At 38.3% G+C, this 72,089-nt stretch overlaps 1 protein-coding gene and 1 long non-coding RNA gene across 2 annotated transcripts; one reads left to right on the forward strand and one right to left on the reverse strand.

Moving 5' to 3' along the window:
• Positions 1–4,466: 4,466 nt before the first annotated feature.
• Positions 4,467–5,779, reverse strand: LOC145585201 (uncharacterized). The gene is made up of 3 exons (XR_014100599.1): positions 5,613–5,779; positions 5,416–5,504; positions 4,467–4,847 (listed from the first exon to the last, which is right to left on the reverse strand). It is a non-coding gene; the product is annotated as an uncharacterized LOC145585201 (long non-coding RNA).
• A 798-nt stretch (positions 5,780–6,577) lies between these two features.
• On the forward strand, positions 6,578–47,838 carry LOC145598131 (uncharacterized). Its single transcript, XM_081654445.1, has 7 exons — positions 6,578–6,731; positions 6,859–7,077; positions 24,493–24,559; positions 44,780–45,111; positions 45,195–45,336; positions 45,446–45,571; positions 47,155–47,838. The coding sequence occupies exons 1-7, from the start codon at positions 6,695–6,697 to the stop codon at positions 47,537–47,539; spliced, it is 1,308 nt and encodes a 435-aa protein (XP_081510571.1). The 5' UTR covers positions 6,578–6,694; the 3' UTR covers positions 47,540–47,838.
• The last annotated feature ends 24,251 nt before the right edge of the window (positions 47,839–72,089 follow it).

Genomic DNA, 72,089 nt, shown 5'->3' on the forward strand with positions numbered 1-72,089 from the left:
CATAGGCTAAAATGAAAAATCAAACTGCCGCCCGATCGGGCGCGTGTTTCTAGGGAAACTTCTTCGCTGAATTCTTAGTTTCTAACTAGGAGTGTTTTAGAGTTTGTTTAAGTACGTTTGAGTACTTTATTTTTGTTTTACCTCTTTTCTTAGACTTTCTCTCTCTAATTAGATTATTTCTCTCTCTAGATTTCTCTCAACTTTTACTCTTGTTCTTGACTCAACTTTGTAGTTCCATCGATTTTGGTAACGATTTCTTCTTTATTAATTTCAGCAATTTTATTCCTTTATTCCTTTATGACTTGTTTAATTGCTTTATTTAGTTTAGATTTAATTATGTATGAGTAGATTCCTTTCTAGGGTTTATGGGGATCCAATAAATAATATGAAGGGGTAATTTATGATTGTTGATTGTCAATGCTTAATTATTTTCCTATTGATTGATTTTATGCTATGCAATTAGATTAGACCTGGTTTAATTGTATGAGTTTAGAAATATTGATTCGAGATTCGAGAGATGAGAATTGATGTTTAGGCTTAGTTTCAATAAGCGGACTAATTTATAAATGGTTGAGTCAAGATTCGAGAGATGAGATTTAATACCGGTAAATTAACTCTGTGATTGTAATACGTAGTGAAAGCCCTTTATGATCTGATTAATTGATGCATGATGATTGATTGTTATGTTTTACCCTAGAATATTGTTTATTGGTGAACCTATGCCATAGGCTTTTAATTCATTTATTTTCCTCCAACTTTTATTCCTTCCTACTTTTACTCTTAGTAGTTTAGTTCCCTATTATAATAACAATTTGGTTACTTGATAATTTAGATTATTTTGATTAATTAGGAATAAATTAACTCGTTTCCCTGTGGTTCGACCCTTCTTCCCTATCTACATAGTTAGTGGATTTAGGTATTATTTTTTATCGGTCGTGCCTATTTTAGCCTGTCATTACCTAAAACCAAGAAATAATCAAAGAAATAAAAGCATCCTTCACATCACAATCCTATGAAGTTTAGAATCTAATTCCTACAAAGGTGAATATGACTAAGACATATGAACATATAAATTCCCAATACACGTGTTTCCTATTACTCAAAATACAAGCAAATTTTATAAATAACACCCAATCAACACTTAATTCAAAATAAAATCCAAGATATTAAATTTAACTCAATTTCACATTTAATTTTTACCTCAATTTATCAAGCAAAAAAAGTTTCAAATTTCATTTTTACCTAATTATTAGTAGGATTAATAGTGGAGATTAGAGGAGCATTAGCCATCCAACTTCTGCTCACATAACCAGAAATTCATTGTTTCATACTCTTTCTACACGAAACCCATCTCTGCAATTTTGTAGGAAAATTCAGATTAAAATTAAACACATTTCTTTGCAAAACTCATATCTACAATTTTGCAAAAACCAATTAAAAAGTGCAAATCTCATTAAAAAAATTAATCAAATTTCACACTAATTTGATTCATTATAAGATTTATACCCAATAGTTTAATAGTGTCCCTTAGAATGATCCTGAATTGAGCACACTAAAAATGAAATTAAAATTCCATAAACCCTAAATTATGAATTTGATATTTGATGATTAATAAGAAGAAAGAAAATCTAACCTCATAAGCTATTTTAATGGAGAAGTGAAAATCCAGAAGCTGCTTCAGTGCGAGTAATGTTAAAAAGTTCTTTACAGGCTTCCTCAACTCAAGAGAGATGGAGATGGCCTTCCTCAAACGTCAATTGTATACCGTACGACTATAATTTGAACTCTAAAAGAGAGCGAGTTGATAAATAAAGAGGAACAAACAAAAAATGACATACATTTCTCTGTAGCTCTCTGCATTCTCCCACTCTAGTTTAACCTTAACCCACGCTACAAAGCATCTCAATTTCAACACAACTTAGATGGCTACCTATTGATGTTAGTACAATGAATTGAACTACGAAAAATCAGACACTACAAACAAATATATAGACTAAAAAAAATGTATGAAGGGACTATCCTCATGTGAAAGAGCCATAGCATACATTAAATAAAGACATTAAAGGCTCATTAGTCATATGATGAACGCAAGTGAATTTACATTTTGAAAGAAATGGCTCACACTAATGTCCATGGTAATGTTTGTCCACCTATTAACAGCAAAATATTAATTCAAAGTAATAACCTACAATAATCCATCCATCTCATTATTCTTACCCCCATTAAACCTTTTTATTTTTTTTGTTATGTTGTGCTAAGTACATTTCTCTTATCAGATCTCAAGTAGCACAAATGTTTCATTGACTGGAGAGTGCATGATAATAAAATCTATAAATCCCCATTCTGCTTATTAGTAAACAACATTCAGTATACACACTAATCATATAACAACCTTCAAATATTCCCCTCTTCCCTAAAACTCGATGCTAATACCCTACTTGCTACTTGCTCACTCCTTCACTATACCACTTTGAGTAATCCCTTCCTACTTGCTCACTATTTCAATATACCACTTTTTTTCTTCCCCTCTTCCCTAAAATTCACCACTATCTCCCTAGATCTTTCTCTCAAAAAAAAATTTTTTCACTCACATGTTTATTCAATACTCCAATGTTACAAACAGGGATCAAGTAGCAAAACACTAATTTTAGGTAAAACTAATCTTCAATCAAAAATAGACATTCATAATTAGTTGTCTTGTTTATCTAATGATTGACTAAGTCAATCACACAACAAATGCACAACTTTTACATCAATCTTTGCAAGGTGTCGCATTTATCATAAATGCCCAAACAGCAACACCCCAATATTTAGCCCTCAATTGAGAAATTCACATCAACCTTTGAAATAGCTAGTTGAAATTTAAGGCAAATAGCTAAGCCCTTTAATCGAAAACCTCTGGGCACTCATGATCCTTTTTATAAATGAGAATTATTCGATGTAAAGGAATCATGAGAAAGCCGAAAGAAATTTCAGTAAGGATGAAATTTGTCTTTCCTACTTGCATGTCAATATAATTATAAGGTGTAAGGTAATTATAGGAGATTTGTATGGCTTTTGACCTTCATATATAGCCAGCAGGGGATTCTGGAAAAAGGAGCATAAAGAGAACTACAACTGCAAGACAACAGGGACTCTTGATACTCCAAGCAGCCAACGCCAAGTTCCAGGCACCTTCTCAACAAACACACATTTAAAAAAGGAAAAATGTAAACTAATCAACCTACCTTTAGTGCTTCTTCCATAAACAATCCCACCTTTTGAAATTCCAGAAATAATCCCACATTTGGTAGGGATCTTCCATTAACAATCCCTTTAGTGACCATGGATAATCAAGAAATCTAAAGGGAACCAGATTCAACTATCTGAGTATTGACCACTTTTGGATCAAAGTGCACAAATAAATTCCGTTTTTTCCCCTCTGAACAGAAATCCAACAATACCCATCAACACAATTTCAGTCTAATTGCATAAATAAACAAAACCCAAATCCCAAAATTTAAATGCACCATAATAAACACCCGAAAAAATAAACATGAGAAATGGACTAAACATAATTGTGTTCAAGTGATTATGCTATTAATATAATTTCCATATAGTTAAACCAGGGTTTGCATAATTCAACCATGATTTAATAGCACAGAAAATCATTAAGAGAAAGAAAAATTCTTTGGCAGTTTATCTTACTGGTCAAAGCCTATAGCTTTTAAGGAAATGTAGAGGCCATGAGGCGCGTGAAACTTCACTGTGTTAATGTTGTCTTGTTCAAATTGTTTTGTAACTATGCTAAATGCTCATAATCATATTCCTTAACAATAAAATTCCAGTCACAGATTAAGTAATGTCTTTCTTATAATGAATTTCAAAATCAGCTTTATAACATCAATGTGCACAAAAATCAACTAATTAAGAGTAAAAGTTTCCATAGGTAGTCAATTTACATGTCAAAAGCCAGCTTGATCTTGCTGAATACGTAGAGTTATATAAGAGAAAAACACTTTATAGACTACTCGTTAACAGGTAACAACAAACAACAGGAGCAATATACAAGCAAAAGAATCCAACTAAATATCAAAGAAAAAAAAAATAAGAACACTATCGAGGCCATGATAATAATAAAAGTAAGTTTAAAGTTGTTTTTACCTCATATTGTTTAGGTTTCAGGCTACTATCCATTGCTTTTTGGGCCTAATATTTAACTTCTTCAGAAATTTTGGATAAACCTTTCTTGTTAGCATCCTACCAAAAAAAAAAAAAAAAAAAAAAATCCAATTAGCAATAGCTTTCACTAAAGGTTTCTAAGTAGAAGTAAGAGGCATCATATACCATTATACCCGGACAATTGGAACATATAAACCATTCTCAGTTTGCACTACTACATTGATGTTCACATTGTGATACCTGAACAACAATTCAAATAATTCCTGAATCAATAACCCATAATAAACCACATCATTCTTCAAACAAATAATTTTTTTTTTTAAAAAAAAAACAGATAAACCATTATTTAGTCATCAGATTAAACCTAGATTTTATTAAGATACAAATACAAACCAATTATTAAAGGTCAGATAAAAAAAAAAACAAAAAAAACCACTTACAGTTTCAAGCTAAAATCATCAACTACAAAATAAGTAGAAATTCATCAAAAAAATATTAAACCCAGTTCCAGGTATTTAATCTTCATATACCTTTCAAATTTCTGCCGAAAATCATCAATGACGTACTATATACTAAAGCTGGACCACTACAACCGTTGAAACTACCACCGCCACGAGAACTCCAGCCTGAAGTTGCCGCCATTTGTTGGAAGAAAAATGATTGGGGCAGGGGCAACACAAGCCAACCTAGACCAAGAAAGAAGAATGAACTCTTAATTTGATTTCTTCCTTAAATTGATACTAAAATAAATTAAGAGGGTTAATTCAACACCACAACAAACTAAATGGAGCAATGTGATCCTTATACTTCAGTGTTATAAGTATACCATTTGCAAAACTTTAAAAGTATACATGCATGTGGAATTCTGAAAAACACCCCAAAATTTTCAACTATACATACAGTGATCAATGGACATGATTATAGAACCCATTTCTTGAACACACCTTATCATAACAGGGTTTTTAGGATATGATCCAAAAATTAGCCAGAAAACTACCACAAGTATTAACAGAATAACAGGTATATGAAATTCTAAAAAATGCCATAAAAACACCAAGTTTCACATACAATGATCAAGGATATGATTTTACAACCAATTTCTTAAACCCCATCTCATCACAGTATGTTTTATTTATTTATTTATTGGGGTTTGATTAAAAACAATTTAAAATTTAAAATTATTTAGAAAATTCCACAAGTTTGGATTTATGCAAATTAAATTTTCTGAAAAAAAGGAAGAAGAAAAATATATACCATGTCATCGAGTTGGTGGACAGAGCGAAGAGCCTCCCAAGTGTAGGAACGATAATCAGTGACATGAAAAGCGAGGTGAGAGGAGTCAACTGCAAAAAAATGGGGTCAACACCGGAGCTCCGTCCCCATTAGAGGTAGCAGAAGCTTTAAACTCAATAGCTCAAACTTATAATTTCATAACTTGATAAACATCTTACCGCAGATTTTGCGTCAATGGAGTAGAGAAAGCTTAGAGTACAACTTCAATGGCATGGTGGAGAAATAGAGAGCGGAAGGAGAGAGATAGAGAATACTTTTTTTTTTTTTTTAAAATAAAAAGCAGAATACTCAAATGAAAGAGGAAGAGGAAGAGCGTGAAAGAAGGGAAATGAATGGAAGGGAGTAATTAGAAAGAAAATATAATTTGGTGACTCAACAAATTACTTCCTCCGTCCACAATTATGCGCAACAAAGGAATACATATACTTCCTCCGTTAACTATTATTTGCAACATATACTTTAAATGGATGCTAACTATTATGTGCAACAAATGTTTTCTTTCCTTTTTAGGTTATCATTTCTCTCTATCTCTCTCCTCATCACATGCACCCAACTTTTTCTCTCTCCATTTTACACTCACAAACAACTTTTGCCTAGGAGTCCACAAACACCCCCTTTGTTGCAAATAATAGTTAACAGAGGAAGTATCACAAGTAATACCCTTTTGTTACACATAATTGTGGGCGGAGGAAGTAAATGAAATTGCACCCAAATGTAAAATTGTCAAACTCTTGCAATTTTGAAAGTTATGAATAGTGAATTTCATTGACTTGTGACTCATATCACTATTCTGTCAAACTCTTGCAATTTTGCAAGTTATGAATAGTGAATTTCATTGACTTGTGACTCATATCACTATTCCTTTCTTTTTGAGAACTTCTCTGTTTTTAAAGGGTTAGGGATACGTAAATCACAAAATATAGTCAAAGAAAGGTGTATGAATAGTGCTAAATTCAAAACGTGTCAACTAATAAAAAACGGAAGTAATATTAGATTTTCCCATCAAACAAAAGTGAATGATCTTTAATCTAACTTCCGTTCCCACAAGAGGCGCATAACCCACGTACATCTGTCTATTCACTTGTTGAGTTCTTGTCATCATTTGACTCTCTTTCCTTCTTTCTTAAGAAATACATTTCCAACCATTACATAAAATACAAATTTTCTTCTGATTAGTATTCACCAGTTCTTTCCTGTGTAAACTAAAATTCCACCAATTACCCATTATCTTCCTGTCCAAATGGATCACCAAATCATTCAGCAACCATTGCTTCAAGGTAAATCTCTAAAACCCTTTTCTTTGTTTTTAATTTTCAATTCAAATTTTCGAGGAATTTCAAATTTTTTTGTTCAATTGGGCTTGAAAAGTTCATCTAATTATTGCTATTGTTGTTGTTTAATTAGAGAGCGTAAAAAGTGAAGCAGGGGAAGGTGAGAGTCAAAGATGGAGCTCTTACCAATACTTAGGAAGTACAAGTGCAGCAATTCCTACGGCATCAATGGCTGGTGCTGAACTCAGCGTTGAGGAAATTCGGAGCGCGGCTTCGTACCCGGACTCACATTACCCACCTTCTCTCCATGCTCCATTAATCTCTTCTCCTGATTCATACTCGTATTCTGATGGTATGTTTATATTCATCATCTTCTCAATTGCCTTAATTTCTAACATTTGACTTTAATTGGTTTTCTATTTAATTATACCCATCCGTCACATAATATAATTCTTGTTTGCGTTTTTTCACGGTAATTAAGAAATAAGAGAGAAAAAGGAATGAAGTACATTAATAAAAGTAAAATGTACAATTATAGATAGAAGTTAGAGAGAAAGTGGAAAATAAAAATACAAGGCATATGCAAAATTCAAGGGTAATTTAAGAAGTACAATAAACAAAGTTAAAAAAATGAGGGTATAATGGTTTTTACATATTATCCATAAATAAGAAGAGAAACAACATTTTGGATCTCTCAAATAGAAAAACAAGAAATATATTATGAGACGGAGAGAGTATTTGCTTAATAATTGTTTGGTTGTTTGTTGTCTATTTGTTTCATTATATTGTTTCGTCCATATTAGTTGTCACATTGTGACATTGTTGTCTTAACATTGTAAGAATAGTGTGTTTTTATTTTGTAGAAGATCATTAATTATTTGGTATGGACTCTGATCAAATTTCAAAATAAGTAGTTAGGTGCTTAGAAAGAGGGAGTTGTAGGTTCTTACGCTTTTTGGGTAGAAAAGAGATTGTTGCCCTTTATTAATGAAGTACATTAATAAAAGTAAAATGTACAACCTCTCTCTCTCTCTCTCTCTCTATATATATATATATATATATATATATATATATATTTGGTTTTTTAGCCTTTAAGGACTGCCCTTTTGCAGTTGTATATTAGCCTATCTTGCCTTCTCTTAAACTTGTGAGAGGTATGAGTACATATATTGGCATCACACGGTGAGAATAAGATAGTAAGGGAATTATAATTCATCCTTTTATCATTGTTTATTTCTTTAAATTTGTATTGTAAGTAAATTATATACATAGAGAGGTTTCCTAAAAAAAAAAAAAAATACATAGAGAGGTGTAATGTACATTAGTATAGAAATACAAGCCTCTTTCTTATTCTACCTCTAGTTAAATATGAGAACCTTTTTATTAGTGTTGGTAGAGCCGGAAATCTTCATGGTTTGTTAGGAATATAGGATAATATATTATTGTGATACATTTTCCACATATCTTATGATATTATTTTCTATTTTGGAGAAAATAATATATCTTTTATGATATTTTAAGATAGAATTAGGTTAAGTATTGATATTGAAATATTATCTTATAAGGAAGTTTAGGGTTTAGAGTATTTACGAATGTTATGTTGCTATTATATAAATAGCCTATTGAAGATCCATAATAATCACGAGCCATTATGTTTGTTTAGGGTATTTATACCCAAGACACGTGGACCAATGATAGGACGCCACGTGTTGAGGTCAGGATGGCCCATGTGGCTCAACATCCTCTTGACACTTGGCGCCCTCAGATATGCCTCTGAAATGGCGGCCTTCTAAGGGCCCAAATCCCTAGGAGCGCCGTAAAACGGCGCAGCCCACTAAAATCTAGGTCAAGTGACATAGGTAGGGGCACATTCTCCAACGACCCTATAAATAGGGAGATATTTCCCCATTTTGGGGACACATTCAATCATTTATTACACCTGCATTCTCTCACATCAGAGAAAGACCTGAGCTTGGAATCCGAGCAGATACTCACCTAAATTTTCGTTCTCTTTATTCCTTTTCAAGTTACTAACTTGACCGTCGGAGGCGGAGCTCCAACCACCCGGAGTCTCTGTTATTTTGCAGGTACAACTCAGCCGGATCAGACTTCGTGTTGTAACTCTCCCGAGGGACAAAAACACCCAAAACATTTGGCGCCGTCTGTGAGGAGAGTACCTCGAAGATGGTTCAAGAGTCTGTACCACCCCCTAACCATCTGGGCGAAGACCCAGAAGTCTTTACAGACCATTAGGATGAAGATCCTCAAGTCAAAACCTTTACAGCCGAAGACGGCTCTCTCAGAATCAAGCGCATCCGGCCCAGAGACACTCCGGAGCGGGGTGCCTCCCAGGCGGGTACAAGCCGACCCTCTGGGCAGCCGGAAGGGGAAACCCAAACGGCCGCAGGATCAGCCCCTGTCACCCGAGACGAACTCATGAGATTCATGAAAAGTTTCAAGGGTGAAATTAAAGAGCTGATCACCCAAAGCCGGGCTGGCCCAAGTAAAGGTCAGTCGGCAAAGAAGACTCCTCCAGAGAAGGGGAAGTCAGTCAGAGACCGGCATCCCACTTCTCATCCAAAGGAGAAGGCAGCCGGGACCATTGATTGGTAAAAAATTCTCCTTCCTAAGAGGAACAACAACAACACCTGCCGGACTCAGCAGCCGGTGGGAAGCAAAAAATCAACTCTTGATGCCCGGGAGATCATCAACCGGAAGAGAAACCAATCGCTGTCTGAGTCGGCTTCAACGTCGAACTTTCCAGACAGCTTCAACAACATTTATGCAGGGAGTGCACCCTCCTTGCATGAGAGCCAGACAGGAGGTAATACCGTCCATTCTGGCCCTCACATGATTGGAGCTGTACCGTATGTGCCTACTCAGGTTTACGGCCAGTATCCTCCTCACTTCATGCAGTCGGCTCTCTTTGGAGGTCAGGCGGCATATCCAAATGTCCAGCCATTGGACTGGCAACTTCGTTTGCTGCGCCTGGGTGAACAACCTTCTGCGTTCACCCGGGAGATAACCGAGGCGGCCCAGCCGGTCAAGGTTAAGAATGTATTGGTTGGTACCTATGATGGTACCACCAAACCGGAAGACCACCTCATGGCTTACACCAACCTCATGTATCTGCAGGGGTTGGATGATGCCACTTGGTGTCGGTGCTTCCCGGCTACATTGAAGGGCATTGCCCAACAATGGTTTGGTAATCTGCCAGCCGGGTCCAACTTCTCAATGAACATCCCTGCTAAGAAAACAAGCCTTGATTTGAGCATTGTTAAGCAGGGAGAGAGAGAAGGGCTGCGCTCATATGTCAGGCGGTTCAATCTGATCAGAATTCAGATTCAGGGACTGTCTGATGAGGTAGCTTTTACAGACTTTTTCAAGGGTCTGAGAGACGGGTCGACCTTTAAGTTCGACCTAGTCAGAAAAGGGGCTTTCACCTTACAGGCGGCCCTGAGTGAGGCGGAGAGCTACATTCAAGCTACTGACCTCTGCTCGCCTGGCAGCTAGTTGAACTCTAGTCCGACAAGCAGAAAGACAACCGGCCTGCTCAGCCGGCTAAAAAGAAAGAAGAGAGCAAAAAGAGAAAAGAAATCTGGGCGGTTAGTGATTCTGACCAGCCGACCCAGAAGAAGAAGAAAGAGTTTAAACCGTACGTCCCCAAGTACGAGTTTAATAAGGACTGCAATTCCATCCTCATGGAAATTAAGGATCGGGTGTCCCTAGAGAAGCCGAATCCAATGAAAAGTTCCATTCAATCCAGGAACAAAAATAAATTTTTCCAATACCATGAGGAAGTTGGCCATGACACCAACGACTGTTTCAGCCTTCAAAAGGCGTTGGACCGTCTGGCTGATAAAGGAATGCTGAAGTCCTATATTTCTAAGTCCCCAGCCGGGGCAAAGAAGAAGAATAAGGGTCAGTCCTCTAAGACTACACCCCAGCCTACTAGTAGCTCGGATACCGACAAGGAGCCGGTCTACACAATAGCAGGCGAGTTCTCCTGTGGTGGCCCTACCATCCGGGGCACCAAGAGCCATCTTCGAAAGATGGACAAGGATGATGATGAGCAGGCGTCAGCAAGCACCTCCTTCCCAGACGTCTTGATCACTGAGAAGGACAGGGGCAGCGTCCGCCGTCCGCATGATGACCCGGTCGTCATTGAATGTAAGGTTGCCAACCAACTGGTTGGAAGAATCCTTATTGACACCGGCAGCTCATCAGACATCATCAGCCTCCGGTGCTTGCAAAAGCTGAAATACAATGTCAGCAGCATGCATCCGGTCACCCACCCCTTGGTTGGTTTTGGGGGTGGGATGGTCTACCCAGCCGGAAGAATTGACTTACCCATCCGGCAGGGAGAGAAGGGCCAAGGACGACATATTGTCGTCAGATTCTTGGACGTTGAGGAGTTGACCACCTACAACATTATCCTTGGCCGGCCAGCCCTCAATGTAGCCAAGGCAGTAATCATCCCGTCTCTCATGCTCATCAAGTATGAGAGGGATGACGGCACTGTTGGTTCCCTGAATGGGGATCAGAAGACGGCCCGAGAGTGCTATCTCTCAGCCGTCAAAGACACCGTGGCCCCAGGCGGCCAGGAGCCAATAGACCTTGACAATGTCAAGGAGGCCGATCCATCACCAGTCCCACCAGCAGCCGGAAAGAAAAGAAAGGCACCTATGCTAGTGGAGGTGAAGAAGGAGAAAAAATAGCAATCACTGACCGGTGAACGGTCAGATGAGCTCCCTCCCCAACCGGCTAGTGAACATATTGACATACCTCTGGACGACAGCCGTCCGGAGCGTACCGTGAAGGTTGGGACGGTTGCCTTTGCTAAGTTAGGTGCAGACTTGCACCTTCTGAAAGAATTCAAAGACATTTTTGCCTTTGAAGTGGAAGAGATGCCAGGCGTCAGCCCGGATCTTGCTGTCCACAAACTCACCGTGGACCCTAAAAAGAAGCCCATCCGGCAAAAGAAAAGAAATCACGGTGAGGAAAGAAGTCAGGCGGCAGCTGCCGAAGTAAAAAAGCTGTTGGATGCTGGGTTCATTCGGCCATGTAATTTCCCCGACTGGGTGGCGAATGTTGTGCTTGTAAAGAAGCCAAATGGTACCTGGCGGATGTGTGTTGATTACACAGATCTCAACAAGGCATGTCCCAAGGACAGTTATCCTCTTCCTAAGATCGACAGTCTGGTCGATTCAACAGCCGGGCATGCCTTGATGAGCCAAGAAAGATCAAGAAAAGACGGCCTTCGTCACTGTCAGGGGCTATTCTGCTACACGGTGATGCCGTTTGGTTTGAAAAATGCGCCGGCTACGTTCCAACGGATAATTAATATGGTCTTTATTAATCAAATTGGGAGGAATGTAGAGGCATACATTGATGACATGATAGTCAAATCCAAACAGCAGGCAGATCACCTTGCTGATCTCCGAGAAACCTTCACCACACTCAGGCGGCATAAGGTTATGTTAAATCCTAAGAAATGCGTCTTTGGTGTTGAGTCTGGGAAGTTTCTCGGATTCCTGATTGATGAAAGGGGGATAGAGGCTAACCCTGAGAAGATATAGGCGGTGATTGACATGAAGTCACCCCGCACTGTCAAGGAAGCACAGAGATTAACCGGTTGCCTGGCCGCCCTCAGCCGGTTAGGTGACAAATGTCTTTACTTCTTCCAAGCAATCAGGAAGAAGACCAGGTTTGAGTGGGGGGATGATGCTGAGGTGGCTTTTCAACGGCTGAAAGAGCACTTGCACTCTTTGCCAAAGCTTGTTAGTCCACTGCCTAGAGAGGTGTTATACATATACCTAGCCGTCTCAGATCATGCCCTCAGCGTCGTTCTCCTTGCTCTCCTTGCTGAGAGAGACGGTGTACAACTTCCGGTCTATTTCATTAGCCATGTTCTTAAAAATGCTGAGCTCCGGTACCCCATGGTAGAAAAATTTGGCCTTGCCCTGTATATGGCTTTCAAGAAATTGAAACCTTATTTTCTGGCTCATCCGGTGGTAATCTACACCGACCAGCCACTCAAGCGGCCAATGTCTACTTTGGAGTCAACCGGCAGAATGTTGAAATGGGCTATTGAGATGCAAAGTCTTGAAATCACTTTTGATCCTAGAAAGGCAGTGAAAGGTCAGGCGTTTGCCGACTTCATTGTTGAAATGACACGACCGGTGCAACCAGATATTATTGACCAGGTTTGGAAAGTGTATGTAGACGGAAGCTCAACGAAGAACGGCTGCGGTGCAGAAATTATATATGAGTCCCCTGAGGGGGACAAATTTGAATATGCACTGCGGTTTAAGTTTCAAGCCTCAAATAACGAGGCGGAATATGAAGCCCTGCTAGCCGGAATCCGCATGTGTCGTCAGCCAGTATGAGGGAGCATATGAGGCAACCCACCCGACTATGATCAGATCCTTCAGGCAGTCAAAGAAGAGACTGGGGCACTTGAGGAATTCCGTCTGAATCAAGTGCCTAGGTCAGATAACAACCAGGCGGATGCGTTGTCCAAATTGGCTTCATCCGCCTGCTGTGACACTCCTCGGTCGGTCTTTTGGGAAGTTTTTGAAAAGAGAAGCATACATGAAGAGCCCATTGGAATCTTAGACCGAAGCTCTACCTGGATGGATGACATCCGGGCATATTTAGCAGACGGCAAGCTCCCTGATTCATCACAGGAGGCAGCCGTCTTAAAAAAGCGAGCAGCAAACTTCGAGTTGAGAAATAGAGAACTCTTCAAGACGGGTTTCCTCAAACCTTTATTGAAGTGTGTTACCCCAGAGAAGGGGAAAGAAATTCTCGAAGAATTGCATGCTGGATACTGCGCCTCTCATATAGGCGGCAGGTCCTTAGCCGTCAGAGCCAGGCGGCATTACTTTTGGCCTACTCTTGAAGCAGACGCCAAAGAGTTAGTCAAAAGATGCGACAAGTGCCAAAGGTTTGGCCCACTAATTCGCCGCCCGGCTACTGATCTGACGGCAATCCACAGCCAGTCCCATTTGCCAAATGGGGCATGGATATCTTGGGTCCTTATACGCCTGCTCCAGGCGGAAAGCGCTACATTTTGGTAGCTGTGGATTATTTCACCAAATGGGAAGAAGCTGAGCCGGTTAAAAACATCAAGACAAAGGATGTCATCTCCTTCATCTGGAAGAACATCATCACCCGGTTTGGGGTACCTATGTCTATGGTGTTTGATAATGGCCCTCAGTTTGAGACCCCTCAGCTCAAGACTTGGTTGGGAGATCAGGGTATCTCACATTGTTTTGCATCAGTCGGCCGACCCCAAGCAAACGGCCAAGTTGAAGCCTTCAACAAACTCATCTCAGACGGCATAAAGAAGAAAATTGAAAGAGCCGGTGGTTTTAGGCAGAAGAATTAATTTATGTCCTGTGGGCCATCCGGACTACTGTTAAAGGGGCAACCGGAGAAACCCCATTTCTTATGGTATACGGTGCTGAAGCTGTCTTGCCCATTAAGCACTATGAGCCGACTCTCAGAGTTATGCTCTATGATGAAGAGGCAAATTGGGAGGCCATGCGGCTGGCATTGGACTCCCTCCCGGAACGCAGGGGCGACGCTGCCCTACGCCATGAGATATACCGTCTGAGAATGACCGGAGCTTATAACAAGAAAGTGCACAAGCGTCCTCTGAAAGTGGATGACTTTGTGTTACGAAAAATGGAGGCAACCGGAAGGGCCAATGAGGCTGGGAAGCTAACCCCTAATTGGGAAGGCCCCTACCGGATTTATGAAGAAATCAGGAACACGGTCGCCGCCTGCCTAGAACTTGGAATGTAGACAATCTAAAAAAGTACTACTTCTGAGAATGTATAATTTTTGTAAACAGTAAGTCAATTAATGAAAATTCAGGCTTTGTTTGCATAATTATTTTTGCCACTTTTATTGTTCGTCCGCCGGGGTAATACCCAGACGGACCCTGTGTTTAACTTACTAAGTTTGATACTTAGTTTGGTTGAATATTATAACTGCTTGTCCGCCTGGGTAAAACCCAGACGGACTCTTTATTTATTTAATTACGTTTGATAGTGTAATTTAATAATTGCTTGACCGCCTGGGTAATACTCAGACGGACTATTCGTTCAACAAACTAAGTTCGATATTTAGTGTAAATCCAATGTTGTAATAATGCTCGGCCAATGATCCGATTAAAAACTAAGCACAAAAACGCTTAGTAGCTATACAACCGGTCTCAAACAAGACCAAAGGCCAATATGGCCGGATGGTTGCTTATTTTATAAAACCGCCTGTCCCAACATGGACAAAGGCGTCCGTCGACACCCCTCCGGGTACAATCGTCGCAGAGAACAGACTATTTATCGGTTCTACGTACCCATGCAGACGACAAAAATTGAACGACCAAATTGGTCAACTCATAGTCGTCTGACCAGAATAATCTATGAAGAACAATTGAGTAACTGAGTACCGGAGGCATCAGTCGGTCATCGGCTGAAATTCTTACTTAGGTTATTTATTCCAAAGTTGCACTAACTTCCCCTATTGGGGCAAAAGGTTGTGTAATGGCTACGTGTTAACCCCAGGCGGAATATAACCGCTGGATAAGAAGCTCAAAGCACCCGCTTTTATGGCCGGCTGTGCACTTGGTTTGGGGCAATCACCATTGTGATTGATTGGCCTAAAAACACTCCATACTTCTCCTAGTATCAAGTGTTTTCGAGCCAATCAATCAACTTGAAATAAAACCAACCACACAGCCGTCCAGGGGCAAGAGCACCCGGACTACAAACTGCCGCATGCTTTTTTAAGTTAGGCAAAATATTAATGAATTGCAAACATAACGCAAAATTCAAATCGAAAATTCGAAACACAAACAGGTATAATAGAACCGACTGAGTCAGAATACTTCATTAAGAAGGCTCAAAGGCCAGAAGTTGTGTTAACCGGAGTTACATTTGGTGAGGAAACATAAAAAGAAATTGTTAATCCAACCCCATGGTTGGTAAAAATACAACAAAACGCGGCATACAAGCCAGTAAAGAAATAAAATGGCATACTGCCGCTGAAGTTTTGGGAGGCCCGCCTAAGGCTGAGGTGGATGCTGCTGCTCCGGCTGAGTCTGTTTGGCCTTCGTTTTGCTCATCCGCCGCCGGCTCCTCGTCATCATAGACTTCATATCTCAGCAGCCCAATCTTTGAAGCGCGGCGGTGGAGCATCACCCAGTTGCTGGGTATCATACACCGCACTGGCGTAATCATACCTTAGCTTATAGACCTCAAAGTCTATTTCTGGGTAAAGGAGGTTGCAGCCGGGCCAAGTTGTCTCGCTCATTCTCCGTTTCTGCTCTTGGGCCTGCTCGTCCGACTGCTTGTTGCGCAGATTGATGAGCTCGACCCTCAGGTGGTTATTGTCTTTATTGTCTGTTCGGAGTTGGGCATTCTCCTTGTCAGCATCTTCTAATGCCTTGAGATCTGATTTGGCATCTTTCAGCTGCTTATCAAGGTCATGCTGTTAGCTTCATCGTTTGCAGCCGTCAAACTCCGGATCAGCTCCTCCTGTTTCAACTCTACTGCTTTAATCTTTAAATTACACATATAATCAGAATGTTCAGCAAAGTTGAGGTTTTCTAGGGCCCTCTGTTTGGCGTCATTTACCTCTTCTTGTTTCCGCCTGAAGGGGCCCCGGAGACTGTCCACTCTCAGCAGACAATAACAGTCGGTTTATGAGTTACTTAGCCAAATTAAAGATAAAAGATATCAGGGGTAGAGGGATTTTTTAACTCAGCCAGAGAACCCATTATCCGGTCGAAGTCCACGACCTGCAGATCAGGTATGGAGTTCTTCTCAGACCGGGTGAGGGTCCTCACCATCCGTTTTGCAAAGCTTGCAAGATCCGGCTCGTCAGAAGTCAGATGTGCATCAAAAGTAGCGCTTTGTGAGATAGAAGCAGCGTAGTCGGCATTCATCCGTTGCCGGCTGCTGACTGACCCTTTTGAAGGATCAACCTTGGTCTTGACTCTAATAAAATCAAGTGGCCAAGGTATTTCAGTTCGTTTCTTACCTTGGGCTTCCGGATGGGTCTCCGGCTTCTTCTCCTCCCCAGTGGTTGCCGCACCGCTTGCAACCTTAGGTGGCTCGCCACCCTTCGATGCCGTAGAGACATCCGACGCTTTCTGCTGTGAGCGTTCTGAGCTTTCGCTCAGTTTTCTCAGTACAGCAGGGGATTTGCCACCAGTCGTTGGACGACCGGATTGGGCAGATGTTTGTTTCGGGGGGGTCCTTCCTGGCGGCTTTCGCAGCCGGAGCCTTCTCCAGATCATCTCCTTGCCTTTTGAGCATCTTGGAGAAGGATCGTGGAATCTTCTTGACGGACTCTTGAGAAATAAACAAAGGGTAAGTATACCCAATCGGTAAAAAAAATAAAAATAAAAAATAAATAAAAAATAAAAAAAATAATGCAAACACATAAAGTCAGGCGGTCTTACCCCGCCTTTCTTAGAATCCTTAGCCTCGACGGCTGCCTTTTTGGCAAGTGCCGCCTCTTTGCGCAGCAGCGTCGCGGACTTAGCCGGTGTTTTTGCCTGGTCAACCATCCTCAAGTCTTCGTCTGCAAGAACAAGAATTTAAAGTTAGAGAAAATTAAGGCAAGTACGCAATTGAAATAAAATAACAATCATTCCGGATGAGAAGTATTCCACCCCTTGGAAATATGGTACTTAGCCCGCAGGCGGACAAGAAGCACTCGTCCTTGAAGAAGTCCGGATGGGGAATCCAGTTTTTGGGTACAATAATATGAGTCCCATCCCCCATGGGCTCAATTGTTGTTTCAAAGAATCCCGGCTCCATTATTTGCTCCCGGGCCTTAGTAGATAGTGCCGGGAGAGGGCATTTGCGTCCAAGGAGAGCCGGTTCAGTATTGTACCGGCGCAGTGTCCGGTTGTGTCTTAGGGTGGGGGAGGAAATCAAATAAAACTTGTCCTTCCACCCGGACCATTTGGACACTTTGTCCAAAGTCATTAAGTATTGGGGCAAAGTAGTCAGAGTATACCATGCCTCATGGCCGCCTGGAGCCTTGCTCAAATAGTGCATGTGAGCGAAGGCAGAGAAACTGGGGTTCAAGTTCTGAAACTCGCAGGCGGCGATGTAACTTAAGATATTCACCCACGAGTTAGGGGTGAGCTGCCAAACCCCCAGATCGTACCCCTTGAGGATTTTCCTAATCCCGGGGTGGAGGGGGAACCGGAGGCCGGCTTCGATAACCGCCTCGTAGCAGATAATCATCTGCATGATCAATATCGTCACTCCAGGCCATTACAGCATCAGCCGGAGGGACAATAATCTCCCAACCCCTTCCAAAGGGATGTTTCTCTTTAAAGGCCCTGAACCCGCTATTAAGTAGGGCGATATTACTCGGCAGCATCCGGGTCTTTTTGGGGTTGGGATTGTCAGCAACCTTGGGCGACTGCTGATAGTCAGCCGCAAAATCATCCGGCTCTTGATCCTTGGCCGGCCTCAGCATCGCCGGCTTCATTAGAGGAGGCGGCTCCCTCACCGTCTACCTCTCTTACTCCAGAGCTCCCGGAGGTAGAGGGAGCCTCTTCGTCAGATCCGCTCTCCTCCCAATCCCTCTGTTCCCCTTCCGGGAAAACTTCATTGGTTGGCACTCTCATAGTGCGCCGGCTCTTAGACCGCCTGGCCGTCTGTTTCGTTCTGGCCATTGTGTCCTGCACGGACACAGAGAGGGAGGAATTCGGAGATGAGCATATTGGTTCCGACAGTCCATAAGAGGCACCCCCTGTTCTAGACTCAGCCGTTCCTGGGGATCGCTGAGTGTCCTAGGCAGTGCCGAGTGAGTGGATTGGGAACTCATTCTCTTAAAAAACCGGGTATACAGGCGGAAAAAATGGTATACAAATTGAAAGGGAGGAAAGCTAAAATAGTACAGGCGGTTACCTCGCTTTTACTCTGGAAAAATCTGAAAACCGCTACAGTCGGTGAACCGGGTGATGAACTGCTAGCACTCGGAAGCTTGAAACTTGATGTGACGCAGACGGGAGCAGAGAAATCTCTCTCTAGAATCTCTCTTTTTCTCTCTCTAAAAAGTCAATGTGAACGTAAGGTGTGAAAAGGAGGGGGGTAACTTTCTATTTATAGAAAGTGAAAGTGGGGGGAAAATTTTTGATTTGAAATTCAAAAATTTTACTCGTTACTGTTCACCTATGAAAGGTGGACACGTGTCACAGGCCCCACGTGATATGCACGTGCGACCTGTGAGGGGCAAATGTTTAGGGTATTTATACCCAAGACATGTGGACCAATGAGAGGACGCCACGTGTCGAGGTCAGGATGGCCCATGTGGCTCAACATCCTCTTGACACTTGGCGCCCTCAGATATGCCTCTGAAATGGCGGCCTTCAAGGGCCCAAATCCCTAGGAGCGCCGTAAAACGGCGCAGCCCACTAAAATCTAGGTCAAGTGACCTAGGTAGGGGCACATTCTCCAACGACCCTATAAATAGGGAGATATTTCCCCATTTTGGGGACACATTCAATCATTTATTACACCTGCATTCTCTCACATCAGAGAAAGACCTGAGCTTGGAATCCGAGCAGATACTCACCTAAATTTCCGTTCTCTTTATTCCTTTTCAAGTTACTAACTTGACCGTCGGAGGCGGAGCTCCAACCACCCGGAGTCTCCGTTATTTTGCAGGTACAGCTCAGCCGGATCTGACTTCGTGTTGTAACTCTCCCGAGGGACAAAAACACCCAAAACAATGTTATTCTCTCTTTTCTCCTAATTTGTCATGGTATTAGAGCCAGGTTAAAGTTTTCAGTCTTCCAATATGTTGCCCCCTTCCTTATGTGGCTAACCTGAACCAACAAACTGTTTTGTTTCATCTACATTTTAGTAGAATTTCCTTTCTTCATTCCAATGTATCCTATAATATATGTTTAAGCTTTTTGGGCTATCTTAAGACTCTCCTATTGGTACCCTTGGTGGGGGAAGTTTCGCACTGATTTGATTTCAGCTCATGGCCTTTCTATACTTAAGTATTTTCTTGCTTTAGGATGAGATGTGATCATATACCCAGCTGTCATTTAGTCAATTTAAAAGTTGATTATTATTGACACTAAAGGGTTTCAATGTTGCTTGAATTCACGGTGTATTCATGTTTTGTATGAGATAAAATCTGTTATTAAGTTATTATTTTGTCACTGTAGGCGTCGTTTGAGGTGTGCCTACATTAAGCATGTGGTGAATATGCTTGGTATCCATAGAAAGTGGGAATTGACATAATACGATTAGGGATAAGGAAAGTATGGAGCTGTCAATAAGTTTTTAAGGAACTTGTAAACCGTTTACGGATCATAAAAGGCAACCACGAATAAAGGGATACTGATAGACAACAACGATTGACTTGTGAAGGTTACACCCTATTCATAATTCATGTGATTACTAACTCCATATGGTTCGGAACCACGAAAAGAGGATCGGGGATGATGGTACGAAGTGAGTCATGGAGTCACATTCGTCCGTATTGGCCTCTACTCCATTCTTATTGTGAAAAGTAATTTCTACGATCTCAAAGGCATGCAAACAAAATATTCAATTTGCTCCAAACTATTATTATGCTAAGTTGGTTGAATATTAATGCAACATATAATTCTAAAATATTGTGATCACTTGATTAATAACAAGATTAAAGGAACCTAAACCGTTTGTCCAAATTATCTTATTAGGCATGATTTTCAATTACATGTTCCCTTTAAACATGCAATATGGTGATCATAAAAAATAAAATAGAATAAACATTAATATTAGAAGCAATTCAACAATAAATTGTTAGTAAAATCAAATCATAATAAACCTAATCATGGTACTAACAACGAGAGTAAAAATAAGAGTAATTAAGTGATTAATTACTCACTTTCCGCGTTTCCTTGAATTGCTACATCATGAATAAATTGTTAGTAACTTCAATATATAATAAATCAAATGAAAATTAAATTAAATTATAACAAGAGTTGATTTTGTCCAAACCCTCGGTTAATTCTACCTTTTCAGGCCTTGGTTTAAGGACAAAACCTCGGGTCAAGTATGGACTCATTGGAGTGCTTAGGAGAAGTATTTTGGAAGAATAGGGAGACTAGTGTTTAGGCTAAAGAGGGAGAAGAGAATGATTTTGTGATCAAGCTTGTTGATGATTGAAAAAGGGGTGATATGACCTATATTTATAATGAAAAAAAAGGGTCGAAGAATCAAGAAAAGATCTAATTCGAATCAGAATAAAACTCTTGCGATAAACAACAATTTTTAGGTTTTTGTTTTTATCATATCTTTTGATCCAGAAATCGAAATAAGATAAATAATACGTCGTTAGAAAGCTGTTGAAGTTTACTTTCTAACCCAATTGGAATCAAATTAAAATCCTTTTTAGAATAAAAGATATGGCCGAAATAGTGGGACGGGGTTTTGGATAGAGTTTGGTATTTCAATCATACTTTTTTCGTTATAACTCGAAATTAATATTATAATATATCATTAGAAAGATAATCTCAAGAGCTATCCAACCATTTAAGTTTTGGATAAAAATTATGAGGCAAGAAAATCATATCTGACTATCTTTGAACGTTTTTCAATTCGAATAGAATAAGGACTTTCAAAAAGAAAAGTTTTATTCAATTCTAAAATTTTTAATCTTATCTTTTCATAAAGGATAATCATGATCTTTTAGAAACTTATTGAAGCTTCTAATTAATCCTAATTGGTTTAGGAATGGAATTAAATCCTTTGGACCCTCCACATGATCATTCGGTCGTAGGTAAGGTGGACTTAGGTTCGGTTTAGGCTCAGTTTAGTATTATGACGATAACTTGTTCGTTATAATTCGGATTTGGGCTTATAATATATCGTTGGAAAGCTATTTTCAAGCATTATCCAACTATTCAATCATTGACCCAAATTATGGACCAAAATAAATTGGTTTAAAGGTTTTTATAAAAAGGACACAAAATGATTGATTTTAGGTTTAAAGGCATGAAAAGAGGAAAATAAGTTATGGTTTAGGGAAATGGGCTAGGAATTGGGTTGGTTTATGAAATATATGGGATTGAATATGGATTTAAGCACTCCAAAGATTAAATGCTCAACCCGACCAATAATGGCGGTGAAAGGTTGTTCATCATCGGGGTTGATTTTGGGGAGACATTTTTAGGTGTCTACCGTCACGTGTATATATCATCATGCCAACACCTGTAATTTGCTATTTAAAGAACAAAGTAGTTGACAAGTGAGGAGCATAGGTCTTGTATTTATAAGGTTAGCCTGATTTGTTAAAGGATATGCCACCTACAAACAAAGAAACTAACCTTGAATGCTTAAAGGGGTTAGGGTGCTAAAATCAGGTTCAAGAAAAGCTACGATAATGATCTCAAAATATATATTCTTCAAACATGAGTACATAACAATATAATTAAATAACAAAATTAGAAGCTTCTACGTTACTATACCTATATTGAATCAAACTAGGTTTTTAGTGTTGGAAATTTGATAAGATAAACCAAGGCAATGAAACTTGCTACACTTTAAAAAAAATTTAATTGCTGTTACTAGTAAAACTTTAATTAAAAACATAATTTGCATGCTCAATTATAAGCGAAAGAATTATTGGCTCCTAAAGACTGTCTAAAGCAGTAATATTTTTTTTTTCCTTGTAATCTCCTTGTTTCTTTTGTTTCCTCTAGTTAAGTCTTATTCATTAAGTTCACATTCTTGTGTCAAACTCCTGCTCACCTAAAGTAAGCCCTAAGTAGGGACTTGAATATTCACCTCCATGGACATCCTTCTTTTTTTCCTTGTTTGAGAACTTAACTGGAATGGATTCAGATCATGTAATGAACTGACTTAGGGGAGGGTATTATGGGTAGTTTAGTATGTTAGTAGTGATCAAATGTAGTATGGGCAATATGGGAAGTCTAGTGTTATTAGGTTAGTAGTTGTAAGCCTTAGTATAAATAAGGAAAGGAGAGAAAGGAGAGGCAGACAGAAAATTATTGTAGTAAGTTCTTGGAGAGTGATGGCCTAAAGCCATTTACGTTGTACGCAAGCCTTTTGCTTTATCTATGAAAATTAACCTTCCGACCAAATATTATTATGTGAACCACCATGTTCGTTGCAATTGGTATCAGAGCCGCCATGGCATCGACGCCACTGACGGTCACATCTACGCGAGTGGCCGCACTCTAAGAGCGGGTAGAAGAAACTCTTGACAAGATTGGTTATGGCAAAAACTCTCTCCAGCAAATTCTGATGAAGAGCCCGGTAGAGGAGGCGCCCAAGATGTCGTCAAAAAATATCAACACAAATTTTCTCAAATATGGCCGGAACACGTCGTTCAAGATAATTACTACTGGCTGCTGTTTTTTTCTTATGTGCTGCTCCTTTCCCATCATTTGCTGCCATCTGTTCTGTGTTGATTGGGGTGGGTGCATTTGGCTGCTCTGCCTTTTTAATGATTTGTACATTTTTCCCATTGTATGTCTTTCTAACCAATGGATAGCACCAAGTTTTAACTTTATGCTCTTCCCTAGCATTGCATAGGAATAAAGCCACCCGGGAAGTTTTTAAATTTATAAACCAGTAAAGTTACTAAGCTTATATAGAGTCAGAGCTTCAAAGTTTGATACAAATTTTAGTTAACTTTTGTTGTTAGTCTGCTGATCATATAAATACTTTAAAACTTTAAAAGTGTTTGGGATATTTGGGCTAGCACGGGTGGACCAGGTGGTATATTAGTGCTTTATCACAGAACAAGTGCAAATCAACTGTGAGACGTTTGAATCCCTGTGGTGAGATACGGGTTGGGGCAAGATACATAAATCACTACCTAGTATGAGTAATTATATACACTATAACAGAGACTTGTGTAGGCATGCAGGACATGAAACTGTCTAATGGAGACTTGCTACCCATAACATCAGGAAAACATTCATGAAATTAAGCTACATGTTCAGGGCTTTTAAAGTTTCCAGATGCTAAATATCTCATGCCGTAAAGACATTGCTGAATTTATTTATTTTTAGCTGATTTAGAAATTTGAGAAATAGCTTGATCCTGATGTTTACATTGTAGTGATTGTACCACTCAGCCTTATATTATAGTGGGACAATGTTTTGATTTAGGGGACTCTTTCTTTTTAATACTACACATACTCTCCATTGATCATATTTCAACCATCACCAATCAGGGTTTTTTTTTGGGTTTTATTTTATTATATTTTTCTTTTTTTTCTTTTTCTTTTCTGATCAATCAAATACTCATAATTGCTCACTTTTTGAGATGCTAAGAGTTTTGGGATAAAATAATTGATATGCAAGAAACATATGAATACTATTTACCAATCACAACGTTTAAAGAATTCAAGCTTTTGAATTTTCAATCATACACAAAATTAGTTGAAGATTATGTCTCACAAAGATTAATACGCTCGCAAAGATACGAGGGGAAATAATGTCATTAATTTATAACATGCTAAAATTTTGCTTGCAAAGTATCTCCCATAATTTTATGCTATGGTTATCACCGGACACCCCCCCTCTCCCTCACTACCACCACCACCACCACCACACACACAGAGGTTGGGTTTTTTTTACTCTCTTAAAGTGAATGTGCTTTTTTTTTTTTTTTTTTTTTTTTTTTTTTTTTTTAATTTATTTATTTTTGTTTATTGTTTTGGTGTTTTATAATTTAATCCAAATGTTTACCTCTTGTTGTAGAACAAGCTATTGAACAACCAAATGGTTATGGAAGAGATTGTGGCAGAGATGTCAATGTGTTTCAAAGGTACTTTTGTAGCTGTTGTTACATATTAAGTGTTGGTTGTTAATTTTAAAATTGCACTTTCTATTTATCATTCCTGGTATTTGGACTTCAAAATTTTAATATTAATTATGTTAATTTTCACTATTAATGCTTCGATTCGGATGTTGTGAGGGTGTTTTCATTTTAATTAAGAACTATAAAACTCATTTCATTGAAAATTCATATATGGTCACCACTACCTCTTTTACGATGGGTTCATCTTGCTCCATTTTCTCCTTTATTAGAGTTAGAACTACATAGGGAGAGGTAAGGAGGGAGAGTAAAACGAGAGAGGAGGGGTGGGGAGGTAAAATTAACTGATAAAATATAAATAGCCCTTAAAATGCACCTTTGTGTTACAATTCTTACAAAAGTGTATAGCTTTATACTTATCTTGCAATTTCTAGTGAAATGTAGGAAATTTTCATAGGTAACCTTACACATCACTTTTGATTTAGTAATAACAAAAAGGGTAGTGTTCATGGTAATCTTGTTTGATTATATTTTACTATTTTTAGGACTAATGAGCATTTAAGCGTTCGTTTAATTTGTTTAGGTAGATAGTATAATGTGAACACATCTAGGGGAAGCCATCTTCTCTCTACTTCCTTGTTCCTCATCCACCCTTCCTTTCTCCTCCTTCAAAGCTCCTCCTTTTCTCTCCTCTTATTCTCCCTTTTAGCGTTATTATCTTAATTTGTCTGTCAATCAAAATTTGAGCTTCAACAACCATCAACTATGATGGATGGAGAAGTAAGAAGAAGGGTCCACTTCCCCTCGTCGTATTTGATCAACCGACCTATCAATTTTTAAAGTTTTAATTTAACTAATTTTAGTCATCTAAATGCGTATAAAAAAGATTAAATTTCTTATTAAAGGGGAGGGGGTGGGAAATTAAAGATGAGAGATAAAAATAGCTCATTGAATTAACTCGGGATAGTGTCGAAGTTGGATAGTGGCAAGGCAATAGCGGAGAATAGAAAGGTTTGCATTGCTAGTAGTCTTGGTGGCTAATGTTGGTGCTACTTTGTTAAAGGTAGTAGGGTGGGTTTGCATGTGGTGAGTTTTACAATGTCAGAGGTGCGAAAGTGAGAAGCTGTTGTGAACCTGTGATTATGGAGAAGAGAGAAAAATTGATGGAATAGGAAAAAAAAAAAGTGGAGAGAAAATGGGGTGTGTAGGAGTATCGGTGTAATTCTAACTTAGATTATTAGAAGATCCACTAATGTTGTCAATAAAGGGTTATCACTAATAATTTTTTTTTTTTTTTTTTTTTTTTTTTTTTTTTTTTTTTTTTTTTTTTTTTTTTTCCCGGTGATATTAATGAAGAGTACTGGGTTATTGCTAATAGTTTTAATTTTTGTGATATTAATCAAGACTAGAGGGTTATTTCTAATAAAATCTGTCATATAATTACCAAATGAAAAGTGTAATCCCATGGGTGTATGCAAGGAACCAACCCAATGGTCAGCCAAGCCTGTTATACAATTTACATATGCTCGCAGGAAAGCAAATCAGCCTCAACATCAATTTGAGCTGGAATAATCAGTTATGGAGTTTGTTAGCCTTTGGGGGTAATTTTGTAATTCATTCCTAGTTTGTTATTTCCCTTAAGTCAGCTAGTTTGTTATGAGGAGTTTTGTATTAAATAGGAGGACGGCTTGGTGAGAAGGGCATGCAAAATTATATTGTGATAAACAGCTTGGAGAGATTTCCTTCCTCTCGAAAGAAGGGGGATTGTATTGCTGATTACATGCTAGGAACAAAGTATACATAATCACACACATAGTATTAGGAGGCACGATTGATATGATGTATTGATAATCAGAGTAATTAACCAACACAACTCTCCTTCTTTCGAGAGGAAGGATTCTCTCCAACAAACTTCACTCTAAACAATATTCAGCATAATCATTATTCCTCCTAATGAGGCCTATTTACAGATAAACTCTCGTAACAAACTCTAACTTATTCCCCAAGCTACTATTAATAGACTGTGACTAACATACCCTTCCCCTAAATATTGATTCCTTGCAAATAGATGAATTATGAGAAAGGGTGCTGTGTTGGGTCATATAATGAGAGTTAGGATAAAGGAGGCTGATATTTTGGGGCTGAGAAATGGGCCTATTGTTAATAAGCCCAACTTTCAACATAGGATTCAAAATAAGTGGGCCTTGCCTCTAACATCCCTTCACCGATTTTAATTGGATTTGCCTGCTGACTCCCTTCTTTTTGAGCTGAGGGTGACCCAAGCAGTAGAGCTGTCATGTCATCTTACTGTTACTACCCTTGTCAACCTTTTGTTCATTACTATATTGCTCATTACTATATTGCTCTTACTAGCATCTTCTAGGATTATCTTCTTTTCCAAGTCAGTAAAGCTTCTACCATACTCACCCTCTTCTGGATTTCTGCAGCAAGTCCCACAATTAATCACCACCACCAGCTTGCTCGATGTTACCACCGCCACCGAATTTGCCGTCGCCGGAATTATCTGATCTACATCCACTCACCATGATTCTCGGCCCCTAATTTGTGCTCTTCTTCGTCCGAAAGCCAAACATCCCACCACCACTACAAATTTCGACACAACCTCCTGGACCACCACCCGAACCACAGCATCCGGCGCCACCTCTCTCAAATATTCCACCATACAAACTACCAACAAAACCACATGCCTTATTTCTACATCACTCACAAGGCGCACCACCACTGTTAAATCCACCTGCAAACTCACTACGGCTTCCACAAGCACCTCCACGAGATCCTCCACCAAATTTCTCCATCACCACGCCACCATTGAAGCTGCTAATGGAGCAAAAGTTTTGTTCACATCTGAAATTTCCTCACCTATGGATATGGTGGCTAACTGCAACTCCTCACCGGTGAGGATGTTCTCTGGCACTTCCTCTTCCTCCATTAAATCTGCTTGGTTCTCTCCATCCTCAAGCTCTTCTTCCATTTCCTTCAACTCCAAATTCACGGAAGAGAAAATCGGAGAAAAAACATCATCAATATATTTCTCCAGATTTCTTTGAAGGTTATCAACAATTCTCTTCGTGGATTCCTCCATCCTTTCGGAGAATTGCTCAAGTGAATGTGACCAAATCGGAGCTCCGGTGACCTCCATTTTTTTTTTGGAAAACAAAATTTTAGTGGCTTAAACTACCGGGATGAACTGCTATTTGTTAGGAACTAGGAGTAGAATAGAGTATACACAATGACACACAGTATTAGGAGGCACAATTGATATGATGTATTGATAATGAGTAATTAACCAATACAACTCTCCTTCTTTCTAGAGGCTCTCAAACAAACTTCACTCTAAACAGTATTTAGCATAATCATTATTCCTCCTAATGAGGCCTATTTATAGATAAACTCTCATAACAAACTCTAACTTATTCCCCAAGGCTGTGACTAACATACCCTTCCCCTAAATATTAATTCCTTGCATTACACCGATCTTCAATACAAATATCGGTTACTATAGCTAATTTCCTTTTCAGTACCTTTCTAGAATATCCTAATCTGATCCAAGTCCTAGCAAAGTGGTAACAAAGCAATCACGATCCTTGTTGGAGAAGATGACTCGCCTTACTCATGGTCAACGCCTGGATTTGCTACAACAGGAGATTGCTGGGTACCGGCACGTGTAGCTCAGGAGATCACTACGGCATTGGCGGCGTTTAAATCAGACCTCATGCTGAGCTTGCTGCTGGAAAGAAAATCGCTCGTTAGGGGTGAATGGGCCACAATATCAGTGGGACTACCCATTCGCCGGCGCGCAATCGCATCTGGGTTATAGTGACGGTGTCTATAAAGGGGGTAATCGAACTGGAAAATGAGGAAACTCAATTTATCCCTGTTTAATGGTACAGGCGATTGGATCTTGAGAGATTCTTCTATTTTTATCGATTGACTGATATCATCTGGAGGTGGCTATTGTCGCGCTTTACAGAGACGCTTTGCTCTGATATCAGTGGGAGAATTGACGTCATCCCTTATTGACGTGGAAAACCCTAGTTTCAGGACCACCGCCACCGGCACGCTGCACGAGCTATTAGCCTTGATCGAAGGTGTGCCTGGTTATAGGCGTCGCTTCATCGAGCTATTAGCCCTGATCGAAGGTGTGCCCGAGGAAATTGCAAAAGGCCAATATATAAATGGCTTGAACGAAGAGATACGGGTCGAGGTTCGGATCTTAGATTCAGTTACCTTGGACCAGGCCATGGAGTTGTCAATGCGGATTGAGGAGAAGTTGAGGCTCAGCCCAAGGCTGAAATCAAATCAGGAGGCAGTTTACCCAATTGTAAAACCCCATACCCGGCCTACAGATCCAACCCACATTCCACCGACCAAAATAATACGACCCTAAACACTAACCCAACCCTAAACACGAACCCAAACCTACACACTTCTACCCATACTTACCCAAATCATTCCACCTACAACAACCACAAACTAGCCGGAGAAATAAGGCGGTTATCGGAAAAAGAAGTTCAGCAGAAACGGGAACAAGGATTATGTTTTGGATGTGACGAGAAGTGGCACATTAATCATCGTTGTCGCCTGGAGCTTAGTGTTTTGCTCACGGTTGTTGACGAAGAGGAGGAAAACGGTGACACTGATGAACTCGCCGCTGTTGAGATTGATAAACCCACACCACTGCCTATCTGTCTCCCTTTGGAACTTAACCCAGAAGTCTCACTCAGGCTCCGTCATGGGCATCACCAGTCCAAAAACAATGCGCTTGGAGGGCTCCATCAATAGGGGCAAGGTGATAGTGATGGTGGATCCGGGAGCAACCCATAATTTTATCTCGATGATTGCAGCGCAACATTTGCAAATTCCCATTACCGAATCTAAGGGTTTTGGAGTTAACTTGGGTACCGGGGCTGTGGTACAAGGGGAAAGAGTGTGCGTGGGAGTGCTGGTCGAGCTACAAGGGGTCACAATAGTTAAGGATTTCCTTATGCTCCCCCTGGGAAATTCGGATTTTATTATGCGGATCTAGTGACTTGGTGGCGATTCGGTGACTCTGAGAGGGGACCCTAAATTGGGGCGCACTTGTATAACGCTCAAAGCTATGGTGAAGACGATACAGAAAGGACATAGAGTTTTGTTGGAGTTAAATCAAATTGAGAATTCAGACAAGAAGAAGAGGAACTCAAGCCTTTGATTACTCAATACCAGCACATCCATAGTCATTGTTTGACCCTACAGATATTTTCAATACCAAAAAGACGAAATTGAAAAACTGGTGAAGGACATGCACGGGGAGGTATAATTCGACCCTCTACTAGTGCGTCTTCTAGTCCTGGTCTTTTGGTCAAGAAGAAAGATGGATCGTGGCGTTTTAGCATGGATTATAGGGCTCTGAATACAGAAACTGTACAATACGGCTTATCATATGGCTACTAATTGTACTCCGTTTAAGATGGTATATGGGAGAGACCCCCCTTGTTGCGTTTTACCCCTACAGCACCATTATGTCCTCTTTGAAAGACCAGCTACTGGAGTGGGATGCTATTTTGGATGATCTTAAATTTGATCTCATGTAGGCTCAGGTGTACATGAGGCAATGTGAGAACAAATGCAGAAGGGAGGTCAACCCTATAGACAACAATCATTGGCAAAGAGGAAATATGAAAAACTTTCTCCGCGTTATTATGGGCCTTATCTTGTGGTGCAAAGAATTGGGGAAGTGGCATATTGACTAGAGCTCCCTATCCCGTTTTTCACATCTCCCAGCTAAAGAAAGCTATGGGTACGGGATAGCAGGCCTCTCCTCTGCCTCATCAGCTCTCATCTCTTGTACTTGACGTAGGGGGTTAGGACTACTCACACTGAGGTTTTAATTAAATGGCGGGGTTTGCTCTTTTCCACCTTGAGGACAAGGTGAAAGTTTGGGAAGGGGGTATTGCAAGGAACCAACCCAATAGTCAACCACGCTGTTATATAATTTACATATGCTCACAGGAAAGCAAATCACGCTCAGCATCAATTTGATGGATGAGCTGGAATAATCAATTATGGAGTTTGTTAGCCTTTAGGGGCAATTTTGTAATTCATTCCTAGTTTGTGATTTCCCTAAGTTAGTTAGTTTGTTATACTATTATTAAAAAGCTTTTGATGGGTTTTGAACACTAGACCTCAAAGAAACAAGATCTACTTCATTACCATCTTAGCCAATAAAAATTGATGTCATCAATACATATAAATATAATTATAATTATAAATGACATGCATCAATTAAAAAGGAAATACGAATTAAGTAGTTTGAAAAAAAAAATAATAAGAGAAATAAAATCAACATTTCACAAACAATAGAGTGTTATAAAATATCTTTCTATACTCTATCAATTAGTAACATAATTTTTACTCCCTCTGTCCCTAAATTACATTCCTACTTCTCTTTATTATGTGAGAAATAAATGCTTAAAATAGGAACGTACTTTAGGGACAGAGGGAGTAACATTTATGCATAACATACATAATCGATAATAATATATTTCATTATGTAAAAAAAGATGATAATATATTTCATAAAGAAACAATTTAATCAAAATGGTAACCCGGTGCAACGCCCGGGCCGCACACTAGTTTTGTTAAATAGGAGGATTGCTTGGTAAGGAGGGCATGCAAAATTATATTGTCATAAACAACTTGGAGAGATTTCCTTCCTCTGGAAAGAAGGGAGATTGTATTGCTGATTACACTGATCTTCAATACAAATATGGGTTACGTCAGCTAATTTTCTTTTCTGTACCTTTCTAGAATATCATGTTCTGATTCATTCCCTAGCAGTTTAAAATGAGATTTATCCTTTGATTTTTCACTTTATTGTGGATATAATTATAATTGATGTACTTAGTCAACCAATAAGTAAATGTACATGGGTAAGGAAAAATGATTTATTGCGAGTGTAGCACTACTAAAAGCGATACAAAAGGAACTGCTTGTCCTTTTGCAATTCTATTATTTGAGATTTTAAAAATGTTTCTTATGCATAATAGTCATAAATGCTGGTGTCTACACCTTCATTGGGTAATTAAGGGCCATGTTCTGTGATTAGTTTGGCCAATCATGCCCTATAAACTCTTTTCAATTCTTCAGTATACTAATCTCATCCTCTAAGAAATTTTTATAGCTTATTTTGTTCTATTGAGTATAGCCGGCAGGCCTAAATCCGTCTCCAATATCAATTGTCTCTTCAATAACAACAACAAAGTTGTTTAGGGTAAAAATACCCAAGACACGTGGCTTAATTAGAGGGGGACACGTGTCATTCTTGTATAAATCCAACATGGACCACTCTAATGACCCTATTCCTGAGAAAAGCCGCAAAAACAATGCAGCCCATTAAGTCAAAATGACCTAATGAGCACATATTCCAATGACCCTATAAATAGAGAGATTTTTCCCATTTTGGGGACACCTTCGATTATTACAACATGTCTATGTTCTCTCACATTAGAGAAAACAATAATAACAATAATATCTACGTTCTCTCACATAAGAGAAAACATCTGATCTCGAAATCCGAGAAGATCTCACTTTTACCTTTTTTCGCACCTTTTCATCTTCTATAACTAATAATAACTTGATTGTCAGAGGCAGAGTTCCTACCAACCGGAGTCTTTGTATTTTGCAGACCGCGTGGAATTAGTCTTGGTGATGTAACTCTCTCAGGGGACCAAAAAACACCCAAAACATTTGGCGGCCTCTGTGGGAAGAGTACCTCTAAGATGCTTTAAGAGTCTATTGGCCTAGAGTCGATGGAGAGGTCTATTTAGACCAAGATACAGACAACGAATGTGAAGTCGAAACCCATGTGGCCCCTGATGGGTCACTCATCTCTAAGTGCATCCGTCCCAGGGATAAACTGGAACAGGGCAACAATGAAGCTAGTCCTAATAAATCTACTGGACCACCGGCTAGGGAAACCCAGACGGCAAGGGGTCAGGCTCTAGTCACCCGAGATGAACTCGTGAAATTCGTGACAAGTTTCAAGGGTGAAATCAAGGAACTAATCAATAAAAGGACGGGTGGCTCCAACAAGGGTCAGTCGGCCAAGAAGACTCCTCAAGCTGAGAGGAGGAAAGGAGAAGGCCACGCCTGCAATCGATTGGTCGAAAAATCTACTGCCAGAATGGGACAAGAAAGATCATCCGACAAGTTCAACTGACAGCAAAAAATATTCTCTAACGCTCGACACATCATCGAGAACAAGAGTAACCAGCAGCTGTCTAAGTCGACTTCTACGTCGAGCTTTCCAAATAACTTCAAAAACACTTCCGTAAGGAATTCTCAATCCTTGCATGAGAGCCATACAGGCGGCAAGACCGTCCACTCTGGCCCTCAAATGATCGGGTCAGCCCTGTATGTGTCTGAGATGCCATATGGGAAATATGTCCCACCATTCATGCAGCCAACCCTCTTTGGAAGAGGGGAGCCTTGGCGAACAAACCTCTGCATTCACGGGGAAATAACTTAGGCAGCACAGCTGACCAAGGTTAAGAATGTTTTGGTTGGTGCCTACAATGGTACCACCGAGAGGATCACCTCATGGCCTACACCAACCGTATGCACATGCAGGCGTTGAATGATGCCATGTGGTGTAGATGCTTCCCGGCTACCATAAAAGGAAAGCTCAACAATAGTTTGGCAACTTAGATGTATTGATAGCTTCAAGAGGCTTGCCTTCTAGTTTGCTTCGAACTTCTCGATGAACATTCTTGCCAAGAAAACCAGTCTCGATTTGAGCATCATCCGACAGGGAGAGAGAGAGGGTCTTCACTCCTACGTCAGGTGGTTCAATTTGGTGAGAATCTAAATTCAAGGATTGCCTGACGAGGTAGCCTACATATACTTCTTTAAGGGTTTGAAGGACGGGTCAACCTTTAAGTTTAACCTCGTCAGGAAGAGGGTTTTCACCCTCCAAGAGGCGCTGATGGAGGTGGAGAGCTTTATACAAGTCACCGACCTTTGCTCGTTAAACAACCTTACCCGAGGTTGTTATTACTGAGCGGGACCGGGGCAAAGTTCGCCGGCCGTGTGACGACTCGGTTGTCATTGAATGTAAGGTCGCCAACCAACTGGTTGGGCGGATCCTTATTGACATGGGTAACTTCTATGACATAATAGCTACAAGTGTCTGTCCAAGCTAAGGTACAAGTTGGACAACCTTCGCGACATCTCCCACCCTCATGTTGGTTTTGGGGGAGGAGTCGTGCACCCAGTCGGACAAATTGACTTACCCATCTGGTTGGAGGGGGGGGGGAAGAGAAAAGGGCGGTATATGGTCGTCCGGTTTTTGGTGGTTGAAGAGCTAACCGTCTACAACCTTATTTTGGGCCGTCCCACTCTAAACGAGTGCAAGGCCGTCATCATCCCAACTCTCATGCTCAAGTATGAAAGGGATGATGGCTCTGTTGGCTCCCTGAACGGTAAAAATTCTACAATGTCATTTTTTAAAAATGACACCATAATTTGCTGATGTGGCAAAATTTGATTGACCTATATTTAGTATTTTTATTTTCAATTTGAATTATTTTTAATAAACATAATATATTAAAATTGTATTTTATTTTTGTATTCTTTTAATACATGTATTTTTTTAGAAATACATAATTATAAATTATAAAAACCTATTTTTTGTAATATTAATTAATATTTAAATTTATAATTATAATTAAAAATCACAAAATAAAAATTATTCAATATTGTTGATATTGTTCAACAATCGTTCATCAGTGTTCATACTTCATATTGTTCATCATTGTTCATATTGTTCATCAATCATATCATAGATTAGCCTCATATTCCCAAAATCAATGTTAGTTGTTGATGAATTTGCAAATCTGGACTAAAATCGGGATAGAAATTCGTAAATAAATTGTGTTTTTTGCAATTCTTGATTTTAGGTTTTTGTTCATAAAAAAATTTCAACAACAATCTCATTTAAAAGTATTTGCAAAGGATGAATTCCGCTTTGAATCGTTCAAAAATATGATTTTTGTGGACTCAAATTGTGTAATTATGTCAAAGAATAAAGTTTATCAAGTTTGTGTGTAGAAGATGAAGTAGTCGTATTTTCATCCGATAAATGTAATTAAGTTTTCTCGAACTTGTTTGTGGGTTAGATAATGACTTAAACTATGTTTGGTCATTACATAGAAAAACAATTTTTTTATATTCTATTATTAACCTTATTATATTATGAGCGTGACAAAATGTTAAGTTATGATATACTTTCTCATAATATGTGTAGGCATAATTATGTAAAGAAAAATATAAATATATGATGTATATAAAAATGGCAAAAAAACGTGTTCCTTAATGATAATAAAAATGATGGGTCTTAAAATTATGGATATATAGGAGTATATAAAGATGGTTTCTAAAATTATGCTATTTTTTTTTTTAAATGTCATTAAGGAATTTTTTTGAGAGAGAATATTTCTCTATAAAATTGCTAAAAAAAAGGGGGCAAACGTTATTATGGATATGTCAGTTGACAAAAATTTAGGTGAATGATATCAATAAAAAAAACTATAATTAAGATCAATAATAATCTTTTTCCTTCACGAAAAAAAAAAAAAAAAAAAAACAATAATAATCTTTCAAAACTAAATTTTTCGGTCAAACCTTCACTAATTGTAAATTCGTAACAATGTAGTTAGATATTTTGATATCATATATATATCAATAATAATCTTTCAAAACTAATTTTTTCGGTCAAAGCTTCACTAATAGTAAATTCGTAACAACGTACTTAGATATTTTGATATCATATACTCCGTATATAACAAAGCTATGTTTGTATACAAATCATATAAACAACTAATTAGGAATATACCAAAAATTATAGGAACTAATTAATTTATATGCCTAAGATTTCAAAAATATTTTTTCCAAAATATAATAAGATAATAATCCCATAAATCTTCCCATAAATTTTTTTTTTTTGTTATATGATTAGCGTAAAATTGTGATTTCCTCTAAAAATGGAAATGCAATTTTTAGGTAATTCATATGTGCCTTGAGCACGAGCATATTCCAATTATAACATAAAACTTAATTTTTTTAGTAATGACCAAAACTAATACTAATGAATGCCACAAGCAAATTCCAATTACAAAGTAAAACTAATTTTTAAGGTAATGACCTAACTAAATACAGGTAATTACCTAACCACAAACAAATTACAATAATCGTAGACCTCGATTATGGATCTAACAGGTTTGCGAAAAAAATATATATTACGAACTCTAAAACGCAAAGCACACCTTCATTATCCATTGACCTCTTAAAAAAATTGAAAGATTTGTGTTTTAGATCATCATAATACACGCTCCTAAGGTTATTTTCATCCTCAAAACCATCAAACAACTTGATTTTTACATAAATAAATACTTGTATTATCAATCGAACAATAAAATGAAATTATACGAATCATGAAAGCAGATTCGAAAACCAATTCAATCAATCCGATCTTTGAACGGAATTTGTTAGTCTGGTCTGAATTCCGAATAGATTATACAAGATATATAGGGGTTTTTAAATTAAGATCATGAATGAAGAACAATGATGAATTTTTTATTTTCTAAACTTTAATTTTTAAAAATGATTTTAATAAGATAAAAATAGATTTTTAAAAAGTTATAATTACGTATTCTTTAAAAAATACACTTATTTACAATTATACATACATGTAGAGTATATGTAGGTATTTAAAAATAAATTAAAAATGGACTAATCATAACATGACACCTCATCATGTTTTGGTGTCATTTTTTGAAAAATGACATAGTAGAAACATCCCCCTGAACGGGGATCAAAAGACGGCTATGGAGTGTTATCTCTCAAACGTCAAACCCATGGCTGCAGCAGTCGGGTAGGGGAAGGATTCGATAGACCTTGACAATCTCAAGGATCCTGATAGACCAGTCGCTAAGAAAAGTAAACCAACCAGGTGAAGAAGGAGAAAAATAGCAAATACTCAATTAGAAACGATCAAATGAGCTACGTCGCCAACCATTGATATTCCTCAAGATGACAGCCATGTAGAGTGAATTGTTAAGGGGGGGGGGGACGATTGCTTTTGCAAGGTTAGGTGCAGACTTACACCTTCTGTTAAGGAATTCAAAGACATTTTTGTCTTTGAAGTGGAAGAGATGCCGGGTATTAGCCTGGAACTCGCTGTCCAAAAAGTCGCCGTTGATCCTAAAAAGAAGTCCATCCAGCAAAAGAAAAGAAACCACGACGAGGAGCGAAGTTAGGCGGCAGCTGCCAAGGTCAAAAAGTTGTTAGGCGCAGGGTTCATTCGGCCATGTAACTTCCTGATTGGGTTGCAAACGTTATGCTTGTAAAGAAGCCGAATGGTACCTGACGCATGTGTATAGATTACACTGACTTCAACAACGCATGTCCAAAGGACAATTACCCGCTTCCGAAGATCGACAGCCTAGTCGACTCTACAGCCGGGCATGCCTTGATGAGTTTTATGGATGCCTACTCAGGTTTTCATCAGATTCTCCCGTAGAAAAAAGATCAAGAGAAGACTGCTTTCATCACTGACAGGTGTTATTCTGTTATACTGTGATGTCGTTTAGCTTGAAGAATGCGCCTATTACTTTCCAACGGATGATTAATACTGTTTTCATTAATCAAACTAGGAGGAATGTAGAAGCGTACATTGATGACATAATATTCAAACCTTCACCATACTCAGGCGGCATAAGGTCATGCTCAATCCCAAAAAGTGTGTATTTGGTGTTGAGTCTTGGAAGTTTATCGGATTTTTAATTGATCAAAGGGGGATAGAGGCCAAGAAAAGATACAGGCGCAGATTGACATGAACTTACCCCACTGTAAACGAAGTTCAAAAGCTTACAGGTTGTCTGGCGGCATTTTGGAGATTCCTCAGGTGACAAGTGTCTTGATTTTTTCCAAGCGATCAGAGAGAAGACAATGTTTGAATGGGGGGATGATGCCGAGGCTGCCTTTCAGAAATTGAAAGAACTATCTACATTGTTTGCTAAGGTGATTCGGAGGTGTATCGGTAAAAAATGCGGTGTTTTTTAATGCCCTTTTACAAAATGCTAAATATCAGTTCGGTAACTTCAAATTCCGTTACATATCGGGCGTAACGCGATGACATGGCCGAGTTTTTATACCATGGAGTCAAGTGACGGATGCATTGTCAATACTGGCATCATCCGCCTCCTGTGATATGCCTCGCTGAGTCTTTTGGGAAGTTATGGAAAAACAAAGTATTGATGAAGAAGAGCCTATTGGAATACTTGACCAAAACTCTACCTGGATAGATGACATCCGGGCTTTTTTGTAAGACGACACGCTGCCTGATTCACCATAGGAAGCAGCTATCATGAAAAAACGAGCTGCAAACTTCGAGATGAGAAACAGAGAACTCTTCAAACCGATTTCTTGAAGCCGCTATTGAAGTATGTTACCCCAGAAAAGGGGCAAGAAGTTCTCGAAGAGTTGCACGCGGGATACTGCGCCTCCCATATAGGCGGCAGATCCCAGACGCCATGGAGATGGTTAAAAAATGTTACAAGTGCCAAAGGTTTAGCAAGCTCATTCATCGACCGGCCACTGACGTGACGGCAATCCATAGTCTTGTTCCGTTTGCTAAATGGGGCATGGACATCCTAGGTCCGTATATGCCTGCACTAGGCGGAAAACGGTACATTCTCTTGGTTGTGGATTACTTCACTAAGTGGGTGGAGGCGAAGGCAGTCAAAGACATCAAGACAAAGGATGTCATCTCTTTCATATGGAAAAACATCATCACCTGGTTTGGGGTACCTATGTTAATGGTTTTTGACAATGACCCTCAATTTGAGACGCCTCTGCTCAAGAATTGGTTGGGAGATCAAGGGATCTCACATTTTTTTGCATCAGTCAGTCGACCCCAAGCAAATGGCCAAGTTAAAGCCTTCAACAAACCCAAACGGTATCAAAAAGAAAATAGAAAAGGCCGGTGGTTTATGGGCAGAAGAATTAATTCATGTCCTATGGACCATCTGGATGACCGAAAAGAGGCAAGCAGTGAAATCCCGTTGCTCATGGTGTACGGTGCCGAAGCCGTTTTTCCCATTAAGCATTATGAGCCCACTCTACAAGTCATACTATACAATGAAGAGGCGAACTGGGAGACCATGCGGCTAGCATTGGACTCGCTCTCGGAACGCAAGGGCAATGCCGCCTTGCGTCATGAGATTTACTGTCTGTGAATGACATCCTTTGTCTTGATTTTTATACTTAGGAACATCTAATACTCTTTAAAGTATCAAAAGTTCCAAAGTCTATCGATCAAACTTTGAAACCAACCACACAGCCGCCAAGGCAAAGTACAGTCGGTTTATCAGTTCTCTAATGCTATTAATAGGTTTTATATATATATATATATATATATATATATATATATATATATATATATATATATATATATATATATATATATATTCAAAATGCAAAAATTAAACCCACTGTCGAAATGTTTCATAAACTTAACCCGACCGGGCAATAATGTCAACCGGATATGCATCCGGGCATAGACAAAAGCAAATTGTTGAATTACCCGACTCCTCAGTTGGTAAAAGGAATAAGGATACACGGCACACAAGCCGGAGAAAACATTTGGCATACTGCCTCTGAAAGCTTAAGGTTGCTGGGGAGAAGGCACCGTCTGGTCGCTCGCAGGGGTCAGCTTCATTTTGCTTAGGTTGAGCCTAGTTAGGGTCAACATCGTTAAGCTCTTCCTCCTCATCTGAGGCAATTTCAATGCCTTTGAGCAAAGGCCCATTCCTTGAACGGAGGCAGCACCGCCTGTTCTAGGTGTTGGGCATCATATACCTCAGTGGCATACTGATACCTTAGGTTAAAGCACTCCTAATCGGCGTTAGGGTGAACCAGATCCCAAGCCAACTTCAAGCGGGCCTAGTGTCTTTCTCTTTCTCATCCACCAGCGATGTTGCTCCTTAGAAATCTCTTCTCGGTGTTCGCTCCTCATTTAAACAATTTCCAACTGAGCCGGCTGTTCTCGTCCCCTCCAAAGCTTTCACATTAGACTTGTCGTTTATTAACTCCAACTTTAGGTTGGTGACTTTGGTGTTGATCAGCTCCTCTGCAGCTTTAATCTCAATTACACTCATGGTATTTTGGTATTGATTGAGTTGAGAGTATTCATGGCTCTTTGTTTAGCATCATTTACCTCCTCCTATTTTCTCCTTAACAGAGTCTTCAGCCCGTCTACCTGGAGAGTACAGATGGTAAAAAAGGGGTTTTTTAAAAATAAATAAATAAATAAATAAATAAATAAACACTTTAGCTAAGCTAGTTACCTCAACCAGCCAACAAGGCTAGGATTTGGTCAAAATTGACAAACTCAGGCACTCGGTCCTTTTCGGATCTAGTAAGTGTCCTCAGCATCCGTTTAGCAAATTGTTGAACATTGGATGGAAGAGACATCTGCGGCGGCACCCATATTGTGCCGACTTCTGAGTAGTTCTCCCGATGAGCTAGCTTGGGTTTTGACTCGCATAAAGTCAAGCGGCCATGGGAGTTCAAAGCAATCTTCCTTACCTTGGTGTGAGAGGTTTCTCCTCTAGCCGTTGCAGTGTTGTCTGCAGTATTCGTTGGCAAGCCACTCTTCACATTTTGCTTGCCCTATGAGCTTTCACTCAGAGCCTTCAATACAGCCGGGCTCTTACCTCCGGTTGTAAGTCTTGGTTGGTCGGGCACAGAGATAGATTGGGAAGGATTTTTCCTCCCTACCTTCGCCGGGGATTTCCCAAGCTAACCCCCACGCGGAGGCCATTTAAACATCTTGGAAAGAGAGTGAGGGATAGTTTTGCTCCCACTTTGCAGGTGAGGCAAAAGAGTTATAACCGGCAGCACTTAAAAAAGACATTAACTAGCCTTCAAATGGCAAGAAGACTTACCTCATCATCCTTGGCATCCAAGGCTTTCTTCTTCTCCAATTGCTCTCTTCTAAGTACAGCAGCCGACTTACCGGTGTTTTGTCCGGGTTCACCATGTTCAAGGCGTACTCTACAAAAAGGAAACCAGATGGTTATATAAAGTATAGAGACAAAAAATGCAAGTATTAAAGTGTCAGCAAAACACACTGCATACATTTTGAAAACAGGGTATTTAAGTCGCAGGCGGAGAGAAACGCCTCATCTTTCAGAAAGTTCGGATGGGGTACCTAGTTCTTGGGCACTATTATTTTGCTTCCATTGTCTAAGGATTCGGTGGTTGTTTTGAAGATTTTTGACTCCACTATTTGTGTCTAGGCTTTCTCAGGAATTCGGGAAGGGGCACACTTTTTCCCTAGTAGAGCCGGGTCCTTATTGTACCGGCAAAGAAACCAATTCTGTACCAAAGTGGGGGAAGAGATGAGATGAAACTTATCCTTCCCGCTGATCCACTTAGACGGTTTGTCCTGAGTCATCATGTACTCTGGATGGGTGGTTAAAGTATACCACGCTCCCTGGAGCCTACTCATGTAATGCATATGAGCAAAAGCCTCGAAGCTTGGCTCAATGTTTTGGAACTCACAGGCGGCGATGAAACTCATAATATTTATCCAAGAGTTAAGGGTGAGCTACCACACGCCTAGCTCGTACCCCTTAAAGATCTTCTTTATTCCTTTGTGAAGGGGGGAACGGAGTCTGGCTTTGATTGCTGACTCATAGCAGCCGAAATAGTTGTTGGCGTGCTCAACGTTGTCCTCCCAAACCACAATCGCCTCCACAGGTGGCACTCTTATTTCCCAATTTATCCCAATGGGATATTTATGTTGAAACCCCTTAAAACTTGTTTCCATGCAGCTACGTCCTTGGCGGTCATGTGTGTTTATGTGGAGTTGGTCATAGACGACGACTTAGCCGACCGCTTTACTTCATAGCCGACCTTAGCTTGACTCTACACCAAATCTTTGGGAGGCCTCGTCATCATCCCCTTGATCAAGTTCATTATGAGTAGAAACGGAGACGGATCCCTCACCGTATTACTCCTCCAATATCCCATCACTGGGAGTGGGAGAACCTCCCTGTTCTGATTCCCCGTATTCCCCGTCTCTGGCACTTCCATATCGTGCCTTCTTCTCGTGGGCTTTCTAGCCGTTTCCTTCAAACTTGCCATTGTATCATGCATAGATACAAAGAAGACAGTGGGGTTCGGAGATGAGCAAAGCAGGGCTAAATATTCATAGGTGACACCCCCATTTCTAGACTAAGCCGTACCAGGAGACCGTTTGAGAATCCTAGGATGTGCCGTGTGTTTCGGTGGATAATCCATTTTATTGAAAAAAGAATAAAAATACAAACGGTAAAAACTTGAAAGGGCTAAGGAGGGGAGAGACGGTTACCTCTGTAGAACTCTTGGAAAATGTCTTAAGCGGTGATCGGTTGTGTCAACGCAAACTGCAGGCGGAAAAATTTCTTGAAAACAGCTGCAGGCGGTAACAAAGTATCTCTGTTTAGAAAATTCTCTCTCTTTCTCTTTCTAAACTTGTAATATGGGTCAGCAATGAGGAAAGGGGAGAGGGGGTTAAACCCTATTTATAGAAGGGTTAAAACGGGGGCATCCCCGTCACTTTAACCAAAGGTGAACCGTTTGTTACTGTTCACCACTTACGGGGGGACGCGTGTTATAGGCTCCCCGTGGCTTGCCACGTCACCCCTGTGAGGGGCAAATGTTTAGGTAAAAATACCCTAGACACGTGGCTCAATCAGAAGGGGACACGTGTCATTCTTGGAGAGGTCCAACATGGACCACTCCTCAAAAAACGTGTCAGCCGACAAATGGAATGGCGGCTTTCGAGGCCTAATTCTCGAGAAAAACTGCAAAACCGGTGCAGCCCATTAGTTCAAAATGACCTAGTGAGCACTTATTCCAATGACCCTAAAATAGGGAGATTTCCCTCATTTTGGAGACACCTTAAATTATTACAACAAATCTACATTCTCTCACATCAGAGAAAACACTTGATCTCGGAATTCGATAAGATCTCACTTTTACCTTTTCCGCACCTTTTCATCTTATACGACCAATACTTACTGGATCATTGGATGCAGAGCTCTTACCAACCGGAATATCCGTTTTTTGCAGATCGCGTGGAATTAGTCTTGGTGATGTAACTCTTCTGAGGGTCCAAAAAACACCCAAAACAAAAGCCTTAGTCCCAAAATGATTTGGGGTCGGCTAACATGAATCGTCATAAGAAATCATATGAATATAAAGAAAAGAACATAACAAAATGATCATTTGGAAGGGTTTGCAAGAGGTGAGTAAAATGAGCAAAAGGAAAGAGCATTCAAGAAAAATTAAAAACTATATTTTTAAGCTACCCGTTAAACATTATCTTCATCAATCTCACAGTTATCTTGAATAATCTATCCCAAGCATGTGCAAAACATCAGCGTTTTATTCTGTTATTTTTAAGTGGAGGGTACCTTTTATTTATGGAGCTACACCCATGGATGAAGAGATGTCTATTCTATATTATATTGATAATTATAAATCCTTCACGAGAAACTAGATAAGTTAGTCAGCATATTGGTACGGAAGCATTTTTACCACAATTTAGCTTTACTACTAGCTAAAGCTATACATGATGTCAATTTAGTGATAAGTGTATAATTGATCCATAAGGTCAGAGTTGTAATTAGAGGTGTCAAAACCGAACCGACCCGAAAAAAATTATCTGTTTCGAACTGTAATCGATCCGATTTGATCCGAGAAATTCAAGACCCAAACCTGATCTGTAACCGAACTGAACTCAACCCGAATCCGAACTTGACCCGATCTGAACTTAACCCGGCACCGATTTGATCCGACCTGAACTCAAACGAACCGATTTGACCCGACCCGAGCTCAACCCGATCCGAAATTGACCCGAAAAATAACCGACCTAATCCGATCTGTTTTGACCCGAACTGATATTAACCCGATCCGATTTTAACTCGATTTGATTTTTACCCGATCCGAATTTAACCCGATCATAATTAATTATTTACTTTTTTATTCAAGTTCTTATACTATATATTTTCTAATTATTAATAAGTTAACTTTTTGACTACAAAGAAATAATCCGGAGTCTTAAGTGTACTTCATGTACATATCAATTATATTAATTTACTTTCTAAGCTTTAATAAATGCCACAAGATCTAATAAACCTAAACATTAAGCGAGAGTTAATTGATTTGCTTGTAAAACTCTAGTTAAATGCTGCCTAAAGCCTATTGTCATTTTTAATGAATTTCCTCCCATTATGTTATATTTTATGAAGTAATAATTCTTTTCTCTAACACCTACAACCAATTATATCAATATAAATCACATTACTACTAGTCTGATGCAACCTATAAGAAACAATTATGAAAGCAAAATAAATAAAGTTTTAAAGGATATATTGTTCGTCAATATATCACTAGCTCGGTCTCACTTCTCACTTATATAGGTATGATAAGTCATCGATAATTATTCAATCTCAATTTTCCTCAAAGATAAAAATTACACATAACTTGATCAAATGAGAAAACTAAAACTTCGTGCTTCGTAATTAATAATCATATTGACCCAATAATAAGGTAAAAACTGAACAATATCTCCAGTTTAAAAATAACCTTATTTGGATATGAATTTGGTCAACTCAACCAAAATCCAGCCAAACACAAAAAGGAATTGAACCGAAATGGACCGAACCGAAATCATCCGAACCGAAATCAACCCGACCCAAATTCATCCGACCCGAAGTTACCCGGCTAAACCCGTTTTAAACCCGATCCAAATATATCCGAACCGAAAGTGAATCGATCTGAAGTTGACCCAACCCGTATCCGACCCGGACTCGATAGACCATGACCCGAATTTGACCCGACCCAAATTTGACTCGATCCGAGTTAAAAGAATAATTTTGATCCGAACATATCCGACCCGAACAGACCCGACCCGAATAGATCCGACCCAAACTCTATCCGGTTATCCGAATTGACACCTCTAGTTGTAATGGCATTAGTAAGTTATTGATATGTATTGAACGTATTATATTCAATCCTATAAGAGGTTATATGAATTTTTATTTAGTTGTATATTCAAATGAATATTGTGAATTTGTGATATTGGTTGTGTTTTACATGGTTGAGTTTTCTGAACAGACAAGTATTGGATGAAATGGAGATAAGAGAGTTGCTCACTGATCATGTTGGTCATCGTTGTTGCTGGGGAAGTCATCCTGCTCGAACATGGAAGATACAGATGGTGGAAGACTGCAATGTATATGTAGGGACTTTGGATACTTTTATAGAGGAGAGGGAAGTCATTAATGAACGCCTCCCTTATCATGGTGGCAATATTGATGAAAAAAATAGTGGCCTTGAACCTGGCATTTGGGAATTGGACCTTAGGTCCCAGTTCCCTGTTCTATTCACACCAGAAAAAGAAACAAGAATCAAAGTTCCACATTCAGAAACCATCGAGAAGTGCCCTGGTACATGTCCAGTGTTTTTGAGATCAATTCTGAAAATAGAAATGCAATGACACCATGAGATCATAGCATAAATTATTTTACAGGTTGTGATGGTCGAGGGGATACTCCGTGTCCGAAATGCAATGCAGATCAAGAATCTGGTTATTACAAAGAAAAGCAGATGAATCCGTGCAATTCTTGTTATGGAAGGGGTTTAATTGCTCATAAAGATGGGTCTGACACAACGTAAGCATTTTATAGTTTCTTTATGATATCTTTTGATAATAAAATATGATCTCATTAACTTTGTTATTAATATACTGGTTTCATTCACACCTTGCATGCGATTTTACAGTTGCTTGCAGTGCAATGGCAAAGGCAAAATTCCTTGTGCTACTTGCAGCTCTCGTGGATTGATAAAATGCACTGTATGTCAAGGTAGTGGCTCTCTTCTTGCTCGAAGTATTGCAATCATCAAATGGTAAGTAGCATCTTATTTCTTTTTAGATATTTTCCTTGCATAACTTTCTCTAGTAATACTTAATACATATAAATTCCTTTCTTATATCCCCATACTAATCTAATGTTTGCTACTTTACTATCTGTTTGAGTGTGAAACCCCGTCTCATAGGATTTGAGAAGCATATAAATACCTATCCACGCTCATGTTAAATTTCGCTGATGATTGGTCATTTCCTGTAATATAACTTAAATAGTTGACTTTTGATTAATAATTAGCTACAACGTTTTAATGAGGCTGTCTCATCATTTTAAGATTACCTTTTTAGTGGGTTGGGCCAAGGAGAGAAAAACTAGCACATGTTTGCAGTAAGTCACAAACGCTTACACAAATGTTTCTCTTAATTTGCTGCTTGCTAGTGAGTGTTGTACAGATAAAATATATTTAGTCTGTTTATCTGATGGTTATTGTATTTCTAAACTTGAAAATTTTGTTGAAGTAATACTCTGTGATATGTGGTGATGCTTTCCAATGTGTGATGCCACTTTTTGAAGATCGTATCTTGTATTTTTTTTTCTCCTTACATCTCATGAAAACAAATACTACCTCCGTTTCTTTTTACTTTACACATTTCTTTAGGTAATTTTGCCAATGTACAAATTCAACGATTAATTTCTTTAAACACTGATAAATAAAAATTATAAAAAGTTGATAGTTTGAAATTACATATCTTGACGAATCCAACACGATCTCACATTCCCTTATTTTTCATTCCGTACACATCACAGAATACAGTCAGAGGTAAGTGAGTGAATGGTATTAAAGTTAAAGTGTTGAGTCAATGAACAGCCCACATGTGAGCATTCTCTTATCCCACACTAATTCACTAAAAAGGGGGAGTGTAGTGGTTATGGAATCCCATATTGAAAGAATTCAAGAGTTACCACCACAATATAAGGCTAAGGGGCTACTCCCCTCATTGCCATATGGTTTTAAGGTGGAACCTCCTTGGTCTTGTAAAGTGGTGGACTTGCACTCTTCCATGACGAGTGCAGCCCAGACCCGTATTTAACATGTTCGAAATTACCTTATAAAAATATACTTTTGCTAAAAACTACATAATGAAAAAAAACTTGTACTCCTTATAAAAAATACTGTCTTTTTTGTTGCAATAAGGTATCACTAGAAGGGATCTGGTGTGTTGGCTAATTTTCCTTATATTTGAAGCAAGTTCTGGGATAATACTAACCTGTTAATCAAAAATGAAAAAACTCTTTTGATGAATACCTTAGGTCTTTTTTTTTGGTGTGATAAGGTACCACTTGACAGAATTTGGTGTGTTGGCTAATGTTTGACAGTTGAAGTTGTGGTCCTTATGGGATATTACCAATCAGTTAATCAAAATTTTGAGTTAAGTTCAATTGAAAATTATAATTACGTTAAAGAGATGGGATGAAATAGGGACACGTTAAGGGGAAAGTAGATCACAGTTGGTAGTCAACCTAAAATCAAGGTAGTTTCTCACAAAATTTGAGAATAGTGTCATTTTTGACAATTTTTCCTTAAATTTGACCTAAAAATGTAAATTGTTTGTATATATTCAGGAAAACACTTTCAACTCGAAAAGTAAGCGCTACAAAAGGAGCTGCCTCAGTACCTGATAATGTCTTCCATAGAGCTAAAGGAGAGCAACTATGCAATATGCAAGCTTATCAATGTACACCAGCCTTTTTTGCGGATTCCTACTTTCTAAACAAATTTTCGTCTGAAGTTATTGCTGATAGGGCTGCTGTTCAGCCTACTGCTAGGGTCATTTGTGAACGGCACACCATATCTGTTGTGCCAGTGACGCACATCACCATGTCTCATTCTAGTCGTACCTTCAGTTTCTATATTATTGGTTTCAGCAGAGAGGTTTATCTGAAAGATCGCTACCCAGCCAAATTTTGCTGGGGCCTGTGTCCATGTTTGGATTGGCTTAATTTATAGCTGGAATTTTGTGAATTTGATCTTCAATACTTGATGTAATTTCTGTTACTTATTGCCTGAAGATTGTTCGTCAGTGTGGTTTGGAAGATGTCTATATTTCTTATCGATTCATGATAGTTCATTATTTTTTCCCACCTGTACAAGCTCTATCCGTATCCAAATTAGGCAAAATGGAAGTTTTGCTGTGTTTTTATGTTTGTATATTTGTAAAAATTGATAATATTTAATGTTTTATGATGGGACAAAATATTTGTAATCTTCGGAATAATATAATAAAATTTGGATTATTTTTATGATTATTTTTAGGTTATTTTTTATTTTATTTTTTTTGGTTCTTAGAGCCACAAGTGCAAGTGAAAAGAATTGATTTAAAAATTCTCTGAAATTAGGAGGAAATTATACCTAGTAATCTTGACCCAGAATTCAAAGACCCGACCCAAATGATCAGACACATGACCTGAAATCCACTTGAAAACAGTGACACGAAATTGACTTGAAACCTGAAAACAACCTGACCCGAAGTGATATTGACCTGAAACATGAAGTTGACTCGACCCGTAGTTACCCGATTCGAAGTTAACCCAATACTTGAAGTCATTCGACCTGAATTTAACTTGAATTTATTGACCCATGTAAGGAATATCTTAAGCATCTTACACTTGAGCCCCATTGTCATCATACACTTAAATATGGTGGCGTCAAAAGGGAAGGAACCTATTGAGTAAAAGAATTGTCAATAAGTTTTAGGAACTTGTAAACCGTTCACAGGGTGAAGGTTACACCCCTTCACGATCCATGAGATTGCTAACTCCATAGTGGTCTTGAACTATGATTGGATATTCAGAGATGAAGGTACAAATTCAACCAAAAAGAGATTGAACCTGCCCTAAAAATAGGCCTCTACTTTATTCTTCGCATATTAATGTGAGCTTTCTAACTAACATACAATCAATAGGTTAACTCTAAACATGTTTATATATGTTGGTTGAATATTAATGCACAAATAAATCTATTATTGATGATCACTTGAATTATAATCATATTATCTTATTAAGCGTGATTACAAGTACAAATTCCCTTTAAACATGCATAAAAAGTGTGATAAAGCAATAACAATAATAATATCAAGCAACATAACAATCATCCATCATAATCTCAATCAAGCAATAATATATTAGTAAGATCCTATGCATGATACTAATAAGATTAATAACAAATCCTAATATGTCACTAAACATAAAGATCAAAACTTTATCCCTTACATGATACTAACATGATATTAGAAAGAATAGGAAACAACCTCAACATGATACTAGAAAACATACATGATATTAGAAATATTACTTATTGCCCTAAACATGATACTAGGAATTATAAAGACATCCTAACATGATACTAGGAATTAAAATAATTAAAGCATGATTTCTATATCAAAGGAATAATTAGATTACTTACTTCGATGCCCCGTATCTCTTTTTAATAACAAAATACACACGTTAGTCACTTCAATGAAAATATTAAATTAAACAATTAATTCAAATAATTGAAATAAGGATTTAGGACCAAACCCTCAGAGATTATCAACTTTTCACGTCTAGGGCAAAGGCAACTTTGAACTTGGCTAGGTGTATCTAGAACTCGTGAATGCGGAATTTTTTAAAAGGGAAGGTTTTGAAAGAGGGAGAAGAATAAACTTCTAGATTGAGAGAGTAAAGGAAGATTAGATGATTGTGAATGAATAAAAACGGGGAAATATGACCCCTATTTATAAGAAAATAGTCCGGAATCGATAGACTAGAATCAGAATTTGAATCAGAAAAAAACTGACCCCTGTCGCTAGCGACAAAGCCTAGCGCGAAACGACAAGCATCACGCATGGCGACAGGCTCTGTCGTCTGGCGACAACTTTGTCGTTTGGCGCTAATAAAAAGATAAAACGCGCTTTTGTACGAAAATCCTCTTCTTAATATAATTAAGCAATTTAAACTACATTTTAATTAATCTTAAATCAGATTTTATCATAATAAAACACTTGTTTTATTTCAAACCAAATTCATTATCTTTCTAAAAAGATAAATTATCAATTCTAACGCTATTAGAACTCAAACTAACCTTCTAGAGTATTATAGAAGATTAGAATTAATCCTAATAATTTTAGGAATAATAATTAATGGGCCCATCACTAGATCATTGGACCATAAACCCATTTTAGACCCAATTTAGTATTTTGACTATAAGTTCTTCATTATTCATCGGAATTGGGCTTATAATATGTCATTGGGAAGCTCTTTATGAGCTCGATCCAACTACACTATTATTGGACCCTTATCATGGAACAAACTAAATTGGACTAGCTATTTTCATAAAATAGGGAAGAATTTCAAAAACAAAAAGGAATATTTTATTAAAACGACCGCATCACAAGACTTTTCATACTTTCACCTCATTTGATAATCAAGCGATGTGAAAAATATTCATCACTGGGTTTGAACTTTGAACTTGGCTAGGTGTCTACACATACAGATCCGAAACCCAAAGTGACCTGAACTAAGATTACCTTATATGTAAAATTACCTTGTACCTAAAATGACCCTAACTGTTTAGGGTAAAAATACCCCAAATACATGATCAAATCCCATAGAGACATGTGTCCTAAATTAAAAGGCAACACGTGTCCTTTAGGAAAATGACACGTGTAAACCTTAAACTAAGCACCTGAAAAAAAGAGTAAAGGGCATTCTTACTTCAAGAGGCCTAAACCCGGAGAAAGCCGCAAAACGGTGCCCCCAGGACACGTGTCCTCTCCTGATTGCGCCGCCAATCAGAGCACAAAAGGAGGCCCTAAGGGGCAGAATTCCCCACCCCTATAAATATCCCAATATATTCCAATTATTTAAGATAGGAGGAGTCGATTGTGACATAATTTTAGAAAGAACACTAAAAGCTCCAACTTCTCTCTACTTTCTTTCTCTAGCCTTTCTGTTTCTGGTTACTAACTTGACCGTTAGAGGCGAATATTCTGGTAAAAACGGAGTATTTGTTATTTTGTAGGTGTCCGAGCCAATCTATCCGAAGAGCGTGACCAGTATCCTACAGAAATTTAAAAAATACCCGAAACATTTGGCGCTGTCTGTGGGGATACTCGTCCGTTATGAAATTAGATGGTCAGACACATAACACTGGTCTTGGTCCTGGTCGGACGGACATATAGAGACTTTAATCGCAACGATCAATTATAGTGATCCTCTGACCACCTCATTCCATGAAGCCGAGAATCCGTTGGTTATCCCCAGCTTGCCTTGAGCAAGCTACGAAGAAAGCTTGAGAGCAAGGTGCCTTTTTCTTCTGGGAAGTAGCCCAAAAGAGGAGGAGAAGGCACTCAGAAGAAAGCTCAGATCAAGACGATCAACGCTGAAGATGCCGGGAATACCCCATTCCGCCGACACGAATGTTCACCAAGAGTGACACTGACAAATATGTCTAGGCTCCTCGAGAAAACGCAGTCAGCTGGGGGGTAGACCAAGCAGCCTCAAAAGGAGGTAGCTGAGCTATCTTGGCATTAGAGAGATGCAAGGGAGTACATTCGCCATAAGCAGCGTGAGCGGATAACCTATTCGGATACCGCTTCCACTCCAACTATGTTGGATGATCTCTCAAACCACACCCTCTCCGATCATAATAGCTCGGCCAAGACCAGCGGAAGTCAAGCGACCGTACTCCAACCCCAATTCCAGTTGTTCAACAGCTTTAATATCAAATGCCACAAAATTTCAATGCAACTTTGCCGCCTAATCCCCTATCTTCGGACAATAAGGGCATTATAAACAGCCGTAAGACTGGGCAACTTACCTTGTCGGACCGGTGACAGGGTAAAGTCGTATCCCCTAATCAAAAATAATTCCTAAGTCCTCTAACTAAAGTAGATAGGGAAGTAGGGTCGATCTCCATAGGGAAACAAGTCTTTTTACTCCTAATTAATTAATATAATCTAAATTATTTAAGTAACCAATATTTATAATTAAGTAAGAAACTAAACTACTAAGGTTGAGAATAAGAAGAAAACAATATATGAAAGGATCTAGGGCATAGGTTCACCAATAAATAATACTCCAGGGTAAAACATAGTAATCAATCATTGACATTGCATCAATAACATGATTAACAGGCTCTCGCAATTTATTAATCAACATAGATCTAACAGGCTCTCGCAATTTACTAGATCTAAGTTCTTATTGAAAATAGCCTTTAATATCAAATTAACATCTGCTCGATTCATCAATTTAATATTGCTATACTTTTACAAGCCGCAATTGTAAAACATTAAAACAATCCAATAAGAAATTATCATGCAATACCAATAATCAATAATAGTCAATCATCAATGCATCAATTAACCAGATTGTAAAGGGCTCTCGCTACGTATTACAATCACACAATTAATTTACCGGTATTAAATCTCATCTCTCGAATCTTGACTTAACCATTTATAAATTAACTTGCCTATTGAAGCTAGACCTAAATATTAATTCTCATCTCTCGATTCTTGAATCAATATTGTCAAACTCATGCATAAAAGATAGGTCTAATCTAGTCACAGAGCATTAAATCAATCAATAGGAAATTAATCTAGCATTGATAATCAACAACAATAATTTACCCCTTCATATTAATTATGGATCCCCATAAACCCTAGAATAAAATTACTAACACATAATTAAATATAAAATAAACAAAGCAATTGAAGGAGACATGATGAAAGAAAGAAAATAAATAACTGAAATTAAACCAAGAGTTGTAGAGTTAGAAACAAGAGAGAAAATAATACTAAGAATTTAATTAAGGGAGAGAGAGAAAAGTTAGAGAGAGAAAAAAAGAAAAGAAAAAACTAAATCTAAAACTAAAAGAAAATAAAAACTAAAACTACATAATCTACCTCCTGACCTCCTCCCTTACGTACTACTACTACTCCTATTTATATCAAACCCACCGACTTAACTACAAACAAAGCCCACTAATGAACGAAACCCACAAATCTCACTCACCTTAAAACTCTAAAAGAATTTAAACAACCGACATGTACTAGGAGCTAGGACTGATCGGGCATTGGGCTGCTAAATTGGGCCCGTTATATAACTTCGCCCTCAGTTGACTTCTCTTGGAAGCTTGGATCCGTACGCTTGAGTTATTTAAATCTTTGGCCCAATTTTTCCCTTGGTTAGTCCATAATAATAACTTGTGGAATCTTGTACCTTCTCATATATTGAGCTCTTATTCACCGAATTAAAATTCTCCAACTCGGCCTTGGGCTTAATATATATAGTCATAAAATACGATCCGACTCTAATATTTTCGTAGTGGCTCAATAAACTCGGAAATTGTCATAAATCTGCAAATTCCTACAAAATAATACCAACTCTACAAAAACACTATAAAACGTGTATTAGTAACAAAAATAGCTCCGTAGAGCTCAAATTAGCACAAATATGACCATGGGACGGGGAATAAAAATATATATAAAATAGACTCATCAAACTTCCCCAAGCCAAACCTTTGCTTGTCCCTAAGCAAAGCAATGAATAAATAAATCAATACTTCACCCCCAATAATAATTAAATCAATAAATACAATTCAAGGTAAATCTGACAAATAAGTATCAAAGTCAATCAATCAAATCCGTCCAACTACCAATCTTCTCTAACAATTGTCAAATAGAGCAAACCACAAGAGCATATAGAATTCAAGACTAGTGCTCACACACTCAACTCTCTTTTATGTGGCGAGTAAAATATGTACTCGATCGCTCTCCATCCCAACCCCTTTTATGTGAACAATGCCCTCCCAACTCACACTCTCGTGTGTATAAGAACAATGTAAGCTCAACCTACTAGTCGACTCGAAATATGTCAAATCATAACTTGCATTGATAAACAACACTTTCACATTCATACAACTCTATGCACAAAGGTCGGAAGGTCTTTAAAGCTTGTAATGTAAGGCTAGGGTAAAGGGTAGGATAAATTTGGGAAAAATGTAAGAGTAAATCCATGCTTAAGGGAGCCAAATTCTAATAAAACCAAGGTCAAAAATAAATAATGACCAACAAATCTCCAACATACTCAACTCCACCAAAAATTCACCTAACACAACTCCAATAATATCAAATAATTTCCAACACTTACAATTTCACTCCTAAAATATAATAATGTAAAACTTGAGTGAATAAACAAACTTTACTAACAAACGTGAAATTTTTCATGAAACTCAACTTCTATTTTTTTTTTTTTTTTTTTTTTTTTTTTTATCAACCTCCAACTAGAACATTTGAACATTAAACAATTTTTTTTCTTTTGCTCTTTTTTTTTTCCTATTGAAGTTCATTTTTTTTCACTTTTTTTTTCATAACATCATACTTTATTTTTTCAAGAAGATTAAACTTTCAAACTCATCAAAAATAAACATACAATCAAGAACAAAATAACTTCTCAAAACCCACCCAAATTGTGCAAATAATAAGCACACTACAAACTCCCTCACCTCACTCACTAATAGCTCCCCCAAGCCAAGCTTGATACTAGTACCAATGGGGCAAAATAGGCTTGTAATGTGGCTAAATAAACAATAAAAAGTCAAGGCAACAACATGGGTAACAAGAAAGGAACAAATGTATCTACAATCATTTGGAGGCGACCTAAAAGAACAAATGCCTTCGTCCTCCTCTATGTGCGTAATAATGAATTATATAAATATTACTAATAGTTGCAAACCAATACTCAAATTCATTGACATACCAGGAACTATGGAACTATCACACATTCCTTACCAAATCAACTAGTCAAGCACTATATTCACAAGTAGTTGGCAAAATTGACGCATATTAAGGTTTCAAGACAATCAAACATCAAATCATGATCAACTAATCCACAATATTTATCATCAATAACCAAGAATCAAAACAATTTCGAAAAATTTTCATCAAGGGGCACAGGAAAGCATGATTCATAATTCATTGGAATAAAAATAACCTAAGAAAGCAATAAAATCTGTACTAAGAAAAATAAAAGTAAAAAGAGAAGAGAGAAGAGAGAGAGTGAAAGATGTACCATACGAACACGAGAACCTCCCCCCAAGCTAAATCAGACAATGTCCTCATTGTCTTAAAGGGAAGCTAGTAGTCAAGGTGACTACTCTTCATCATCACCACATCAATGTCACCAAAGTCTTGAGGATCTCAATACATCTCTTTGGAACAAAATTGGGCAAGAAAGAAACAAAGTGTTAGTGGGAAAAAGTTCAAATTTGAGTCAGGTGCACTATTCTGATCATAACTTTTGATATTTAAATGATAATGCAATGATTCTAATTGCATTGGAAACTAGACTTGAAGAGCTTTCCAACAACAGGTCACACGCAAAAATCGGATAAGAAACGCAAAATTTATAGCCTGTCGAAGTTGACTAAGTTTGCTGACGCGTACGCGCGCCCGATCGGGCGAGCTCTGCCCGATCGGGCCCGTGCTACTGATTTGACGGGGCAGCTTGCTGCTGCTAATTGCCCCGGGATTCCTTTAGCCCTTCGATCTTTTCTCAACTTTTCTAGTATCTCTACACAAAATCACACTCCCACAAATATAAGATATACTCTCCTCTACCTCTCTAAAACAAAACAAAAAGAAAACACACAAACAAATAAATAAATAAAAAAAACTAAATAAAAAGCAACAAAATACGGGTTGCCTCCCGCAAAGCGTTAGTTTATCCAGGTCCCGCTCGACCATACTCCTTCTCTCAATCGGAAGAATTCAATGCCTTGAGTAACTTATCAAACGCTCCTGCAAACATTTCATTAAGCACTATATAGGGCTTAATAGCAAGCACATTTATCCCTACAAAGAAAAAGTTAGGAGCACATAAAGAGAACTCAAGGTAGAAGGAAAAATAAAAAGAGGGAGATGAAAATACACCACAACCTTCTACTTCCTCCGTTAAAAATTTAAAATTAATAGAACGAACATGGAGGTAGTCATTGTCCTTATCATCCAATAATGACTTGAAAATTCCACCCTTACGAATAACCTCATTATCAACAAAGGAATTTTCAACCACCGTTTCTACAACTAATGATTTTCAATCACCGATTCGTCAACCAATGATTTTTCAACCACAAATTCTATAACTGATGGTTCTTCATCCTCAATAACATTCATATTATTATAGTGTCCATAGACTTTTTCATCAAGAGCCTTCCAATAACTTTCATTAGCAACTAATCGTTTCCGAATATGATCATATGTATATGGAAAGACTCTAAAATCATCCGGAGCACGCACAAAAAACTCACTATAAGGGCATTCAGGATTTTCATGACAAAGACGTTGACAACTACAGTAGTTAGGTGCTGCATAAAAATTATATAATTCTTGTAGTGACATAAGCATGGATATTTTCAACTCATAAAAAAAAAAATTAAAAAATAATAATAATAATAATAATAATAATAATAATAAAAATTAAAAATAATCTAGACTCTAATAATAATTAGAAATAAAAATAAAACCGTTTCCCCGGCAACGACGCCAAATTTTGACAGGGTAAAGTCGTATCCCCTAATCAAAAATAATTCCTAAGTCCTCTAACTAAAGTAGATAGGGAAGTAGGGTCGATCTCCATAGGGAAACAAGTCTTTTTACTCCTAATTAATTAATATAATCTAAATTATTTAAGTAACCAATATTTATAATTAAGTAAGAAACTAAACTACTAAGGTTGAGAATAAGAAGAAAACAATATATGAAAGGATCTAGGGCATAGGTTCACCAATAAATAATACTCCAGGGTAAAACATAGTAATCAATCATTGACATTGCATAAATAACATGATTAACAGGCTCTCGCAATTTATTAATCAACATAGATCTAACAGGCTCTCGCAATTTACTAGATCTAAGTTCTTATTGAAAATAGCCTTTAATATCAAATTAACATCTGCTCGATTCATCAATTTAATATTGCTATACTTTTACAAGCCGCAATTGTAAAACATTAAAACAATCCAATAAGAAATTATCATGCAATACCAATAATCAATAATAGTCAATCATCAATGCATCAATTAACCAGATTGTAAAGGGCTCTCGCTACGTATTACAATCACACAATTAATTTACCGGTATTAAATCTCATCTCTCGAATCTTGACTTAACCATTTATAAATTAACTTGCCTATTGAAGCTAGACCTAAACATTAATTCTCATCTCTCGATTCTTGAATCAATATTGTCAAACTCATGCATAAAAGATAGGCCTAATCTAGTCACAGAGCATTAAATCAATCAATAGGAAATTAATCTAGCATTGATAATCAACAACAATAATTTACCCCTTCATATTAATTATGGATCCCCATAAACCCTAGAATGAAATTACTCACACATAATTAAATATAAAATAAACAAAGAGATTGAAGGAGACATGATGAAAGAAAGAAAATAAATAACTGAAATTAAACCAAGAGTTGTAGAGATAGAAACAAGAGAGAAAATAATACTAAGAATTTAATTAAGGGAGAGAGAGAAAAGTTAGAGAGAGAAAAAAAGAAAAGAAAAAACTAAAACTAAAACTAAAAGAAAATAAAAACTAAAACTACATAATCTACCTCCTGACCTCCTCCCTTACGTACTACTACTATTCCTTTATATATCAAACCCACCGACTTAACTACAAACAAAGCCCACTAATGAACGAAACCCACAAATCCCACTCACCTTAAAACTCTAAAAGAATTTAAACAACCGACATGTACTAGGAGCTAGGACTGATCGGGCATTGGGCTGCTAAATTGGGCCCGTTATATAACTTCGCCCTCAGTTGACTTCTCTTGGAAGCTTGGATCTATACGCTTGAGTTATTTAAATCTTTGGCCCAATTTTTCCCTTGGTTAGTCCATAATAATAACTTGTGGAATCTTGTACCTTCTCATATATTGAGCCCTTATTCACCGAATTAAAATTCTCCAACTCGGCCTTGGGCTTAATATATATAGTCATAAAATACGATCCGACTCTAATATTTTCGTAGTGGCTCAATAAACTCGGAAATTGTCATAAATCTGCAAATTCCTACAAAATAATACCAACTCTACAAAAACACTATAAAATGTGTATTAGTAACAAAAATAGCTCCGTAGAGCTCAAATTAGCACAAATATGACCATGGGACGGGGAATAAAAATATATATAAAATAGACTCATCAACCGGCCACACAACCTCAGCCCATTGATTGGCAAATGCGCTTGTTGGTGACAAACCGTTTTCTCAAGATATTCTGTTTCTCTCCTCAACCACCAAAGGTGAAGAGTCTATTTGTGGGTGCATATGATGGTACGGCAACCTAGAAGAGCATGTCATCTCATATAGAAATTTGATGTATTAACAAAGTGTGGATGATGCCACATGGTGTAGATGATTCTCGGGCATCATTAAGGGCGTGGAAGAGGATTGGTTTAGTAGTCTACCGGCCAGGTGGATCAACTATTTCACCACTCTCAGTCTGTTGTTTGTTGGAAACTTCTCCTACAACCTACCTACTCGGAAGACCAGTCTTATCTTGTTAACAATCGTCTAAGGAAAGAACAAGGGGTTGCGTTCGTACGTCCAGAGGTTCATGTTAGGTTTCGATGAGTCCGACTTACCGCGGAAGAAAAAATCCTAAGCACAAGGAAAAACTCAAAATATAACAAAATCCATAAATAACAAGATTAGAGAAAAGACTAAATTACCCTTGTAGCGTGCTTTTGACAAGGGAATAAACGCGTCGTCAATTGTCTATCCCTAGATCAAATACAATTTATACAACCTAAACAAACCTAATACGAGTATAAGGCAAGCATAGGAGTCAAACCACAGGGAACGAATAAACATCACCAAATGTTATCGACAATTAAGCTAGTCCAGAATAGGAGATAAATAAACTAAAGTCTAAAGATGCTAAAACAAGAAATAAAACATTAAGGGAAATGGTTTAGGTATAGAATTCACTTGAACATAAACAAAGGCATAGAAATTGAATTAATTATGAACTAAACATGCTCGAATATCGAAATAAAGGATCTAATCTAGCCGCCTTCCGGGGTCAATTGGCTTTTCCTAACATAGCCTCTATGTTTCCACATTAGAACCATATACTAAGAGGTACTATTAAATAACAATCGATAGTAATGAACCTTAACTAAGTCAACTTCCGTTTCTTGTTAGCAAAGATTCACCTTTAATCAACCAACAATGTGCACTTGCAAGAAGATTAAAGAATATCAAGCATATAAAGACTTTAATCACAAATAAATCAATTCTAAACCCTAGAACATGCTCAAGATCCAACTACACCACAACCATCCCCTTAATGGGGAAATTACTCACTAATCATGCTAATAACAAGATTAATTAACAAATAATCAAGAATAAACATGGTTAACAAGCAATACCAACAACTAAAATAATAATCAAAAGAAAGCAATAAAAATAGAGAGAGAGAGAGTTAGAGATTCTCATTGATTGAAGATGAAAGTCTATAGAAAAGATGATTAATTTCTTCTTTAAAATCCAAACTCAACAATGGTGAAACCCTTACTTTCTCTCTCTAAACTATCCTAATCCTAACCTAAACTTAGAGAGAGAAGCTCTCCTAAAACTAATTAGAGAGTTGAATAATTTGTAATTGTTTTTCCTCCTTACTAATTACCCCAAAAATTGGGTATATATATAGAGCTAATAAAATACTAAGTAAATAAAAGAAAAGAAAATAAAGTAAAAAGGAAAAATAAAATAAGATACTAAATATAAAAATAAAAGAAAGAAATAAGAAAAGGGAAAAGAAAAGAAAGAAATAAAAATAAAAGAAAAAGGAAAATTAAAAACCAAAACAAATCCCCCCCAAAACAATCAGACCCCTAGCTTTCTTCTTCTATTCCATTTTGACTGCTCCATTCTTCATCACCATTGCACACCATCATCAATGCACATCATCATCACAAATCGAAGATCAACGGCAATCACCAAGCTTCAATTGTTTGATCTCATTAATTATCACGTGCATAGCTCGTGAAATGGTTCAGTCAAACCAAGTGTTGGTGTGGCCGAACTACGGGGTTGGTTCGGTCAAACCATGGGTGTGTTCGACCACACCTCTTCAATTTAGAAAACTTCCAATGTTTCTGACTCTTTTGGCACTTCGACCGAACTCCTCAACGGTGCCCAAACCCGATTGATTTTCTATTTGCTCTGATTTGGGATGCAATGGTGGGCGATTTGTTGCTGTGGTTGGAGAAGTGGAGGAGCTGCGGCAGGGGGCGGTGTGCGGTGGCCGAAAATTGCGCGGTTGCTGTTGTAATTGAAGGTTGGACTGGTGGCATGGCTGGTTGGAGTTGTAGGTGCAGGTGGACGGTGGTGCAAGGGTTGTTATTGTGGGTTGCAATTAATTGCAGGTTGGGGTGCGTGGATTAGTTTGGTGGTGTGGTGAAGGTTGTAGGTGGAGCTGGTGGTTATGAATTGTTTGGTGGTTGATTGTGGGTGAAGGTGGTAACAGCGGCTGGCTAGGTTGGTAAGTGGTTGCGTGAGGGTGAGTGGAATTGAGGTGCTGATGTTGTTGTGGTGTGGGCTGCAATGTGCGTGGAGCATGGGAGTTGTTAGGTGGGTGGAATTGGTGGGTGATGGTGGTTCTGCTGCGGCTGTTGTTGTTGGTAATTAGGTTGATTGGAGCTGGTGGTGGTTGCAGCTGTGTTGCGTGAGGGAGGCAGCAGCTATGAGGAGCAGGGGAAGTGGCTGCGGTGGTCGTTGGTGTGGGTTTTGGTGGCAGGCAAGGGTGAAGCAGGGGGCTGCGAAGTGGTGGGAGGTGTGGTTGTATGGCGTGGTGAAGGTTAAGGTGGGCAACAATCAGCAGCTTAGCAAAGAATTACATACACCTTTACTCGTCCCCGAACTCCGAACTCACTTGACATGAAACCCGGGACCCTAAACACAAAACCGAGGAGAAATCAAGACAAATAAAGATGAAATAAATAAATTAGGAATAAATAAAGTAAAATAGAAAAAGAGAAATAACACTAAACTAATAAAAATTAAATAAAACTATACAAGTAAATAAAATAAAATAAAATAACAAAATAAACTTAAAACTAATAAAAACTATGAAAGTAACAAAGAAAAGGAACGAAATAAAATAGATCGAAAGCAAATAAAATATGAAAATAAACTAGAAACTAATTAAATAAAGAAATTAAATTAAAACATACTAAAACTAAGAAATAAACTAGAAACTTTATTAAAAGGAAAACAAGAGAATAAAAGGAAAAATAAGATAAAATAAACACGAAAACGACTCTAAAAATACTTCCTAAGAGTGACATAAATGTCACTCGTCATCTTTGCTCAATCAAATGGAGCTCTTAATTGAGAAAGTCAAGTCTAAAAAAGGTCGACGACCTGCGACGGAGTCCACCCACAACGCGACCCGACCGGTCTACTACTTTGAGGTTAGTCAAGTCCGACCAAAAAGACCACCCACAAAGCCTTGCTGGCGCTTGGTGCGTGCGGCCAGGCCTGCTGCTGGGCGCACGCTGCGTGCGGCAGGGCTGCTGCCTTAGCCTAGCAGTGAGCATGCTTGCGCACCAGACAACAAGCTTGCTTGCTGGTAGGCGTGGCGCGCCATGCCGCACCACTCACATGGTGGCTCGCGCGCCAACACGCACATATGCTGCTAGCAAGCCGTGCTAGCCATGTGCTAGCAGCCTTGCTAGCAATGGTGCGCTAGCATGCCGCAGAACCAACCATCCACCTTAGGCTCGATTTGGTGCGCAAGTTAGCCACCTTGCTATACCATGTACCCCTAGCACTCAGTATGCTTGGGGCATTCTGATGATAGGGTTATTTTGGTAAATTGCTGATTAATTATTGATTTTATTGTCTCGTGTTTTATTAATTCAACTCAACTAGAGACGCTCGATCTCGACGCTCCTAGCTTGGTTTCCGACGTCTAAATTTATATTACACGAGCGACTCATTAGATCCTTCCGGATAAATTCGTCGTGTTGGATAGTTTGTTGCTTGGGTGTGACCCGAAGGGTTCAGTAAAAATTAAGCTGTAATATCAATTACACATTAATATTACTGATTAGAAGCAGCCTCCACCTAGGCATTCCGATCACTTGACCTTATTAAGTAATTAGCTTCCTAATAACTCCGAACCCTTTATCGAAAAAATACACTTGTTTGAAGGACACCATTCCTTTCAGTTCAATCAAGAAAAAGCCCAAATTCATAATCTACCGGATGAAATGGCCTATTTGAAATTTCTCCGGGGATTAAGGTATAGTGGTTTTAAGTTTGAATTGGTCAGAAAAAAGGTTCTGACATACGTAGGTGTTCTACAGGAAGCTGAAGCCTATATTGAGGCATCTGATTTCTGTTCGCTTACAAAAGCAGAATTACTGATATATCTAATTTATATAGTGTTTCACCCACGTCTCGTGGTCATTATTAGTAGTGTTTTTGGCTCTTTAGGGCCACTTTTATTACTAATTTGTGTTTTCGTAGTTTTAGTTGTATTTTACAGGAAATTGCACTTCTAGAGCATTTTCCTGGGTTTTCATGGATCAACAACGGAAGCTAGAAAGACACGACCACTCTTAAAGCCTAGGATCGGTGAGAGCCGGTGATTAAGGGCTCGGTATGGGATACCGGGGCTATTGGATTGATTAATCAAGACCCGATGATGAAACTTAGATTGGGCCAAGGAATTGAGCCCAATCGAAATCCAAGCCTCGAAGAAGAAGACCGGGCCCGATCGGGCGGATGCGCGCAAAAGAACCCTCAAGGAAGAGGCGCGCCCTATCGGGTGAGCGTAAGCTCGATCGGGCGCGACACACCAGCATCGGGCAAGGCAAAAAGGCGGGCTCAATCGGGCGGCCCTTCGCCCGATTGGGCGCGTGTTTTTCTCAGAGCTGATTAGATTAGTTTTAATTTTTGTTTTGAGGAATGTTTAAGTACGAATTATGTACGTAATTTTGGATTACCTTCTTCTTTAGATTTTCTCTCTCTACTTAGGATATTTCTCTCTCTTAAATTCTCTCTCAACTTTTGTTCTTAATTACTTTCATTAATCCAGATTTCTTTTGGTAACAATTTCTTCTCTTTTAATTTCAGCTATTTTATTTACTTCTTTGATCGAAGTTTTTGAAGGTGCATGTTGAATGAGCTTAGTCAAATGTTGTTTGATACTATCTCTCAAGGGTTGTAACATCTTAGACTATCCCAGTTGACTCGATAACGAAAGTATTTAGGTAACTTAGGCGCGGAGGCTAAGTACTTCATACTTTGTGATGCATTGATGATTGATGAGCGATTTTGACATGACAAGGCATGCTTCAACGTTATGTTAAGATTTCATGACAAAGGGTTCCTAAGGGAAAGTATATTTGGTCATGTATCTGTGCGGTGTGTGAAAGTGATACTAAAGTTAGGCCACAAGGGCTAAGTGTGTGGGAAAATATATTGAAAAGAGTCAAATGGTGGTGACTCTTAGGCTAGGTAAGCTAATGATGTAGGGATCAAGCCCCCAAGTCTAGCTCTAAGTAGATAGGGATGAGCATTGGAGATCCCTTGATATGGTGTGTGAATGTGAATATGAATGCATGTTTATTACGGTCGCACCTCAATGTGAGGTTGCCTACGTATCCGTTAGGAATCAGGCCGAACGTAGCTCTAGCCGAACCTCACACAAGTGTGTGTAAACCTCTAAAAGGTCTTTTTAAGGGTTGTCACGTGGTAAGGCTAAAGGTTATGGAAGAACGGGATAAAGGCTCAAGACCCTCGATAAGCCCCCAAGGTGTGCAACCTTGCTTTTGAATCTTTATATTTTTATGCTTGAGGCTTGCTTCTCTTTTCTCTTTTGTTTTTTTTTTCTACTTTAGCTTTTATTTTTATTTTTATGAGTGTGGGCAATCCCGATCATACGGTCTATCACTCACTTGGCATTCATGTTTCTCAGACACGGTACCGAGCACTCGATAAGAGACGCAATCTGAGACGTGTTCATATCAAAGACATGTTTATGTCAAAGACATTGGAACACTTGCCCTTTTGTACACTTTTATTATTTTCTATTTCTTTTTTATTTATTTTGTTCTTTTGAAATCACTCAAGTTTTTTATGATATTGAAAACTGCATAAGTTGCACACTATCCCATCCCAAGGTTAGGTAGATGTAGGTTGAAGAAAGAAAGGTCTATCGTTTGACGAGGCTCAAAGTGGTTTATCAAGAAGAGATTGTATATTTGAAGGGTGAAAGGTAATATGAGGTGGCTACAAGGGGTGCCTCAAATCATTGGTATACCTTGTGCTTAGTTTGACATGGATTTTTTTTTTTTTTTATTTATTTAATTTTTGTAATGCAATGTAATGAAATGATCATATGCAAGAAAATAAATGCTCATTTTATTAAAAGGAAAAATGAAAGAATCTACAAAATTAATCTAAGGGGAATAAAAAGGTGCCTATGCTAGACTTATTGGGGAAAGGGTAAATAAAAAAAAGAAATAGAAAAAGAGGTCACGAAATCTTGTCGTTGAAGCTCGCATCTTGTCTCGTGTTGTTTGCTTTATCATCACTCGCTCTTCTTGTTAGCTGGAGGCATGGGAAGCTTGTTATTATCAATCAAATGTTGGATAACCTCCTTTAGCTTCCAACAGCTCTCAGTAGCATGACCCCTACCTTGATGGTACTTGCAGTGTTCATATGGATTCTAAGTAGGCAATCTCTTTTCAGGTGCGGGATCTTGAATAGGTTCAATGGGAGTAATGAGTCCCTTGGCATGGAGTCGATCGAAGGCAGTATCGTAGCTCATCCCAATGGGGGTGAAGTCAGTCCTTAATTGCTTCTTAGATCCTTGGTTATCCATGGCTAAAACTTCACTGAGATCAAAGGTATTAACATTGTTACTAGAGTGGGCATTTTCGGAAGAAAAAGGATTGTCGTTCTTTTTTCCTTTCCAGCCACCGTGGTTACTATTGTTAGTATTTTTTTTCTTTGCGAGGTCGTCTTCGATCTCGATACCTATGTCATAGGCTGCTCTGAAAGTATTCAAGTTGTGTTGATATTATAAGTGCTTTGAATACTTTTCTTGGAAATTCTTGTTAAACATCCTTACAGACTCTTTTTCGGTGGGGACCTCAATCATCTTAGCGGAAGTTTCCCTCCACTTATTGAAGAAAGAAGTAAAGCCTTCATTCTCTTTTTGTCTTAGCATTTCAAGTTGTCTATAATCAGTTTTGACTTGGATATTGCATTTATACCTATCAATGAAAGCGTTTACCATCGATTCCCAGGTAGAGGCTTTCTCTTTGTCCAGGGAGAAGAACCATTGTTGACAAACGGTTTCAAGAGATAAGGAAAACAAGGAATGAAAGACTTTCTTATCAATCCCCTTAATGTTCCTCATAGTTTCAAAGGCTCTTAAGTGAAGATAAGGATTATCTGTTGCCTTGAATTTTGGGATGTCGTTGGCATTGAACTTATGCGAAAGAAGTTCTTTGTCCACCAAGACCCCTTGTGAACTAATGCCTTGAAACTTGTAGTCACTAGACAACTTGCTCAAGCTTTCTTACATGTGGTCCATCTGTTGTTGCTTCATAGGGTCATTGATTTTGAGGGTTAAAACCTTCAATGCCTCAGTCACAGTAGCCAATTGATTCTTAAGTTCGTTAACTTCTTCTTGAGTTGCCATTATCTTTTTAGCTTTCCTCTTTTGACGAATCGGTTTATCAAAAAGTAAGACTTGAATAAAGAGGTTGTCCTTGATTAATCGCCCTTCTCTCCTTGACCAAGTACTGTGGAAAAGGAATTTGGGGATATTCATTGTTAATTATTTGACTCAAACTCTACTCAACATGCAATGGATGGAGGAAGTGAAGAAAGATGATTGTGATGTGAAGAAAAATGATGTAGATGGAGAGATATGAATAAATTAGGAATAGAATGTACCCCTAACTTGAATGACGGAAAAAACCGACTCATGCATGAACCTAAGACATGGTTATGGTGTGAAAAGAGTATATACAAAGTGTGTGCTAAGACTAGTGAGTGTAGGTGACATGTTAGGACTCGTGTCATGATCATGTGGCTAGACTATGTGACTAGACTCAAGCAAAGACTTAACGAGGCATTATTATTAATAAAAATAATCGAATTAATTAGCAAACTGTTCAATTAGACATAAAGTGATGACTCGAGCAATATACCGAACTGTCGCTAAAACGACAGGACTGGCGCCGCACTGTGTAGTGTAGCGCCAGACGAGAGAGCTGTCGCCAGGCGCTACACTCCATAGAGTGGCGCTGCAGTCAAAATCTCGGCGCCAATACTGGAATGTTGATCCGGAACTGCTTTCAGTATTATTACTCTACAGGGTATGCCCTAAGTCGTACTAAGTAAACTTTGATTAAATTATTAGACTTTAATTACCAAAATTAATTAATTAATTAAGCAATGTTTTTTTAGCCATTAAGCAGTTTATTTTGCCTTGACACAAGTCAAACAAACGGTTAGGAAAAAACACATAGAGAATGCACAATAAAAAATGCACAATTAGTCAAGTAGGCACAACATGATGCAATGAGTTTGCAACCTAACCATGGCTCTAGTTCTCTAAAAGTTTGGGATATGGGTTAGTCAATAGAGGGTCCATGGTTAATTGTCCGGATGCACCGCGCGGAAGCCTAACCGTGAAATGTTGGCGCGAGTGGATGGGACACCGCGAATTTAGAAAAAACTCACCTCCATGGTTTGGTGAATTCAACATTCTCGGATGTACCCTTTGTTCCACAACGCGTTCAATCAGGTAGATGGAGCATGAATGCCCAGAGGGTTATGTCCATATGTAGAACACATATGGTTTTCAAAAAAGTGAGAAAAACTCAATCAAGAAGTAGGATCGAGCAAACAGTGGTAAAAACTAGTCAAAACTAGAACGCATATTTCTAGCTCGGTATTGGAAGAACTTGGAGCTAGCAAAAAGAGGTCGTCGCCACCTTTTGGCTTTAGCGCCTGGCGATAGAAGCTGTCGCCTGGCGCTACCGTCAAAAAGATGGCGCTATTCTTTGTTCGCTGACGCTAGTTCCTACATGCCTCAGCAGCTTTCTGTGCTCGATAAAATTTTCCAGTTTCACAGCATTATTTCGATCCTAGTTGTGAAAGATATTCCTCAAATTTCCTACGTGTAAAAATCCTATGTTTTAACTCATTACGGATGGTATTTCCAATGAGATCTTTTTTATGCATATGACAATAATGTTAATCAAAATTACGCACATGAAATACTTAGAACTTTTCGAGTCTCATCCACTCACTCTAAATCATTGCCGAAATAAATTTCAGGAATTAAAATAGAAATCCTCCCCAGTGGAGTCGCAAAAAACTGTAGGGAATATTTCAAGCATTATCCCTAGCTTGAACTTCACTGTGATCATACACTAAAGTAAGGTGGCATCCAAAGGGAAAGAAGATAGAGCAAAAGAGTCGCCAACAAGTTTTAGGAACTTGTAAACCGTTCACGAGGTGAAGGTTACACCCCTTAACGATCCAGGAGATCGTCAACTCCAATAGGTCTGGAACCATGACTGGTAGTTCGGGGATGAAGATACAAATCCAACCTAAAAGAGATTGAACCTGCCCTAATAATAGGCCTCTACTTTATTCCGATCGTATTCATGTGCGCTTTCTGACTAACATGCAATCAATAGGTTTAACCCTAAACCTGTTTATTTATGTTGGTAAATTTAATGCACAAATAAATCTATTATTGACGATCACTTGAATTATAATCAGATTAACCCTAACAAGATTATTAATTATCTTATTAAGCATGATTACAAGTACCAATTCCCTTTAAACATGCATAAAAGGTGTGATCAAGCAATAAAAATAAATATCAAGCAACATAATAAATCATCATAATAAAATTATAATCATAACACAATTAAAAATAATCATCATAACAATAATTATAACAATTATAATCATAAATCATAAAAATAATCATAATAATGTTAAAGCATAATAATAGCAAGATCCTAGGCATGATACTAACAAGATTAATAACAAACCCTAGCATGTCACTAAACATCAAAGATCAAAGCTTTAACCCTAACATGATACTATCATGAATACTAGGAAAAAAATTAGGAAGCATCGCAGGAAACACAATTGTCATATTTGATATTATAACCTTTTCCCTAAATATAATACTAGGAAGATCAAAACACCCAAACATGACACTAGGAATCAAAATAATAACCTAGACATGATTTCTATATCAATTAAATCAATTAAAAATACTTACTTTGATGCCTCGTATCTCTTTCTATTAACAAAATATACACATTAGTAACTTCAAGGAAAATATAAAACAAAACAATTAAATTAAATTAAATAATTGAAATAAAGATTTGGGACCAAACCCTCAGAAATTAAACCTTTCACGTCTAGGGCGAAGACAACTTCGAACTTGGATAGGTGTATCTAGGTTTTGTGAGTGCGGAATTTTGTATTTGAGAAAAGGCTAGTTTAGAAAAGAGAGAGAGAGAATAATCAAGAATTTCTTGATGAGAGTTGGTGAATGAAAACGGAGTTTTTAGAAGGCTATTTATAGAGAAAATAAGCCAAAAAGATAGAAAATCGAAACAGAGTTCTGACGTGTAAAAACGAGGTTAGCGCCAGACACTGACATTAGCGCCAGGCACCAAGCTTAGCGTCAGGCGCTAATGCTGGCATTTGGCGCTAATTTAATTATTGACGCGTTTTCTAAAATCAGATAGAAATTAACCGTACAGGAGGATAAAATCGTATTTTCCTCAAAAACATTATTTTAATGTGATTAAAACTCTAAAAAGTCAACAAAAGTCAATTTATGAATGCTAATTGAATTAGGAATGAAAAGAAACTTCAAGAGGAATCTAGAAGACTAAAACCCTTCCTAATTGCATTAGGAATGATAAATCCATATTAGGCCCTCGTCTAGATCATTGGGCCGCATATAAGGCTCAAACTGGGCCCAGTTTAGTAATTTAGCCATAACTTCCTCATTATTCATCGGAATTGGGCTTATAATATATCGTTGGAAAACTCTTTTCAAGCCCTATCCAACTACACTACTATCAGACCCATATCATGGACCAACCAAAATGGATTCACTATTTTCTTAAAATAGGTTTTCAAAAACAGAGAGAAGAGAAAAGAAATTAAAACTATCCGCAACACTAGACCTTCCACACTTTCACTTTATTCGATTATGATTCGACGTGAAAGGCATTCATCACCGGGTTTGGTTTTGGGGAGACAGAAATGGGTGTCTACAACATCACGGCACGCAGTCCGTGTTTTCTATCCTAATCGGGTCCCACTAGTTGCCATTTCATAAAACTTGTGAGAGAATATACATTCCATTCATCCATTCACTATTTGTGAATGGCCCGTGCATTTAACAACAAACAAGTAATAATGCATAAACGCGCGCGCGCACTAGTAACTAATCTAGGTGGTTAATCCGATTAACACGCCTGATTAAAACTAGTCAAAGTTGTTTAACCGGTTATGTAATTGACGTAATTAATAATTGTAGCTCCCACTTAAATTCTGCATCCAACTCAATTAATCCAATAAATTAAGCTGGTAAAACCCAATTATTTGCCATTATTAGCTAAATAAAATTTTTGCAAATGCCGCTCATAAAATCGAGACCTAGCCTCCAAAATTTATTAAAATAATTAAAACCAAATTAGATTAATAAAATAATTAAAACAACAAAATAAGCAAAACTTTATGTAGTAAAAAATATCCAAGTGCCTTGCTCTAAGATTTAGAGTGCTCACAACTCGCACACAACTCGCACGATCTCATTGCACCACATTGCTTCACAAGCAATGTCTACGTATATTATCCTTATTTACGTACCATGTCAAGCATACATATGCTAGCTATGCGCACCATCGTAATCCTCGCATCATAGCACACACACGTACCCTTACCGCACCAAGCAACACAAAACACACACATTGCTCGTGCACCACTGCCACACCACAGCAGCTATGTGCTGCGCTACGCACACACACACGCACACACGCAACACGCTGCTGCTTGGCTGGTGCTGCTGTGGCGCTGCTGCTGTGGCTGGGTGCACTAGCCACGCACATGGCTGCACGTACGTACGGGCAGCATCCTTGGTAGCCACATGTGGCCTGCTTTGCAGTCTGGCTAGCCAAGTGACGTTCTTGCCTCGTTTTGCATGCCATATACTCGGGATTTAAATCCCAATTTCGAGTGACATATTATTAATTCTAAATTAATTTTAGAACTAATTCAATGAGCAAAAATTGAAAATTTAAACAAGTCTAACTTAAATAAAATTTATCCAGGTGCATTCAACCAAAATAATTCCCAAGAACCATTCTTTAATTAAATTGGTTTAACTTGGTGCAACAAAATAAATAAGGCAATTTCTAATTATTAATTTAATCAATTTAAATTAATTTTGAGATTTTGACAAAGTAAGAGGGAGTTGGAAAAATATGAACTTTAAACTTCAAATGAAAAATCCAACTACTAACACTTGTGAATCCTTGAAAAATTATATCTTCCAATATGAAGATAAACAAATTTCTATCACAAAGTTTGAAACTTTATGTTTCCAATTAACCAAAAATTATTAAAACAACAAAGTTCAACATAAATTCATGGAATTTAGTAGATTTTAAAGTTTCAATCACTTGACATAATTAAAGATTGAAACTTTAGCACTTTAGAAGCCTCAAAAACAAAAATTTTACATTTAGCGCAATTAATTTGCAATTATGTGAAAAATAAAACCAAGCTTTCAAACACAAATTACCTCCAAGTAATCATGCCTAAAGAGGTTTAAAATTACATATAAAATATGTATTGAACCAATTACATAACCACCATAAATATGCAATTAATTTTCAAGGTTAGAAAGACTTAAATTTTTTCCTTAAAACGAAAAAACCCTCGAAAAATGCATTTATGGTTGTTTTTTGGCTAAAAAACGAGCCCTAAAAGGGTAAAACCATTTCCAGAACGCCTTTTCTACCAAAAATTCACTATTTTTTGATCGAAATCTGTGTTCGGGAGCTGAAGTCAGCTTTAATACGAGGTTAAAATGGGTAATACGAGTTACTAATCTAATTAGCAACTTATAAACAGAAAAATTAAGCCATAAAAATACCTTGAAAAATATGATAATTAAAAATACACGAGCGAGGCTCCGATACCGATGTTGGGGTTTGGTGAGTCCTACTTACCGCAGAAAAAACCCGAGCAAAGGATCACGCTCGCAACAAATAATATCACTAATGCATAAAATAAACACTAAAGGACAAAATAAGAAATATACCTTTGTCGCGTGCTTCGCCCCACAAATTGGGCTCTTACTTGAAAGCTTAGCCCCGAAAACACAAGAGCCTCCGACGGAGATCCACCCGCAAAAACAACTACCGACTTTTAGGTCCGTTACCTCGATGTTAGCGAGGTCCGACCAAAACCCGAGTATTATATGAGTTTAAGAGTTTTTTCAAATGCAATACTCTATTGAACTCCTACTCAAGCAAAGAATTCTCAATCCATGCTTTGGCTATTTATAAGGAAGGATAGCTTGTGAATTCCACTCATTTTTCAATGTGGGACTTTTTCACAAAAAGATTCCACATGGAAAGATTGATGAATTCAACCCTTAGTTAAATAAACCAAGGAACAAGTAACCAGTGTCACATAGTTAGGTGAGGACCACTTTCCCACTAGGTCCTCAAGGCAACTCACATGCATTGTGAGCTAACCATGTGTCACCCAACCTTGAGCCCCAAGTTGGGTTTGGTTGGGCCATTTTCTTTTGGCCCGTGTCCGTGACCCATCAACCGAGTCCACGGCCCTTGCCATACGTGCCGCCACCATGGCGCGCTGCCACATGGCATGCTTCCAACGTGGCACGCTGCCAACGTGGCGGTTGCCACTTGACGGCTTCCACGTGCGCTGCCACACGTGCTGCTACATGGCTTTTTTCCATCTGTGCTGCCACGTGGCACGCTCCTATTGGGCACGCTTTCCTAGCCTTTCGCGTGGCTAGGATTTTACTTGTTACTTGAAGCTTTTTCTCGTCTTGCCAAATTCTAAATTGTTGCTCGACATTTGAGATTCTCCTAACGCTCGGTTTCGACGCTCCAAGCTCGAATTTTCGATGTCTGAATATTTAATACTTGGGCGACTCATTAATTTTTTTCGAATTAATTCGTCAAGTCCGTTCATTAATTGCTTGGGTGTGACCTGAAAGGGTCTGTCAAGATTAAGCCGTAAAATTAATTATTCATTAATATTACTGATCGGAAGCGGTCTCCACCTAGGCATTCTGATCACTTGACCTTAATATATATATTAGCTTTCTAATAATTCTGAACCCACTATCAGAATAATACACTTGTTCGAAGGACACCATTCCTTTCACT

This window comes from Chenopodium album, chromosome 2, assembly GCF_948465745.1.
Source record: "Chenopodium album chromosome 2, dcCheAlbu1.1, whole genome shotgun sequence".
In the NCBI taxonomy this organism is placed as follows: Eukaryota; Viridiplantae; Streptophyta; class Magnoliopsida; order Caryophyllales; family Amaranthaceae; genus Chenopodium; species Chenopodium album.

Excerpts from the sequence above, each read along its gene's own strand:
- LOC145598131 (XM_081654445.1), top strand. The coding sequence starts at position 6,695 with ATGGATCACCAAATCATTCAGCAACCATTGCTTCAAG. Across the intron at positions 45,337-45,445 it reads AAAGATGGGTCTGACACAAC|TTGCTTGCAGTGCAATGGCA; the intron begins GTAAGCATTTTA and ends GCGATTTTACAG. Across the intron at positions 45,572-47,154 it reads AGTATTGCAATCATCAAATG|GAAAACACTTTCAACTCGAA; the intron begins GTAAGTAGCATC and ends GTATATATTCAG.